The sequence below is a fragment of the Lagenorhynchus albirostris genome, chromosome 15, assembly GCF_949774975.1.
Source record: "Lagenorhynchus albirostris chromosome 15, mLagAlb1.1, whole genome shotgun sequence".
Taxonomy (NCBI): Eukaryota; Metazoa; Chordata; class Mammalia; order Artiodactyla; family Delphinidae; genus Lagenorhynchus; species Lagenorhynchus albirostris.
The window spans coordinates 1581345-1648194 of NC_083109.1; the positions used below are offsets into that span (position 1 = coordinate 1581345).

At 62.2% G+C, this 66850-nt stretch overlaps 1 protein-coding gene across 1 annotated transcript; it reads left to right on the forward strand.

Annotated features, from left to right (window-relative positions):
• Positions 1 to 44963: 44963 nt before the first annotated feature.
• GATA5 (GATA binding protein 5) lies at positions 44964 to 54957 on the forward strand. The gene is made up of 6 exons (XM_060124360.1): positions 44964 to 45519; positions 46796 to 46971; positions 53352 to 53477; positions 53940 to 54027; positions 54352 to 54479; positions 54802 to 54957. The coding sequence occupies exons 1-6, from the start codon at positions 44967 to 44969 to the stop codon at positions 54955 to 54957; spliced, it is 1227 nt and encodes a 408-aa protein (XP_059980343.1). The 5' UTR covers positions 44964 to 44966.
• Positions 54958 to 66850: the final 11893 nt, after the last annotated feature.

Sequence of the window (66850 nt, forward strand, 5' to 3'; positions counted from 1 at the left end):
CGGCACGCTGACTTCCAGTAAGAACTGAGGGCCCCCCGCAGGGCCGCCAGGGCTCGCCGACCCTGCCAACCCCCGACACCCCCGGAGCCCCCAGCTGGACCCTCCGGCTGGCTTCCTGAGCCCTAGAGAGCCTGGCATTGACCGCGCGCAGACGGGGCATTGATTGGCTGAAAGGTGAAACCTGAAATAGTCCCCGTTGCCGGTAAACGGGAGTTTTAATTGTTGAGGCAGCTAATCTCGGGTTGCCTCCCAGGAAGCTGGGGGGCACGGGGCGGGCACGGGAGCTTTGATGTCCACAACCGCAGGGCAGGCCTGGTGGGGGCCTGCACCACCCACCCTGTGCAGGGGCCAGCAGGAGGTCTGTCCTCCCGGGAGCCCAGGCCCGGGGCCCTGGTCAGGGTGGCAGGCCTGGGACACGCTGCAGGAAGTGGTACCAGCTCTGAATCCCAGGGTTGGTCCTGGCTCAGCCGTGTTCTCCGACTCCCTGGGCGAGTCACGTCGGTGCCCGCACTTCCTCATCTGTAAAATAAAATACCAGCCACGGAGGACGCTTGCCTGGCCGAGGTGACGTGTGCACCGCCTAGAGGAGCGTCTGGCCCGGGGTGTTTGTTCAGTTAAAGGCGGCCATTACTTTGAGCCTAACCCCTTAACAAAACTCATTAAAGTCATTAAGGATGTTCTTAATGTGCGGCTAGGTGTGTTGAGAGGCCTTGGCAGGTGCTGTTACAGAAACAAGTGCGCTTCAGGGGCTTCCCTGGTGGCGCAGTGGTTAAAAACCCACCTGCCAATGCAGGGGACATGGGTTCGAGCCCTGGTCCGGGAGGATCCCACGTGCCACGGAGCAACGAAGCCCGTGTGCCACAACTACTGAGCCTGTGCTCTAGAGCCCGCGAGCCACAACTACTGAGCCCGCGCGCCACAACTACTGAAGCCCGCGTGCCTAGAGCCCGTGCCCCGCAACAAGAGAAGCCACCGCAATGAGAAGCCCACGTACCGCAACGAAGAGTAGCCCCCGCTCGCCGCAACTAGAGAAAACCCACGCACAGCAACGGAAGACCCAACGCAGCCAAAAATAAATAAATAAATACATTTATTAAAAACAAAAAAAAGGAAAAAAGAAACACGTGCACTTCGGAAGCATGGGGTCATTGTGACGGTGCTCCCCGATGCTCCTAATAGGTCAGAGTGTACATCTTCTGCAATTCTACGTAATTCCAAATGTGCTGAGCGCTCCCGGGGTGAGGCGGGCTGGGCTCAGGAACAGCCCCCATCCCGGACATGCAGCCCTGGGGGCTACAAAGATGTATACGAACAACAAAACAATGCAAGGACGCCAGAGACTGAGAGAGCGAAGGTGGGAGGGGGTCACGTGGGGCTGTAGGTCAGGATGAGAACTCTGATTTTATTCTAAGGGTACAGGAAACCCCTGAGAGTACCAGGAAGGGAGAGTGATGGGTCCAGGAGGGGAGCCAATGGGAGGCCAGAGCAGGGGCCATGCTGGAGCTGGGAGGGAGGGAGGTGGGCACCGGCTAGGAAGCCTTCACAGCACCTCACTTCTGGACCTGGGGCCCTTGGCACTCTGACCCCGGAGCAGTGACCTCCTCCTCCCCTACTTGTCCCCCCTCACCAAGGCCACCAAGGCCTGGAGCAGGGGTTTCAAACCCCCACGTGCCCACATAGGTGCCAGGCCTGAACACGGGCGCCTCGCCCTGCCCTGCCCCCAGCACCCCCCGGTGCCCCCCTGGTGCCACCCCCCCCCCCGTGTGCCAGGGAGCAGCTCTGCCTGCACATCTCCAACCCATTAGGGCCCAGCTGACATTTCTCCCAGAAATAATTAACTTTGACATCACAAAGGGCATTTCCAGCAGCCAAGGTCATCCCAGGGCTGGCCACGGCCTCCCTGTCCGCGGTCCCTCCCCAGCCCACAGCTTGGATGAATGGGGTTTCAGAGACCTGGCTGCCGGCTCGAAGGAGTGAAGAGAAGCTAACGCTGCTTTTCTTGCAGGAATAACTGCTGCTGCCTCGTCAGCTGCAAACTGCCTGGCGGGGGAGGCTGGCAGAGCTGCCTCGGACTCCAAATCCCGAAGGGACCACGGGGCTGCAGGCATGGGGGCTACTCAGGGTGCCCTCGCTCACTGTCAAGGGCTAGTGTCAATCTCCTGCTCTTTGAGCACAAACTTCTCTGGCTCCCCCATAACCTGAGTGTGGGCTGCAGGAAGCCGGCTGGGAGTGGGGTGACCAGGGTCACCTACCCCCACCTGCAAACGAGTGATAGAGCCTCGCCTTCACAGGCGTCCGAGGTCAGTGAGGTAGTGTGCAGGCTGCCCGGCACACACGCGTGCTCACTGGGCGTGGAACTGTCCTGGGGCCCACACAACAAAGCCCCACAGACCAGCTCTGTTCCCGAGGCCGGTTCCTTCCAAGGGAGGATGTGCCCCAGGCCTCTCTCCAGCTCCTGCTGGCATCTTGGCGTCCCTTAGCTTGTCGAAGCATTGCCCTCACCTCTACCTTCATCTGCGCGTGGCGTCTCCCTGTGAGCGTGTCTGTCCCAGTGCGCCCTTTCTATAAGGACACCAGTCATTTGTTAGGAGCCACGCTTCCCCAGGGTGACCTCATCTTAGCTAATTACATCTGCAACAACCCTATTTCCAAATAAGGTCACGTTCTGAGGTCCTGAGGGTGAGGACTTCGACATACAGGCTTTTAGGAGACGCAATTCACCCCACAGCACTAGGCCTGCGAGGCTGCAGGGAAGGAAGATCCCCTCCTACACAAAAGCCTGCACACGGGTATTTATAGCAGCTGTATTCACAGTGGCCAAAACCTGGAAGCAACCAGGATGTCCTTCAGCAGGTGACGGATAAATAAACTGTGGTGCGTCCAGACAGCGGAACATTATTCAGCCCTGAAAAGAAGTGAGCTGTAAAGCCATGAAAAGACACGGAAGAAACTTAACTGCCTTTAACTAAGTGAAAGAAGCCAACATGGGGGCTTCCCTGGTGGCTCAGTGGTTAAGAATCCACCTGCCAATGCAGGGGACACGGTTCGAGCCCTGGTCCCAGAAGATCCCACTTGCCGCGGAGCAACTAAGCCCGTGTGCCACAACTACTGAGCCTGCATGCTACAACTACTGAAGCCCACGCACCTAGAGTTGGTGCTCCACAACAAGAGAAGCCACTGCAATGAGAAGCCCGCGCACCACAATGAAGAGTAACCCCCGCTCACCACAACTAGAGAAAAGCCCGTGAGCAACAGCGAAGACCCAACACAGCCAAAAATAAATAAATAAATTTATCTTAAAAAAAAAAAGAAGCCAATCTGAAAAAGCTACAGACTGTATGATTCCACCTGTATGACATTCTGGAAAAGACAAAACTATGGAGACAGTTAAAAAAACAAAACAAAACAAAACAAAAAAACACAACAGAGGTTGGTGTGTGCAGGGGATGAACAGGCAGAGCACGGAGGATTTTCAGGGCAGTGAAACTACTCTGTATACTGTAATCGTGGACACATGTTATACATTTGTCCAGACCCACGGAATGTACAACACAAGAGTGAGCCCTGACGTAACCTCTGGACCCTGGGTGGTGATGAGGTGTCAATGCAGGTTCATCAGTTATAACAAACGCACCATCCGGTAGGGATGTTAGTGGTGCGGGCTGTGCATGTGGGGCTGGGGATATATGGGGAATCTCCGTACTTTCTGCGTGGTTCTCCTGTAGAGCTAAAACTGCTATTTAAAAAATAACCTATTACTTTTTTTAAAAGTTCACCAGAGGGACCCTGGAAATAGGACCACATTTCCATGAGGGTCATAACTAACTGTGCCCTCCCTCCCTCTAATCTGTAACTAGGATGACGGTGTCTGTCCCCACCCCCCGGGAGCCATGCTCCTCTGACCTGGTGGGGCCGGCAGTGAACTGAGCTGGAGCTCGGAGCCACCAAGAGGCAGGATGGGACGCGGACACAGACGTGGCCAAGGGTGGCCCCAAGGAAAGGAACTCAGGCCCCCGCCACGGCTGGAAGCCTCTGGAGGGGTGGGGAGGAGGGTGAAGGCCGGCTGGGCCTCTGAGGGTGGATGTTCATGAGAATCGGGCCTGCGGCGGCTGTCCCTGCAGCCCCTTTACCTGCAACTTCTCTCCAGCCTACTGGGCAGGGGGGCTGAGGCTGCAGACTTGGCCACAGGTCCCAGGGCAGCCCAATCTCCCCGCGACCCCCGGCAGCTCCCTTCCTGTCTGGCTTCCTAATCCAGCCCAGCAGTGACCTTTGGCCCAAACAAAGTGATCTGGTTAGAAGGCATTCAGAGGGGACACAGCTGTTCCACCATCCTCTGGGAGGGTTCACACAGAGACCTGTCGAGGTTTGACAGAAGCCAGGCGGAGGCTCAGAGAATCACCTCGTGGTGTGGTGAGGGCGGCGCTCTGGCGGGGCTGGTCCACCTGCACGTCACAGGTCCCTGCGTCCCGAGTGGGGGGCAGAATCACAGCCCCCAAAGACACCCACGTCCTGACCCCCAGAACCTGTGAGCATGTCACCTCCCAGGACAGCAGGGACTCTGCAGGCGTGATGCAGTTAAGGACCGTGATGGGGAGGTTATCCTGGGTTCCCCAGGTGGTCTGAATACAGGATCACAGAGGTCTTAAACCAGCCAGAGAAGGACATGTGATGTGGAAAAGAGAGGGACTGGAAGGTGACAGCTGCTGGTTGTGCAGATGCAGGGAGGGGCCTCCAGACACGGAACTGACTCTCCCCGGAGCCTCCAGTAGGACCAGCCCCACGGACCCCTCGATTTTAGCCCAGGACCCCGTGTTGGACGTCTGACCCCGAGGACCGTGAGATGACGAATCTGTGCTGTTTTAAGCCGCTGGCTTTATGGGGATTTGCTCCAGGCAGCAACAGCACTCTGGTGCACCCTGTAAATTAACCACGGCTTCTGACGCCAGCACGTGCTGTCCTCCCTGACCCGTCGCCACAAGGACCACAGTCCACTCCCCAGGGGACGGAGGGACGCCGGGAACGCCCCAGGGGCTGCCCCACGGGAGTACTGTTTCTGCTTCCGCAGAAGCCTTCTTCCCATCACAGATCAGCGTCCGGGGAGGCGTCCCGGGCCCTCTTTCATCGCGTCAGTGGCAGCACAGGTGCTGAGATGGGGGCCCCGGCTGGGTGAGCAGCTTGTCACCCAGGTGATGGGGTGCAGGGGCCCAACTGACACACCCTGTCTCTCTCCCCCCCATTCACCTCTGCCTGAGCATGCTGGTCCTTGCTACCCCACGTGGCATCCCTGGCTCCATCCACTCAGGCTGCTGTAACAAAGACCACAGACTTGGGGGGAGCTTAATCACAGCTGATGCTTGTTTCTCACAGCCCTGGAGGCTGGAGGCCTGAGATCAGGCTGCCAGCAAGGTCGGGTCCTCGCGAGGCCTCTTCCCAGGTGTAAACGATGGTCTTCTCCCTGGGTCCTCACGTGGTGAACAGGGTGAGGGGGCTCTCTGGGGCCCCTTTTACGAGGGCACTAATCCCATTCATTGGGGCTTCACCCTCACGACCTCCTCACCTCCCAAAGGCCCCACCTCCTGACACCATCACCTTGGGGATTAGGGTTTCAACATAGGAATTCGGGGGAGACACATACCTTGAGCCCATAACAGTCCCCTTGAGCTGGGTGAGACTGGACAGGTAAGAGACCCCTCTGGCAAGCACAATGGCCCATCTGCCCATTGCTGGCAGCCCCTGAGGCTACTCCAGGCAAGCATAGCCCCGTCTGGCTGCCAGCCCCTTCCCAAGCCAGCCTGGGTTGCATTTTCTCTGCTTTCATCAGGCTGTGCCTTAATCAGCCCCCGTCTCTGAGGCCGCTTCTTTACAGGTGTGCCCACCAGCCCCAACCGCAGCAGGGCTGTGAACTCGCCACCAAGACGCAAGCAAAGAGCACCACCTTGCTGAAGGAGGCCTCCCTCTCGTGTCCCAGCACAATTTGGGTTGGAAGTTGCCAAACAGAAACTTCATTTTTACTCCACATTTCTTGCCCAGTTCAGTGTGTAACTGGCTTCCCCCTGGCGATTTAGCAGAGCACACGGCAGCTTATAAAAAAAAAATCTATATAGATCAGGAGAAAAAGGCTGCAAACCATTCAGCCCTTTTGCCTTTTAAAGGAAAACCATCTTCAACTAAGGGAACGTGGTTTTGATGATGACTCTTTAGATATGGCACCAACCAAAAGCATGGTCCATGAAAGAAAAGATTGGTGAATTGGACCTCACTGAAATTTTACATTCTGCTCTGCAAAAGACAGAGGTAAGAGAATGAAAAGGCGAGCCGCAGTCAGTAGAAAATATTTTCAAAACACACAACTGATGAAGGATAAACACATCTGTTATCTACAAAGAACTCTTTACACTCAGTAAGAAAACAAACAACAAGATTTACAAGTGGGTTGATGACCTTACGAGACCCCTTGCCCAAGAAGACACACAGGTGCAAACAAACACATGAAAAGACGCTCGCATCATATGTCCTCAGGGACATCAGAACAATGAGACGCCACTACCTGACCCTTAGGACCACCCAGATCCAGGACACACACACACCAGATGCCGGTGAGGATGCAGAACAGCAGGAACTGTCACTCACGGCTGGTGGGGACGCGAAATGCTGCAGCCACTTCGGAAGACAGTTCGATGATTTCTTACAAAACTAAACATACTCTTACCATGTGAACCAGCAATTGTGCTCCTTGATATCTACCCAAAGGAGGTGAAAACTTAGGTCTACACAAAAACCGGCACATGGATGTTTATAGCCACTCTATTCATAGTTGCCCAAACTCAGAAGAAACCAAGATGTCCTTCAGCAGGTGACGGATAAATAAACTGTGGTGCACCCGGACAGCGGAATATTATTCAGCCCTGAAAAGAAATGAGCTGTCAAGCCATGGAGAGACATGGAGAAACCCATTTGACTGTTGGTAAAAAAGTATATTTTACTCTTTTCCACAAAGTTTGGATCCTGTTTTATCTCTGATTATAATTAACACTTGTTTCTGCAAGATTAGCAAAATGATGACAATTGATGAAGTTCTGTGATGGGCACATGGATACGTATTGCATTATTCTACTTTGTGTTTGAAAATTATCATAATAAAAAGTTAAAAATTAAAAAAAAGAGGGCTTCCCTGGTGGCACAGTGGTTGAGAGTCCACCTGCCGATGCAGGGGACACGGGTTCGTGCCCTGGTCTGGGAGGATCCCACATGCCGCGGAGCGGCTGGGCCCGTGAGCCATGGCCGCTGAGCCTGCGCGTCCAGAGCCTGTTGCTCCGCAACGGGAGAGGCCGCAACGGTGAGAGGCCCACGTACCACAAAAAAAAAATTAAAAAACAGAAAAGACATGAAGGAACGTTAAATGCATTTAACTAAGTGAAAGAAGCCAATCTGAAAAGGCTACAGACTGTACGATTCCAACTCTATGACACTCTGGAAAAGACAAAACTATGGAGACAGTGAAAAGATCAGGGGTTGCCAGGGGCTGCGGGGAGGGAGGGATGAACAGGCAGAGCAGGATGTTTAGGGCAGTTAAGCTACTCTGTATGACACTATAATGGTGGGTACAGGTCATCATGCGTTTGTCCAAACCCACAGAATGTACAGCACCAGGAGTGAGCCCTGATGTAAACTGCGGACCTCAGTTAATAATAATCTATGCGTACTGGTTCGTCATTATAACAAATATATCACACCAGTGCAAGATTTTAATAATAGGGGAGGGATATATGGGATTTTCTGTACTTTGCACTCAACTTTTCGTAAACCTAAAACTGCTCCCCTAAAATTGTCTATTAATTTTATTTAAAAGTAAAAAAAAAAATTACCTACCGTAGCGATTCACGTTATCTTCTGTATTGAAAATATTGTACATATTTGAGGTCATCATGCGTACACAGTTTGGAATCCAGAAAGCCACGGTTTCAATAAAAAACTTAAATGTGATGGAGAAGAAACTAACAGCCTTGGAGCCCAGCGCTGTTCCCAATCCTCCGAGAAAGCCCTGCTTCCGGCCTCAGGCTTGGCTGGCAGCTCCCGACTCTTGCTGGGCACTTAGGTGATCTGGAAGGAGACCCACCGACAGGGCTGCTTCAGGGAGCGGGGCCACTGCGTGCTGGTCGCCGACATTCCTGTACTGGGCGCGCCTGGTCTGTGCAGGCGCCTCTAGGGGAGGGGAGCCCGGGGGGCCGGGGGAGACAGCGTAATTCCAGGGGGGCTCCAAAGAGACCCCACCCAGTGTGGGGGGCAGCGGCTCCAGAGAGGCCAGTCGTGGAGTAAATATGCCCCCCCACCCCCGCCCGGCTGCCTCCCCGCTGTGGGCCATCAGCACCCCGTCCTTCCCTTGAGAGTTCCCAGGGCCTCGTCACGCTACGTTATCCGTGTGGTCATGTGTCCTGCATGGCCTCCTTCCCGGGCCCTGTGCCCCAGGAGGACAGCAAGGGACCAGCGTTTTCCCACCGCTATGCCCCTCGCACCCGGGGGGCCGGCCTGTCGTAGGTTCCCAGCGAACAAACGGATGGAGGCCTGCGGTCGGGGAAGCCCTGAGGGCAGGGGCTGCTCTGGGCCAGAGGCCGCAAGGCCAGCTGCCCTCCTGCTGGGTGACCAGGTGATTCTCGGGTGTTGCAGGTGCAGGGAGGCCACGCCCCAGGGAAGAGGAGGGAGCCTCCCAGCGCCGCCAGGGCACCCCGCTGGGATCGGCCAGCACAGTTATCCTAGGACCCTCGATCCCCAAAGCGTTTGAGCTGCCACGACAGGTGGGCCCACTCGCGACCCCGCGCTTCCCACGCAGCCTCGGGACGTGGCCAGAGTGGCCCCCGTGTCCCACAGGGGGGCCTGTCCTGGAGCAGTCATTCGACACGCCCAGGAGGCTCTGGGCGTACCTCAGCGGCCTCACGTGGGCCCCCAGAATCTGATTCCTTGTGAGGGTGAACGTCCACTCCCGGGGTGGGGGAGACCTGGTGCACAGGGTGCCCCCTCATCCCGAGAACCCCTGGGCACAGCTCCAGCTCTAACTAGAGTCTCGGGCTCCACGGAGGGCCTCAGGGTCTTCAGACAGAACCGCGTGTCCCTGGCCGGACCTGGCGACCACGTGGCCCAGCCTGTCTCCCCAGGTCCTCTGACCACCCCCCCCCCCAGGGCCTCACTGGTGACACCTGCAGGCTTTCATTTGCTCTATGCAAGTTTGGGGATGCTTGATCTCTGCCAGGAGCACCACGTGCCCCCCTGCAACATACACACACAGGGGCCATGCTCTCCTGTGAGGAATGCTCCCATGGGCCACTGTGGGCCCAGCCCTGGGCATGGCAGCCCGTTCCTGCTCGTCTGTGCCCCAGTCTGGGGTGGGGAGGCATGCAGTTACACCCCGGGGCAGGAAAACTCTGGGGCTAAATGCAAGCAGGTATCCGAGGCCCCCTCTCCCTCCTCATCTGTGATTCTCTCAGTCACTCAACAAACGTGTTTAAGCAGCTGCTCTGCGCCCGGCCCTGTGCAGGGTGAGCCGTTCCTGTCCACGAGCAAGTGCAGTCTGACAGGTTCCCATACCAGAGGCCCGTGGCCAAAGCTGGTCTGTAGACGTGCCTGCTCTGGCCGGCACAGGCCTGAGCTCTCAGGACCCCCCAACGGGCACCACTGTGCAGGAACGAGGGGTCATGTCCCCCCAGGTGGGCAGACGCCCCCATTTCTCCACAAGCCCCACTGCTCCCTTACGCCTCACACCAGCCGGCTCACTTGTTCATGCCCCGCCAGCCTCTGTGGACTTTGGCGTCTGCAGTGTCTGCTCCAGGGCCCAGCCCAGGGCCTGGGGTGTGGTGGAGGTCAGGGGGACCTGGTTTAGGGCATGACAGGCCCCAAGGTCTGGCCTGGGAGTTGGAGCGGGCTCCCATGCGTTAGTGCTGGGGACTCAGACCTGTGAAGGACACCCCAACTCCCTGAATGGTCAGCAGCCATGCTTGACCCTGCCTGATGGGGTGTCACTTACATGGGGTTCACAGGCCCAGGCTGGGAAGGTGGCAGTGTCCCCGCCTGACAGTCTGCAGAGGGCTGACTCCAGGGTAGGGCAAATTTGGGGTTATTGGTTAAATCATGAAGTAAATATTTAGATTTACTCTTAACTTCAGGGACTGGAGGAGTTCTCAATTATATCATTGGCTCAATTAATGCCCACTAAAACTTTTATGCCACGTGTGACATTAACATAGCACCTCTGAAATAAATGACCAGGCCCGCAGCATAAGAAATTCCGGCATTTACGGGCTTCACTGTTTAATAGATCACCCTCAACTGCCTTTTATTCTCATCTGACTCTGCCTGGGGAAGCAGTACCGCAGGCTCCGAGACCCCGGGCCCTAGGACCTGAGTGGGGCCCCTCAGGGCCGCTGGGCCGGCGCAGCCCCCAGCAGCAGCCAGCGCCCACACTGCCCCAGGCCCACTCCGGGCTGCCCTTTGGGCTTGTACAAGGGGTGTGTTTTCTGAGGCCCTACAGATTTTTGCTCTTTCCCACCGACTCACACTGGTTTTGTTTCCTCCCTCTTCCTCTCTCTCCTGAACAGAGCTGAAATGAACAGTCTGACTGGGAGCAGAGGTGGCCTCGTGGACACGATGCTTCTGGAAGGCCAGGTCCCACCAGCCCACCTGGGGGATGTGGCCTTGGGGCCAGGAGGGGGTCCCCTCGGAACAAACATCTCCCTCAGGGACACAGTCCCAGGACAGTAGCTCATGGGACCGTTTGAGAATCAGCAGGTCTGGTCGAGCCCCAGCTCTGCCACCTCCGTTGGGGTGACCGTGGACACGCGGCTGACCCTTTCGGAGCCTTTAAGATTTGGGGACGGTGACACCAGGTCACGGCTGCAGCGAGGCGGCCTGCCACAGGTAAAGCCCATCACACCTGAAACATTTTATACCCACCTCCCCTCCGAGGCCTGCTGCCTGGCTCCCCAGGTAGGGGGCCAATGTCTGCAGCTCCCCCCAGCCCCAGGCAGCTGGGCTCGGGAGTCGCTGCGCACTGCTCAGGACCCCGGGTGGGGGCAGCAGAAGCGCTCCTGCCCTCCCCGCTCCCAGGGAAGCTCCCTCTGCCCTCTATGGCCTGAGGCCTCCAAGCAGAGGCCCAAGTGGGAGGGGTCATGATGCCGGGGCAGCCCAAGGCCCCCCAGTGAAGGGAGAGCTGGAGTGGCTCTGGTTGGGAGGAGCCTGGTAACGGGGGGGCACCAGGAGAGAGGCCTGGGGAGAGGCTGGCCTCCAGTAGGGACGGGCCGCGCCCCTCTGCCGGCGCCCGGAGCTGTGTCACTATTATTATTAAGGCCATCACTGCTCTTATTAGGTTTTTATTTTAATTTTCTTCAAAGACAATATATACACATGTTTTGTTTTGTTTTAAAGCTGACAGGCCAAAGGCTGCACTGCAAAAACGAGGCTCCCTTTCACCCACAGAGGCCCTCGGCCCCCACCGAGACCAGCCTCCCACAGCGCCTGTAGGTGTGCACCCACGACACACGGGTCCCTTCCTCTGTGCTTTCCGTGCCACGAGCCACACCCATTGCTGCTCAGGAAGCCTGGCCTTGGGGTGGCTTGGGGTCTGTTCAAAACGTGACGTCACAAAATGACAGGTCTTCCCGGAACCAGATCAGAACACATCTGCCTTCTCAGCAAAATTAGTTGCATCAGACCCTTTGGGGTTCTGAAGAAAGCTCTCATCCGATCCCTAAAGCCACCCGGCGGTTCAGAAGGCTGGAGGGGATCGTGGCCGCCCAAAAAGCCCAGCTCCAGCCGGCACCCCTCCCGCAGCCTCGTGGGGCCGGTGGCAGGGCGGCCCCTCGCCTGGGAGGGGCCAGTCCTGGGTTCCACGCTCCAGGAAGCAGGTCCTCTCGGCCGCCACTGCCCCGGGCTCTGGGGGACCCGGGCCCTGAGCCCTCCGCCCCAGCCGTGGCCCCGGCAGCAGGCACGATTTCAGAGTTACAGGAAGGAGCGACAGCGGCGTGGGGCGGGTGTCTGTAACCAGGTAAGACCAGCAGGACACGGTTGTCAGAGGAGCCGGATTTATCCTGCCCCGGTCAGCTGATGGGTTCCAGTTACAGCCCCGGCGGCGGGCCGGTGCGTGCGCGAGCTTGCGGTCCACGCCAGGCAGCTGCGGGATTGATCGGGGCGATTCTCCTGGAGAAAGGCACTTACCACACGCAGGTTGCAAATAGCCACGGGCAGAGCACCGAGGGGCCGGGGCGGAGAGCGGCCCGTAAGGTCCCGCCCCGGCAGGACAGGCCCTGGCCCGCCACTCCCAGGCCGGGGGTGGGAGGGACGCACGCACTCCTGCTGACCGGGGCTCTGTGGCCGCATCCCCACCGGCCGGTGCACAAAAGGGGCTCAGATGGCCGCAGCCTTTGGGAGAAGGCAGCGCCAGACGGGGGAGGGGAAGGGCTGGCCGCCCAGGGCCCCCTCCCAGCTCGCACACCGGCCACCACCCTGCTTCGGGAGCCGTCGCCCCGCACCCGCCGCTCTGCTCTCCGCCTCGAGTTCACAGCAAGCGGGAACCCAGGCATCCTGGCTCTCCAGCCGACCAGCCCCGCGTGTCCTCTGGCTACTTCCCAGCTCTGCTCCAGGGCTGGCCAGCCTGCCCATGGCAGTGGGAAGGGGCAGCTTTTTTGGGAAGTCTGTGCTGTGGGTGCTGGCCCTGGTGGGGAGGGAGGAGCATGGCGCCTGGGCACAGCTATTTAAAGGCCAGGAATGGACAGGTGCGGAGGCCGGGGCAGGAGGGGGGATGTCTGTGTCGGGTGTGAGGGAGGCGCTGGCATGCAAGGCTCCCCCCCAGGGCAGGAGGCACCCCAGGGGCTCCTGGGCACCCCCTGCACACTCCCCATTGGGACCAGGGTGGTCCCGCTGCGTGCTGTGGCAGGAAGGGAGAGACCTCAGTGCCCACCGGTGAGGAGGCCCTGGGCTGGGTTGGGACGGGGTGGGGGGCAGCAGCCAGGACGGCCTGTCCCCTCCCAGGTCAGCACCCACACAGGAAGCTGAGTCAGGCCTGCAGCGCGAGCTGGCCCAGGCTGGCCTGGAGGCCCAGAGGCAGTTTTCAGGCCCCCGAAAAGGCCATTAACACTTGCTCCCAGGGTCGGGAATGCACAGAGCAGGAAGCAAGCCTTTTGTGTCATTCCCAGTTGGGCTTCAGCCTTCCCACTAAATCATCATCGTCCTCGTGATGGTCAGAGGTCCACTCAGACCCTCCTGGGTCAGGCCACGTTCCCGCCACACTCGCTGTAAGGCCCTGGGCAATTCATTTATCTGAGCCTCAGTTTCCTCATCTTTAAAATGGGAGGAGGGTGGCACCCCTGCCCAACAGGAACACTGTAAACAGTGGCCACTGCAGAGCCCCTGGGAAGACAGAGCAGCCTGGCCTAAGTCTCACTGATATGGCAATGCCTGCCACAATCCCCGACTCTCCGGGAAGGGCCCCGGGGAGGCAGGCGAGGGAGGGAGGACAGAAAGGCTCAAGGGAGGGACTCTGCCCCGGGCACTGTGGGACTCACCCCTGCCCCACCACAACTCCATCGGGCTCCCCAGACCCACTCTCGCCTGACTTGGGCCTGGTTGGGCTGGGGCAGCGGAAGAGGCTGAGGGTCCCACCCCAGGACCCCCACCCAGGTGCTCAGAGCCTAGGCTCTGCGGTGGTGACGGAGCACAGCTGGGCCCCACCAGGGTCCGCTAATGGGGGTTTCATCCTGCAGCGGAGGGGAGGGGCTCCGAAAGCACCCTCGGCCGGTGGGGCTCCTCTGGGGGTGCGGAGCAGAGCCAGCCAGCCAGCAGGGCAGCGGCTCCACCCGGCTCCACACCGACAGCTCGGGACTCGCTTGTGTCTGCAGCTGGCTCCTTCTGCAGAGACGAAGTTGTCCTGTGCCTCTTGCCCATCGACTCCATTTCTGAGCCGATTGAATGCAGAGCCCAGGCTGGCGTCCGGAAGCCACCGGGCCATCGGGCCCCCGGGTGTGTAACGGGCAGCGGGCGGAGTTTAGCCTCCACATGGTTCATCTCACCCAAAGGCTGGCCCCACTGAGATGCGGCCCCGCCTCCCCCTCCTGCCCCCAGAAACCACAGCCACTAGGTCACATCCACACCCCTCACTAGGCAGGGCCCACCCCGGGAGCCCCCATGGCCCTGGCCGAGAGGGCAGGGCAGGGGTCCTGGCAGCACCTCCACTCTGTCCTCAGCGCCATGTTCCCAGCCGTTTGTGGGGGGGCCTGGAGAGCCCTGAAGACCTGCTGTCCCCATCGTCCCGAGGGGCCCTCCAGGAGCCCCGAGCGCTTCCGCAGCCCCTGCACCTCCCGTCCTGCTGCCATCGGTCTAAGGCTGCCCGGACAGGGATGTGCTGGGGCTGGACCTGCAGGCCAGCTGGCCAAGGAGGCCAGGATGGGGGTAGGAGCGGAGGGCCTCTGACCCTTGTGAGCCGCAGGAAACCGTCCCCAGCACCTCCGAGCTCTGAGGGGCACGGCCCAGCCGGTCCCCAAAGGAGGTGGCTGGTTCACCTGGGAGCAGGGACCCCTGACAGGCGAGGGCTCACCTGATCCATGGAGGGGGGTCAGGTCTGGGTGAAGAGAGGAGAAGGGGGGACACAGAGAGACCCAGAGAGGGGGAAGGGGGGGCACGGAAGGGGAGCTAGAGCAAGAAAGCGAGCTCAGAAAAGAAGAAAGGATGGCAGGGGACTAGAGGTCAGCACCCCAGAGGCAGGAGCGAGTGAGGAGGACGGGGTGGGGGGGACCACGAGGGACGACGGGGGCGGGCACCCCGGGGGGCGGGCGTGGCGGGGGCTTGTCTGCTCCTCCTTGGTGCAGTTAAATCGCCCAGCTCCCGGGACAGACACTCGGTTTGGCCAGCATCACCAGGCCACGTGGCCATGTGCCCACCCGCGGCCCCGGGAACAGCCCAGAGCAGCTGGGGCAGGCGGGGAAGCCCCACATTTCACAGGAGGCAGAGCCCAGCCAGGGCGGGGTGTGGAAAGTGCGCCCAAGGTCACCGGGCAGAGGGGCCCCAGATCCTGGGAGGCCACGGGCCTCATGGCTGGGGCGGTGGGGGAGAAACAGGGGAGGGGGCTGACCAGACATCAGCCAGCTCTGCCTCGTCGCACAGAGCCGCTCAGCCGGCTGCCGTGGCACACCCAGCGGCACACAGCCCCGGGGAGAGCCCAGGGCCGGGCCCTCTCCCCACCTGCTGGGGGAGGGCCCGTGGTCACTCCCTCCAGGAGAGCAGGCGAGCCTACACCTGTGCACACCTGTCCCCCAGCATCTCCTCAAAGACGGGGCACACACGCACCCGCGGGGACCTTGCAGCAGCCTGTCAGCCGTGCAAGATGCGCGCTGTTCCGTAGAGGACGGGCCAGCAGGAGTACGGGGGGAGCTCGAGCAGGAGACGGGGGCGGGCAGCCCGGAGGGGCCGAGCACCACTGGTGGACACGCGGGGGTCTGGGCTGTGGTGGAGCTCGAGATGGCCAGGGCAACCACGATGCAAAGAGGGGGCAGACACGTGTCCAGTGTCCCCGTCACCTGTCACCGCCTGGCCGGCCTGAGAAGCCATCCTCTGCCTATACCCCCAAAGCCTTGGTAGGAATGGGCTGCCACCCACGGTGCTCTGGGAAACTGAGGAAGGGTCCACGTCCACCTCTGGGGGCTTCAGTAGGGGAAGGGGAGGGGGCTCGGGCTGTGAACTAAGGTGGGAAGTCTGATCACAGAGACATGGGGCTGGCGGGCCCCCCACTGCACCTGCTCTGCCCCAGCCCGTACCACCTGCCTGAGGCCCTCAGATCAGCACACAGCCTGGCAAGTCAGAGACAAGCCCCCGGGGCCCTTCCAGAAAGAGCAGATGAAAACGGCAGCAGGAACGGAACTCCTGCTGGACACATCGTCGGAAGGAGGAAATGCGGAACCTCCCAAAAGGAGAGGCAAAGTCATGGCTGGAACTTAGGGGGGAAGGTGAGGGAGCCAGAGTCTTGACGTGGCCAGCAGGGGCGGGAGGCTGGCGGGAGGGCGGTGCCGCTTTACGGGCCGCAGGTCCCGGAGGCCACCCACTCGCCCAGCTCTGAGCGACGCACGTCCGGCCTCCGGGCCCCGCCAGGTGGGCCCCACCTCCAGCCCTACCCGACCCGAACCCGCAGGGCCAGCTCTGGTCTCGGTTCAGCCTCTCTCTTCTTACCAGGCCCCCACAAGTCCTCCCGCTAGGCCAGGAGCAGGGAGGCCCAGCGACGGGAGGCCCCAGGCCGAGGACACACCTGTGTCCCCAGACTTAGTTCAGGGGACCCATGGGTGGAGACGCAGCACTGAGGGGCCAGTGGAGGGAGTCAGGGTCCCCCCAGGAGCTTTTCGCCAATGGAGGGCTCACCTGCACGCCCGCTCTGACCTCTCCTAGTGGCTTGCTGGACGACTGTGTCCAGAACGATTCTGAGGCTGCGTCTGGGCTCAGCAGTAGAGAGAGGAGATTGATTGGTGATGTCTGACGAGGGCATAGGAAGAGCCCAGGGGCGTGAGTGCTGGCGTCCGCCATCTCCGCACTAACAGGTGTCTCATCATTCCCAAACTGAGCTGAGCAAGTGTCGGGAGGGCACGGGAGCAGAGGCCTCTTCCTCTGACAGGCAGCGTCCTCGGCCTGCAGTAGCTCTGCCTTCATTCCGTTGGGGTCACACACACCGTCTTCTTCCATTTAGATAACGGCTTCTCCATTGATTGGCTGAGAACCAGGCCATCAGCAGAATGCTTTCCCATCGAAGCTGTCCCCTCCCACCATCAGATTCCACCCAGCGCTTCTAATAGAACATCAGAATGGGCCGTCCAAGAGCACGCCCTTGACCCCCACCTTCCATGGCTCTGGAGCCTTTTTTGGGCATTTTTATAAAAATAACATGCGTGCAAATACAAATAAAATGGAGTATGGCTGTTGAAGCTGGCGTGGAAGAGGAGAGGACCAGGACCCTCACCTGCTTGGTCTAACCCCCACCTTCCCCACGGCTCAGAGCTCCCAAGTGAGGGCCATGCAGAGTGACCCGCACTTACCTCCCACTGGACAGATGGGGAAACTGAGGCCTGGACAGGGAGCAGGGATGGGGACGGGGGAGGAGAGGGGGGGATGGAGGGAGGAAGGGCAAGGACGCCCATGCCCCCTCCCGCCGCCCCTCCCCCTCACTGCCCAGTGGACCACAGAGAGTCACGGCCCTTCTTGTTCTACGAGCCCTGTTCCGCAGTCAGGATGGCTCGTCAGACGACTTTCAAAAATCACCACTCACAGGACTTCCCTGGAGGGCCAGGGGTTAAGACTCCCCGCTTGCAATGCAGGGGGCGCGGGTTTGATCCACAGAGAGTCACGGCCCTTCTTGTTCTACGAGCCCTGTTCCGCAGTCAGGATGGCTCGTCAGACGACTTTCAAAAATCACCACTCACAGGACTTCCCTGGAGGGCCAGGGGTTAAGACTCCCCGCTTGCAATGCAGGGGGCGCGGGTTTGATCCCTCGTCAGGGAATTAAGATCCCACGTGCTGCACAGTGCAGCCAGAAAAAAAAATCACCACCATAAATTTCCAGGGAAACTACATCTCTTTAAAAACTGTAGTATTAACGTAGGGGGAAAGAAAAGACATACATGTAATTTCTCCCGATTTATTCTTTCCTGTCATGCTAGCGGTACAATCTCACCTCCAAATCTAATCCCAATCCCGGCCTCTCTCAGCCATTTCTGGGACCAGAGCCTCCCAGGGCAGCACCCCTCCCAGCCGGTGGCCGCACGGGGTCCGCGCTGGGGCAGGGAGCCAGGGCCAGCAGGCCTCAAGCCACAGGAACGGACTCGAACCCGGCTCTGCTGCCCCGGGCTGAGCTCCTGTCCCGATCACAGAGGCGGCGGCAGATTCGTTCCCTGGTGGGCGGTCGGAGGATGTGGGCAGTTGGGGTTGCAGGCAGTTGTGGGATCCAGGCCGGAAGACCAGACCCTACACTGAGACCCATACATCACCAGGGGCCAAGGGAGAGGTGGTCAGTCTGCATGAGTCCAGGCGCTTCCCCGGGCCACTCTGGGACCCTGGACCCACCCCCGCAGGGTGCTATTTGGAGAAACTTTGAGACCCTTGGAATCGGCCCCTGTTGGGCAGTGTTCTCTAAAGACAGAGTGTCTCACCTGAGACCAAACCCACATGAAATGGGCAAACTGGAAGGAACTGTCAGAGCGGCTTGGGGACCAGGGGTGTCTCCCTGCCAGGTGGCTCCACGGGCCAGGCCAGCAGCTGGGCCGCTCGTCCTGTGTCTGCCCCGGGATGAGTCCAGGTCTTGTGTCCAGGCCGGTCCAGGGCACGTGAGGGCACAGAGACCCCTCTGCAACTGGTCCACATAAAGCCCATTTCCTCAGGGCCTGGGCATACAGCCCCTGCTCTCAGGCAAATCTGCTATCCAGGGATTAGAGGCAAGGACGCGCGCTGAGGAGGTGACCGTCCATGGCGGCGCCTCCGCCCTCCAGGACTTTGCTGGTGACGGGAGTTGTGGCCGGGCTGTGTGGAGCCTCGGACGCAGACGCAGGCTTGGTCCGGGAATCGTTGTGTCAAGAAGTTCTTGTCCAGCCTGGCAGGGCCGTGTCCGGAGCTGCTGCCAGTGCGCCCCGCAGCCAGGCGTCCCCTCGAGGTGCAGCGGGGACATGGGCTGGCCCAGTGCCCTGAGGGGCCTCGCCTGCTCCTTGGGGAGGTTTGGGGGCGCTCAGGCCAAGACCCTGCCTCCAAGACTCCAGGAACCCCCTGCTGAGGGCAGCCTCTGGGCCTTCGCTGGATGCCCGGGCAGGGCTCGCTGTCTCCCCTGGACTTCTCTTCCAGACCCAGCACTGCCCCGGCCCTCTGAGTAGAGGCCCTGGTGACAGCGGATGCCGTCAGCAGCCTGCAGCTCAGCGGGAGTGAGTCTGATGGGGGAGACAAGCCCCCCGCTCTGGGTTCCAGGTGCGGACTCAGGAGACATAGACTAACGGGGGGCACGTGGTCCCGACACTGGCTGTAACGCCATCCCCAGGCCTGCTCTGTCTCCGGGTGGATGGGGCTAGCAGAGGGCGTGTTCAGGGTGTGCCCAGCGCCCGTTAGAAAGGCCTGGAGGGACCAGGGCAGATCCCTTCTCTCCAGCCTGTCTGCCCTCTGTTGTATGAGCCGGACTGGACCACTCGGGAGTCCTCTGAGGACCAGTGCTCTGAGGCTGACCTGGAGGAAGAGCCCACCATCACCCCACGCCCAGTGGACACCCCAAGGCAGGTGGGTGGGCTGGTGGGCAGCTGGGCAGCTCCCGGACTTCCAAAGGTCAGGAGGAGACAGAGGCCGGTGGAGAGAAGTGCAGGCATCCTCTCTCCCTTCACATGACTTGGGCAGCAAGTCTCGCAGGGCCAGAGAAGGGCCCCTTTAGCCCACAAACCTGACTGGGGTGCCCAGGGAGCCAGTGGCTCCTACACCCATGCCCACCTTAATGCCGCCAGCCCCCGCTTGGCATCCAGGATATGCCCCAGGCCCCTGTAGGTGGGTGCATGCCCAGGCCACCCAGGACGGAGGGAGGTGACCACAGGCCCCTTTCCCACGCGGCTCCCACCTCCCCAGAGAGGACCTCGGCCCATGAAGCCGCCGGCAGCTCCTATGTCTCTGCCTCCTGTCTGACACCTTTGTTATCAGAGGAGCCAGGGACCGAGGGACCGAGGAGCCTGACGCTGCCCCGTAGCGCCCTGAGGTCACAGCCCTGTCCAGAGCTGGGGAGGCCTCTGAGGGGGTGACACCAAGGGGAGGACCGGGACACTGAGGATCAAGCCTTCCAGACGGCGGGAATTGCAGGACCGAGGCAGGAACAAGCTTGGGAGCGGTCCCATGGAGCCTGCCCCGGGGGGCCCAGGATGCGGTCCTCCCGTGTCCGGTGAGGGGTTACCCACCCAGGCTAGGTGGCCCTCGGGGTTGTCCGGAGGTGGGGGAGGTGGCCGGAGCACCACATCCTACAGGGTGGGGGCAGCACCAGGAGGTAAATGTGCACTTCACCCTCTGCAGCTTGGAGAGCCTGGCTTCAATGTTTTTAGCTTAAAAATATTCCTATCAGGGCTTCCCTAGTGGCGCAGGGGTTAAGAATCCGCCTGCCAGTGCAGGGGATATGGGTTCGAGCCCTGGTCCGGGAAGATTCCACATGCCGCGGAGCAACTAAGCCTATGCACCACAACTACTGAGCCTGCGCTCTAGAGCCCGTGAGCCACAACTACTGAGCCCATGAGCCACAACTACTGAAGCCCACATGCCACAACTACTGAGCCCGCGTGCACCAACTACTGAAGCCTGCGTGCCACAACTACTGAGTCCGCATGCCACAACTACTGAAGCCCGTGTGCCACAACTACTGAGCCCACGTGCCACAACTACTGAAGCCCGTGCACCTAGATCCCATGCTCCACAACAAGAGGAGCCACGACAATGAGAAGGCTGCACACCACAATGAAGAGTAGCCCCTGCTCACCACAACTAGAGAAAGTCCGCGTGCAGCAACGAAGACCCAAGGCAGCCAAAAATAAATAAATAAATAGATAGATAAATAAATAAATTTTTTAAAAATATTCCCATCAGAAGGTCCTTTAAGACATGCATCAGGGCTTCCCTGGTGGCACAGTGGTTGAGAGTCCGCCTGCCGATGCAGGGGACACGGGTTCGTGCCCTGGTCCGGGAGGATCCCACGTGCCGCGGAGCGGCTGGGCCCGTGAGTCATGGCTGCTGAGCCTGCGCATCCGGAGCCTGTGCTCCACAACGGGAGAGGCCACAACAGTGAGAGGCCCGCGTACCGCGAAAAAATAAATAAATAAAAGACATACATCAGTGACAGGGCCTTGTCACCTCACCCGCCCAGGGTCTGCCCTGGGATCCACCAGGGGCTCCACGACAACCAGGTTCAGCGTGCTGGGTGAGGGGCCGCCTCGGAGGTTGCGCGGGGTAAGGGAGGAGCTCTGTGGGATCAGAGGTCTCTGGGCCCCCCTAGCTGGCCTCCCGCCCTTCCCTGGAGCTATCGTTACCCCCACTGCACACACCGGGATGTGGAGGTGATGCCCAGGGCAGCCTGGCCTGATGCCCCGGCCCCTGAACGCTAGGTCACAAGGCTACAGAGCCTGGGGGGGCCCACCGGGTGACCTGGCACAAGTCACAGCCCCCCGCAGAGGGCCTCGTCCCGGTCCCGCAGCCACGCAGGAGGCATTTAAGCTCAGCTCTGAGCACACGACCTTCTTCTACACACAGCACTGAGGCTCATGGGGGCCAGGCAGGTGGCCCCTCTGTGGGCCTCCAGTGGAGCGGGGACACGTCCCCGCCGAGGGGCAGGTGCTCTCAGAGCAGCCCTTCTCTGCTGGCTGCACCACATTCAACAGTTTCCCCTCCTCCACCTGTGCTCAGACCCCAGATGTGCAGTCCCAAGCGCATTCCAGGAGGTCAAGGGGCTGTGGGCAGAGACCCTGGGGTCCTGACAACCAGTCAGGGTGGGCACGCCAGGGCAAGACCGTGAAACGGCGGTAGGAGTGGTCTCAGAGGGGACCCAGCACGTGCGGACTCACAGTCCCTTCCCATCGGCGAGGCTCTTCCAAACGGGAAGGCAGAGGGGCGCTGAGCCACGGCCTGGCTGGAGCCCCAGCTGAGCCCCATTGGCCAGGGTCCCCTCCTCCCTAGGAGGGCGGGGCGCCCACCCCGGCAGACCCTGCATTCTGCCTCACCAGCCAGCTGCTGAGGGTCCCGGCACCCCAGACCAGGAGGGCACACCGTGGGGACTCCTGGTCAGGCCACCCCACGCTCAGCAAGTACCCTGAGGCTCTGCCTCAGGGGTGCTTGGCCAGGGCTGGGGGCACTGACTGTGCCCCTCTGAGACCCCACCCAGGTGGCTACTCGCAAACCCCTAGGAAGCATCCGAAGGGTGCTGGGGTCACACAGAGTCAGAGAGAAGATTCTGGTTCTGGGCCAGCAGCCGGCAGGTGGGCAGCCACGTCCACTGCTCAAGGCTGGTTTCCACCCAGGTCAGGGGTGGGGGTCCCTGCTTTACAGCCAAGGAAACCAAGATGCCACGTGACACCCCAGCTACTCGGAGAACCGGGGCTTCTGGGTTTGCATGGGACTCGTGACTCCCATCCCACAGCCGTGCACGCGAATTTTTGCTCAAACTCACACGCACGGACACACTCCCATGCACAGATGCACGCTCGCTTCTACACTGATACTGTAGGACACACACAGAGACACACACAACTCACACCCACTTACAGGGTAAGACGTTCCTGCACATGCATGAACACAGGATCAACACTCAGACGCACGCTCACACTCACACAGACACACTCACGCTCGCACGCACTCTCGCACCCCTATCAGAAACAAGACCTCGGGGCGCCCCCTTGTGGTGACACCCGCAACACGCACCACCCCAAGGAGAAAAGTCCCACCTTCCCAGGGCGTTTTCTCAACCAGAGGGCCTGGCACAGGCCACCTCCCTGATCCAAGATCAGATGCGGGGGCACCGCTGTGACCCAACCCTGAGCTTGCCCTGCTTCCAGAGCTCCTGACACCCCCAGATGACATTTGCATGAATAAAACGATGTTTTCTCCCATAAAACATTCTTAAATCGTGTTAATATGTGAATAATGGAAGTACTTAAATTTATTTTCCCAAGAATGTCCTTGTAAGGAGGAGACACTGCCCCACCCAGCGACTCTCAACGTCTGGGCCTCGGGGGTGGGGGTCATATGTGTGGAGGCAGGACCGTCTCCATCGACTGTCAGCCAGGGCCCCCATGTCCATTCCTGCCTCCACCTCTGTGACCTGGACCCCCTCCCTTGTCTCCCCTGCCCACTCATGTCCCCTGGGCCAGCTCGAGCCAACAGTAATTGATAATTCATGACCGCAGTCTCCTTGCCTTAAACAAACATCAAGTGTATTTCAAAGTAAACTTGGGCCTCCAGACAAATGGCTGGAAGGCAAGCTGCTTCCTGGAGAACATCTCTGTCACTCCCCCCACGCCGCTGCTTCCCCCTCCCTGAGTGGGGCTTTTATTAAATGTCACAGAGATGGCATCTTCTCCAGGCTGGGGAAGGGGCACGCACCTCCCTGCCCCCCGCCCCCCCGCCCCCGTTCTCACCCCGTATCTTCCCCTGACTCTCATCATAGATAAATTTACTTATTGCATACAGATGTTTTGCTGGAAGAAATGATTCCTCCCCCAGTGTCCCCTGAGTGTGTCTTGGAAGGAAGTGCGAGAGGAACACGAGGGAAGCTCAGGCTGGGCAGGGAAGCGTTGACCCTCCTGGCGAGGAGGCCAGTGGGCGGCACTCAGGGTGGGACGGGCCCCGGGCCAGGGAGGGAAGGCCTCTGGGGTCCCTTCCCTCGCTCCTGGACCCCACCCTCCGCAGAGCCCTGTGTGGGCTGCTCTGAGCTCCCCGCACGCTGCTCCCTCCGCCCCAACGCTGCTTTTCCTCTCCCCACTCACTCCTGCTCAGCCGTCCTCCGTCCGCCCAGAGACCCGTCTCCTGCGTTCAGAGCTCATCACGGAGTGAGACGGACGGACGTGTGTGTCTCATGAATGTCGCCCTGCCCCTGGGGGGCAGCCACAGTGGCCCTGAGCCCTCACCTTTATCAGATGAAGCTGCCCCACGGCCCTGTGACCCGGCACGTCACCAGGCCCTGGAGACCTGAGCAACGCCCGGTGACTTTTCTCGACGGGTTGGGGTGCGGCTCTTGCCAGGTCCCCAGAGCCCGGCTCTCCAGCACCTGGCTCAGTCTTGGGAATCGTGCTTTGAGGCCCGGTGGGGGGTGGGGGGTGACGCCTCAGGGACTGCCTTCCCTCCCTGGTCCAGGAGGGGCTGAGCTGACAAAGCTGTGGGGAGGAGAAGGCTCGGCAGCGGCCAGACCGGATGGCGGGGAGGGAGGCGGGCGTGATGACCCCAGTGGCTCCAGGGAGACCTTTGTGGCCATGGCCAGTTCTGGATCCTGAGCCCTGAGCCTGGAGACCCTAAAGCCCTGGGGCCTTCCTGAGTCTCGACCGGCCCCTCCGCAACGCCCCTGCCCCAAGTGGCCACTAGGGGGCGCCCGCCACCCGACCGCCAGACCCTTGGCTGCAGGCAGACCCCCCCAGCCAGGACAGATCTGGGGCCATGGGAAGGGGGCCTCCCACCCAAGACCCTGCGGGGTCCCCTGCGGGGTCGGCAGGAACAAGGGTGGGGTCTCCTTGAACCTGAACCTGAGGGGTCGGCCCGCTCGGCCAGGCCCTCCCCATGGGACCTCCGTCATGGTGACCACCCAGACCGCAGGTATAGCAAGCGACTCGCCCCGTCCAGAGGAAAGCCCGCTCCCGGAGGGGGTGCCAACCTCGGGCCAAGAACCACCCTTCAGATGCTTCCGGCGCTCAGCCTCTGTGCACAGAAATCACCCCTGCCGACCTGAGTCACCCTCACTACCCCCGGGACAAGCCCATCTGCAGGGGAAAGAGGGGGAGGGGAGGCGGGGCAGGGCCAGGATCCAGGGTGACCACCTGCCCAGGATCTTGGACGGCCTGGGAGAGAGAACACCGGGCTCGACCTTCCCGGGGCCCAGGCAACAATCAGCCCCAAGGGGCCAGGTGACCCCCCAGGACAGGAAGCGTCGCTGGCCGGCTGGCCGTTGTCCCTGCTTGGGTGCCCCTCAGGCTCCCGGCTGCCTGTCATCTATCATGCTGTCAGCACACATCCTGGGCCTTTGCAGGGCAGGCAGCAGGGGAGACTGAGTGGAGCCTGCACTTGGGGCTCCACACTCTGCCCGGGAAGTGGGAAAGACCCTTCGCCAGACAGAGTAGCTGGGGCTGCGGAGGGGTCTATGGGGGCCAGCCCCAGCAAGGAGGGCTTCTCAGAGGAGGCGACACCTGCAGCTCGTCCTGCCAGCACAGGAGGCTTCCCTGGGGCCCTGACGTGCGTCCTTGCCCTCCACGCAGGGGTCACAGAAGATTCCGGAGGACGAGGGTGCCATTGTCTACCCTCAGCTTCAGCCATGGTCTGGCCACCCCAGGGGGCTGGCGTCTGTACTCCGCAGACCCCCCGGGCCTCTCCTGGGCAGGGGGTGTCACTGAGCCCTTGGAAGTGGGCAGTGACCCTCCTGCCCCTGCCCCCGTGGGACACGCAGGGTGGGCTTGGCTTTCTCGGCAGACACCGTGCGTTGTGGAGCGTTCACTGTTGGACACTTGGAATACTGTGTTCCGGGAAGTTCCACGGCTATATTTAGCCCGGTAGCTTTTATGCCCAAGGCTGCTCAAAGGAGAAGAGCCGGGCCCCACCCTGACCCCAAAGGCCCCACCCGCACCCAAAAGCCAGGGCCGGGGCCCCAGGGCAGAGCTCCCTCACTGGAGACCTGCTGTGTCCTTGATCTGTAAAGTGGACACCAACGCGCCCATCCCAACTGCAGCCCGTCCGCCCCCCAACAGGTCCTCAGTACCAGATCAAGGGGCGCCGCGTGTCTGCGGTGGCCCCAGGAGTCGTCTGGACAGCACCCTGTGGGCGAAGGCACAGGAAACCCAGGGCCGAGGGAGGCGGGAACTCAGGGGCGCGGCTGTAGGAAGTAGGCTGTGGGGTGGCAGGCTCGGGGTCGGGGTTGGGGATCTGCGGAGCCTGGCGAGGGAGCGTCCCTCTCCCCCCTCCCCAGGCCAAGGGGGCTGTGGGCTTCAGGAGTCTCTTAAGGAGCCAGACTCTCCGCTGGGCCCCTGGCCCCGGGCCAGGCGCACCACAACTGTCCTGCCGAAACGGCAGGGGCTCAGCACTGCCCCCCGCCATTGCCCCCGCGCTCCAGAGGCCTCTCTCAATGCTCTGGTCCCTCCAGCTCTCAGCCCTCCCTCAGGAAGCTGTAACGTGTGCCTGGCTGGGCCTGCTGGGGGGGGCAGAGGCACCCACACTCAGCTTGCCCGTCCCCCAGCTCCCCACACCCCCATAATCAGTGGCTCCTGGAGGACCCCCCACCTCCAGGGCCTGGGCTCCACAAGCAGATGGAGCTGGGCTGGCACTGCGGGGGCCTGGATCCACCTGGCCCAGTGCAGCTCCAGGACTGGCGGAGCTCCTAGGCTGAGCAGCCGGGGGCCCCCACCTCCTTCCTGGAGTCTGCAGGGTCATGTGGTACCCTCCAGTCTCCCTGCCCCTACTCAGTCTCTTCCTCTTCTTCAGCTCTGTCCCACCCCAGGGCCTTTGCAGTTCCCTCCGCCTGGAAGATGCCCCGGGTCTCCCCATCGCTGCCCGCCCGGTCCGGGTTCTCAGCACCGAGGTCCCCTCCTCCGGGAGGGCTCCGTGACAGCCCGTCTCACGTAACCCTGTCCTCTGGTCCATTTCCTCTGTGACCTCCTCGCCCTCTGCCACGATCGGGTTCTGTCTCTGTTTCCTTGTTACCGTTTCCCCCACCTATGAGCCCATGAAGGCAGGAGCTTGTCTGCCATCCTCTTTCTGTCCTGTCCCCACACCTGCCACAGAACAAGGCCCACACCTGCAAGGGTCTGGAGGGAAGGCGCATCCTCCCAGCCCACCCCTCCCCACCCAGGTCTGACGGAGCTCCAGGAATGGCCCGTCCCAGGGGCAGGGCTAATGCTCAGGCCCCCACCCTCAGCGAGAGGGGCCTAGGGGAGGGGTGGTCCTGTCCACCCGATAAAAGTAAACAGATTCCAGGGCTCCAGAACCCCTGGGTCCTCAGGGAAAGAAACTGAGCCCTTTGGGGAAGGACAACAGAGGTTCAAGCGATGGGTCATTAGTAGGTGGGGACCGAGGTCCTGCACGGCTGGTGGCCTCTCCACCTCCAGGCTCCTGCTGCTGCTCCGCTTTCTCCAGGAAACTCCTACTCAGCCTCCAAAGCCCAGCCCAGGAGCCCATTGCCAGGAGGAGGAAGCACCTCCAGCTGCCACACTCACTTGGGCCAAGTAAGGGAACTGGCTCAGAGTTCCAGCCTCAAGGTCAAAATCACGCTGAGAGAGAATTCCCACCCAAACCTCAGCAATACCCTTGGTAGTGGCCAGAGCAGAGGCGCCCAGCAGGGACAGAGCTCTGAGCAGTGAGAGGCATTCTGGTTGGGACCCAGGAGGGCTTCCTGGAGGAGGGGACCCCCAGAGGGCCAACAAAGAGAAAAGGGGGAGACAGGGTCTTGAGGAGACCTGGCAAAGGTTAGCGTGACACTCATGGGAGTGAGAAAACGAGGGAGAGAGGGAGTGAGGGAGCGAGGGCAGGGTGGACACACCCCAAGCTGCCCCTCACAATGATGGAGCAGAGAGTGGGGTGGGAGGCTGGAGAAGCCAGCAGGGAGCGCCGCCTGCCCGGGTGGCTGCAGGCCAGGCCGGTAGGTGGGCAGGTTGGCACATGCGTCCTGCCCCCAGGGGCCCGACCAACCCTGTGGACCGCAAGGCCCGATTCCTGGTTGGCCAGACCCCAGGGAGAGCATCAAGGGGTCCTGCAAAGGCTCCACTGGGCAGGCAGTTCACATGGCCACCGCCTGATCCAGGATACCCCACCATCCAGCCCAGGACTGAGCCCCCCAGGGTATCTCCTTCTTCAGAGGGACAGACAAGTGCCCCATAAAGAATGACCCTGTCACAGCACATCACCCACCCATCCTCCACCAGCCCGGTGAGGAAGGGGCAACCCCGAACCCCACTTTGCAGATGGCGAAACTGAGGCACTGAGCGGCTCAGGAGGTGGTCACTGCAGCTCCTGAGTCCACGTTCTTAGCTCTGTCCTCAGCCCTGCAGGAGCCTGCTCCCTCCAGAATCGCCCAGGGGGCTGCATGTCTGTCCCTGAACTCAGCACCCCACACTGGGCTCCCCCTTCCCCCTACTCTGTCACAGAGGAGTGGGGGAGATGACCAAGGAACCCTGCGCCCATGTCCACTCTCTGTGCCACAGCCCTCCCCATCCCGGGCCCGTTTCCCCAGCCGGAGCCAAGAGCAGGAACGGGTGGGTCTGTGTGTTGGAGCTGCCCTGTGAGGATGGAGCTCAGCTCAGCTCAGCTCAGCTGCCGGGAGAAGCGGGTATGGTTAGCACCAGGGCTCCAGGGAGCCCGTCACCCCGACTTTATGGCCAGGTGAGCCATGAGTCACTGCCAGTTACCGGCCATGCCATGTGCTGCCTCCCATCTGGGGCACCCCAACTGCAGCTAGCCCTCCACCCCCCAGTCTGAAGTCAGGGTGCTGCCAAAGGTCAGGACAGTCTGTGCTGGGAAACACCCTCTCCCAGGCACCACGGGCCCAGGCGCAAAGTCCAGAGCTGCCTGCTCGCTGGGCCAGGGCGTCTGTCCAAGACGTGCCCAGCAGGGCAGGAGGGGCCGGGAGCGACGCTGGGCAGAGCCCGGAGCCCGCGATCCAAAAAGGCCCAAGTGAACCCCAAATGGTCAGGCTGCTTCAGGACAGCGGAGGCTTCCAGCTCCCTCCGTCACAGTCAGGGAAGTTAAGGGTAAAACAGCCCCAAGGTGCGCGCAGGACTTCACCCACCCGAGGGACCCAAAGTTTCCACTGAAAACCTTGGGTTGGGGAGGGGAGAAAACAGGCCTCAGGAGCAAGGCGGCCGCGTCCTTCGACACTTCTGGAAAAGGAACTGGCAGCATTTACTAAAATAACACGTCCTCAGAACTGTCCCCGGCAAGCCCCCTTCTGGGAATTTCTAAAGGTTCCCAGACATGCCAGCAGGCCACTCGACACAGCAGTGTCCGTGCGCCAAGAAATCACCCTGGATGCACCAGAATGTCCGTCCCCAGGGGCTGGCCAAACACACCATCACGCGTCTCACCACGGAATTCCGCGAGGCTGCTCAAAAACATGTGCCCACGTGGAAGGACGTTCAGGAAAAAATAAAGCTAACGGCAGGAGACGCAGGTTTGTTCAAAATAAACCAAATGAGCACATTTCAGGACTTCCCTGGCAGTCCAGTGGTTAAGATTTCACCTTCCAATGCAGGGGGTTCCATCCCTGGTCCGGGAGCTAAGATCCCACATGCCTCGGGGCCAAAAAACCAAAACAGAAGAAATATTGTGACAAATTCAATAAAGACTTTAAAAATGGTCCACATCGAAAACATCTTTATAAAAAAAAAAAATGAGCACCTTTCCATAGACTGACATCTGTGTGTTTGTACAAAGGGGTGGACAAGTCAGGAGCGAGAGCAGATCCTGGGGTCTCCAGGGCAGGCGGGGCGAGAGAAGATGAAATATCATTGGTTTCCTTTCAAAAATGGTTCCTGTGGACATAAATTACTTTTGTAATGAATAAAAAAGGCCAAAAGGAAATCCTATGGAAGGCTGCACTTTGACCCAAAAAATTTTAAAAAAAAAGATTCCTCTGCCTGATACACATGGTCCCCAGGTGTCTTCCCACCATCAGCCAACCCAGTTCCAACCACTTGCTCACAGCAGTCACTCTCTGTGTGCCTCAAAACCCTCTCCCCTGAAAGCCCTTTCCTCTCATGTCATTCAGCAAACTCCTACTCGTACCTCAAAGCCCTATCCAAATGCCCTCTCCTCTGCAAGGCCAACAGACACACTTCTGTGGTGGATAAGCCGCCGGCTGGGGGTCAGACTGACCTGAGGGCCTCTCAGCCCTTCCTTGCTGAGCCCTGCATTGCCCTCCAGCTATAAAACGGGGCAGTGGGGCCTCCTGGCAGGGGTGTTTCCAGGATTGACAGAGGGAGCTGTACCCATCGGGCCCTCAACATTTGATGATACGATGATGATGACAATGATGAGTGTGAGAACCATGAGCTAGGCCAGGTTGCGCTCCCTGGGAGGTTGGGCTCATCACCCCACTTCTCAGATGAGGAGACTGAGGCTCACCGGATGCCCTGACCTGCCCTAGACAAACAAAATAAAGGATATGCTGGACCTTGCTCCAGGTGGCCTCTTTTTGAGACTGGAAACAACACACATATATTCAAAAACTGGCAGTTTGGGGTCCCAAACTCACTTCCTAATGATCCCCAGGGCCTGCTGGTTAACTGGTCAGTGGCCACAGGGCTGGGCAGCTCAGGGTCACACCTGGGAAATGGATGGTAGAAGGATGCCTTCCCTGCCCCACCCAGGACCAAGAGGAAGGCGCCTGGCGGAGAAGTGCTAACTGGCCAAAGGTTGTGTTTCGCTTTTTCCAGGGCTGTTGCCTCAGCCTACAGTGTTCAGTCCTCAGAAAGGGAGGCCAGGCCAGCGCCAACCCTGGGTTGCCCCCAGCAAGGCCTCAGTGGGACGGGGGACAGAGCACAGGCCTGGGGGTCAGGAGGCTGGGGAGGGCTGTACCTCCTTGTGCAGATTTGGGCCCGTTCACTCCTCTGGACTCAGTTTCCCTATCTGTAACACCAAGAGAGGTACCAGCTCGTCTTTCTGTGGATCCAGGCAGGCTGACCCTTCCCAGAAGCAAAATCGCTCCAGGTCCAAGTCTGGAGCTTGGCGACCACTGGAAACACCGCTCTGCAGCTACAGGGGGTCTATGCAGTGAGATTGTAGTGCGTGGAGATCTGGGAGCTGGGGCACCAATGTGAAAAAGACCCTTGCCCCCAAAGCAAGATGTCCCTCCCCAGAGAAGCCTCCTCACCCCCCTGTGGCCCCAAGTTGAGTTGAGAAAGGTGACAGGAGAGAGAGGGAAATGTATTTTCCCTCCATCTCCTCCACCTCCATCTGAAACTGCCCACAGGGGCCAGGATGGGGGCAGGGAGGGAGGTGCTGGTGTTCTCCAGCCAAGGCCAGAGGATTACTCAGCCGATAAGCCCCCAAGAAGGCTCTGGCCAGAGCGGCTCGTTTATCAGAACTGGGCAAAACCAACAGAGGAAAACGCTACAACAGGGCTGGGCAAACACCCTGCCCCCGCCCCACCCCCGCACCCCGTGCAGCCGTCTGCAGGGCCTTTGCTGCTCCTCGTCACAGCAGGGGGACTAGCCAACGGAGCAGACACCGCCAGCTGCGTGACTTATCAGCCCTGTAAGTGGGCAAAGTGTGAACAGCCTTTGAGGAGAAACCAGAAAGGAGCTCAAAGGAGGTTGCTCCGTGGACAAACTCGGGAGGCCCAGCACGTCCTTCCACCTGCACCCAGAAAAGGTACCAGTGGCGGGGGACCCCACTCCTCCCCCACTCCTGCTGAGGCCTGCCTTCCTTGGCCAGGAAAGGCCTCAGTGGGTCTGCTCCTTATTCCATAAGCTTTAAGTGAGCACTGTTTACCTGGCAGACCCACAGAGAAAACAGACAAAAGCAAGATGTGGCCCCTCCTCATAGGGGGAGCCGGGCAGAGGGTGTGACAGAAGTGCAAGTGATAAATGCATGACAGACATGTTGTGTGTGTCATATTGCTTAGTGCAGCATTGCTAAAGAGCATTTGGGGAACATCAGTCCTGTGAAATGCTCCTCAGAAGAGGGCTCGCTGGCCAGTGCCTCTGGACAATGCCGGATGCCGCTCTCCCAGCCCCAGCCCAGTGCTCATCAGCATAGGAAAGGTTAGAAAGTCCTCCCAAATATCTTTGCAAGCCGATTTCACTTTGTTTCACCCTCACTCTTTTTTTTTTTTTTTTTTTTTTTTTTTTTTACGGTGTGCGGGCCTCTCACTGTTGTGGCCTCTCCCGTTGCGGAGCACAGGCTCCGGACGCTCAGGCTCAGTGGCCATGGCGCACGGGCCAAGCCGCTCCACGGCATGTGGGATCTTCCCGGACTGGGGCACGAACCCTTGTCCCCTGCATCGGCAGGCGGACTCTCAACCGCTGCGCCACCAGGGAAGCCCTCACCCTCACTCTTAATCCCAGACAAGGACTGCCTACCAAGCCACAGGATCTTGCTTTCAGAAACCTGAAAGCTCCACATCTTCTGCTCATTCAGTTTAAGGCCCAGAGAGGGGGATCCTGGGTCTGTCCCCACGTGGAAGGAGCTACAGATAGCCCCGAGGGCTCTCCAAGTCATCCCTAAACCTTCCAACTTCGGGATTACCTCTTGGTGGCAAAGCTATAGAGACCCTTCCCCACCAAGAGAGGGTCTATGCGTTTAGCATACCCTGGTTGAGAAAATACCTAAGACCCAAAGTTACAACGAATCAAGCCTCTCTGGAAGGGGTGTGCGGCTTCAGCGGCACAGACGCGGCGGGAGTTGTGCGCACACAGGGCCTTGCGGGCGCCGGGCGCTGTCTCTAGAACCACCCCCGGGCTGTGAGCCTCTGTGACTCTGCTGTCTTCTTAGCACACAGGTATTAGCCCCTTCTTTAAAGATGCTGAGGCTCGGGGACGGACAGGGTCCTGTTCAAACGTATCAGCTAGTCAGTGACGGGTGGCCAGTCTCCCGAGACCAGGTCAAATGAGTCTCCTGAAAACCCTGTGGGAAGTCTGGTCTTTCAGTGTAATAATGTCTGAATCAGGGGTCGGCCGCAAGGAGACCATGCAAGGAACGGGTGAGACAGTAGGGAGAGGTGTGGTCTGTGGCAGCTGGGAGTGCCCCTCGCCTTTTCTAAAGGTGGAATTCTTGCCTGGAGGAAATGCTATGATTTTTTTCAAGAGAAAAGAAATCTGGACTTTTATTTAAACTTTTCCCATTTGTAAAACATGGTGGGCAGCTGTGCATGGCTGCCTGTTTGCAACCTCTGATCTCAATGTTCTCAGACAAGATGGAGTCATGGGCAGCTGGAGGTCCCAGGGACGGGGTGGCTGCTCTGCAGCCCCTGTCTGAACTCCCTGGACCCCTCCACACAGCCCCATCCTGGCGTGAGCTCCTGCATGACCCGTGTGTTTCCTGTGTCTGCCCCACACTGCAAGGCTCGCCACGGTGTCCCCAGGCCTGGCCCATCACAAACTTGACCAAGGCATCAGAACTTGTTCCTCCTTGGCCCAGCCCAGCTCCAGCAGGCTCTAACCGGGAGACAGCGGCCCCCGGAACAAGGGTTGTCCCCCAAGAATGAGTGCGGCCACGTGCCAGGCGCCCCTCCCAGCTCTTTGCCCCAGGCCGGTAGCGTGGACCACCAGGCACCCAGGCCCAGGTCATATGTGGGCCTTGGGCCCCCGGGGCTCTTTTCTGCAGACCCAGGGGAAAGAGGGGTGGGGGGGCTGCTGGGGGTCTCGGCCGCCCCGGCACATCCCCACCATCAGCAAGCTACGGGGTCTCCAGCCCACGAGATGCCAACAGCCCCTTATCTTCTCTCCAAAGGAAGCCAGACGAGGGCAGGGAGATTCTGGGACCTGGGACGCCAGCCCACATCTGCACTGGGAGAGACACGCTGGTTTCCCTCGGAACGATCCAGCTGCAGAGATGTCCCAGCTGCCGCGGCGGCTACACGGGATATCCTTTGCACGTGAGGCACGGGGCTGGCGATCTCTGGATGGGGGTTCAGAGGCAGGCGCAGCCTGGGACGGGACAGAGTCAGGCTGGAGCCAGGCAGCCGCCCTCGGGTCAGCCTGGAGGGGCGTCCACCAAACTGCCGGCCCCCCTCTCCCGACTGAGGCGCCTCGGGACTGAGCTCCGTGCCTTGTCAGGCCCAGAACTGGGTCTCCCCCAGGGGTCGATGGGGCACCTAGACCAGGGAGACCTCCCTCCGGGCTCTGCTGGCCAGGACAGAAGCAGCGACGCCTCTTCCCACCTTGCCGTCCAGGGCTGGGGACTTTCCAACAGTGGTGTCACTTCCTGGCTCCCCTCCTGCCGGCCGGGGCGCCTGGCAGCACTTTCCCTCTCCTGACGACACCCCGCCTCCGCACAGATCAGGAAAGTGGGGCTCAGAAACATGACCTGACAAGGGGTCGTGACCCCACATCCCAGGAGGGACCGGCCAGCCCCCAGTTCCCAGAGCTACCGCTGACCCAGCCCACCCACTGACCGGCATTCAGGGGAGGCAGACCCGGGACCCTCACCCTGAGACACAGCCGCCCCCCTTCCCAAGAGCAGGACCCGAGGCGGGGAGCCCAAGGGACAGGGCTGGGCCTGACCGCCTCCAAGGTGTCATCCAACTCCCAGCTCGAGACTGTGCCCAGCAGTGGCCCCCAAGTACAGCCTCACACAGGCAAGTCTCCTGGGGTGCCCACAGGCAGCAGCTCCTGGCCGGGGCCCCAGCTGCCCTCCCCAGAGGACCTGGGCCCCAGAGGGGAGGTGGCGGCTCCCTCCTGCCTGTGAAACACCCAGGGCACCTGCTTGATCCCCCTACCCCTGCCCACCAAGCCCCTGGACAAGCAGGACATGGTCGGGGGCACTGGACGAGGCCCCTCAACACTGAGGGGCCCGTGGGCTGGCCCCTGCGCCTGGCTACTGGGGAACGCAGGGCCTCCACTGCCAGGAAGGAGGTTTCTGCTGAAGCAGGGCCTGCCTACCGTACATTACGTCCTTCCTCGGCCCCGGAGCCTCCTTTCCCGCCATCGGCTCCCTTTCTGCTCAGGCAGAGCAAACGTGTCCGTCTTTCTGCAAACCCTGAGGGGTCGGCAGTATGCCTGACCCGAAAGCACCCTTGCACGCTCGCTCCCCAAGCATGTTTTCCTGCAGCCATTGGAGCTTCTTCAGCCAAACTCTATAAAATGTGATGTATCTCCCATTGCACTTCTGTTTATCTATTTGTTCACTGTGGAAAATATGGGAAATGCAAAAAACGTAGACGATGAAGATGAAAGGCGCACGTGGTCCCAGCCGGCAATCGTCCTCCGCGACCCAGACTTTTTGACGCTTTCGGAGCCCTTTTATAGGGTCCCTGGATTCTCATCGCGGTCCCCTCCCGCCAGCAGGAGTGGGGCTGACGGCTTTGACACTCCCTGAAGTCTGTACATTGAGCAGACGCGCTTGGGACGCGATAAACTTCTGCTCTTGGCTGGGAGACCCCACCGTCCTGCCAGCAGAGGCAGGCGGGAGGCTGGCTCCTGGGCCGTCCTCCCCCGCGGGCCCCGGGGGGAAGAACCAGGAGGCAGGCCTGGGGCTCCGTGCCCCTCCTCACAGCGCCTGGGGGACCCCCCAGCCCAGGACGGCCGCCTCACGGGGGATGCCCTCAGGAAGACAGTGGAGAAGGGCAGAGGGTGAGGGCCAGGGCAGGCGGCAGGGCAGGAGCAGAGAGAAGCAGTGAGGGAGAGGCTGCGAGGGAGGAGGGACAGAGAAGGAAGAAGGGAAGAAAAGAAAGGGAATTTTTTAAAGATGAGAGCAAAGAGCGCAAATTAGGGAGACAGAATGGAGAGAAGTGGGCGCCAGCACCACCCCAAGCATCACACAAGGCCCCTGCCGCCCGCCCGGGCTGCGCCCACCTATGAGCACCTCCACCTACTGGCCGCAGGTGCCTCCGAAAGCGAGCCTGCCCCCCGATCCTGAGACGGCCCACCTGCCGCAGCCAGGCTGAGTTACACAGACGGTGCCCTGGGCCGGGCCAGCCCCGCAGACCCCCTCCAGCCCCCAGCCCCTGGAGATGAAAGTGAGAAGTGAGTCCCACTCCCACAGTAAATCCCCAGCAGCTGGTCACGGGCCGGGGTCGTCACGCAGCCCCGTGTGCATCCCCAGGTGAGTGTCCCATCTGGGAAACTGGAGGGGCCGAGGCAGCTCACTGAGAGAGGCCCCGGCAGCCCCAAACCCGCGCCTATTGGGCCGAGAAGGGAGATTCTGGAAGCCGCTTTCAGAGGGACAGCTGCAAACTGCAAACTAGAAGAGTGTGCCCCACGGTGGGTTTCTCACGGATCTGTTCCCCCCACCGCCCCCCATGACCTGACTTCAGGCCTGGGCCTGGCCTCCGAGGGGTATCCGGGACTGAGAGCCCTCTCGTGGGGCACAGACCGATCGGGCGGCGCTGGTCCTTCCCTGGGAGCCTGGGCTGCTTCGGCCTCCAAAGGGAGTCACGCACGGGGGGCGCAGGCCTGACAGGCCACAGACCGCCCACTGGCCCACCTCCCGGGCCCAGTGACAGTGGATGGCAGGGCCCCTGTCAACCCCCGGCCCCGTCCCTCGCCCACCCAGACCAGCGAGGAAGGAGGTAACTTACATCCTGCAGGCCGAGGAGGAGGTGGAAGGGGGTGATATGGAGAGAGATCAGTGCCCAAGTGGCACCAGGAACGCTCGGCAGCGCAGGTGGGGAGAGCGGGGCCCCCGCCCCCTTCCCTGGGAGCTCTGGCTCAATCTGTACACCTCACCCCCAGACATGCCTTCCCCCTCAAGGCTGGCGGCAGGAGGAGGTGTCCGAGCCCTCAGTCACTGTCACTCACCAGGTTTGGTGCCCAGGTCTCCTCCACCAATGGCTAAGCAGCAGCTACGGGCTATGGGGGATGATAACTCAGTGGGAAATGAGGACGATCGGCTTTAACACCCACAAGAGCGAGTCCCAGGCTTCCCTGGTGGCGCAGCGGTTGAGAGTCCGCCTGCCGATGCAGGGGACGCGGGTTCGTGCCCCAGTCCGGGAGGATCCCACATGCCGCGGAGCAGCTGGGCCCGTGAGCCATGGCCGCTGAGCCTGCGCGTCCGGAGCCTGTGCTCCGCAGCGGGAGGGGCCACAACGGTGGGGGGCCCGCGCACCGCAAAAAAAAAAAAAAAAAGTGAGTCCCACATGTGGGTTTTTCCAGGCCCCCCCAGCTGACGTCACTTCAGAAACGTGAAGGGAGTGGGGGAGGTAAGGGGAGGACAGGCGAGGTGCTTCTGAGCCGCCCTACATCTTCTGGGTGCTTTATCTCCTGGGGTTTCCCTAAAAGGCCTTCTTCTCTCTGTGAAGATGGAAATATGCACGCATGGGGTGCTTGTGTGGGCACATGAGTGTGCCTGCGTGTGCAAGCGTCTGTGAGTGTGTGCACATGTATGGACCCACGTGTGTGACATACACGTTACTCGTGTGCACTGATGCGCACGTGTGTGTTCCGGCGGGCATGCCAGCATATTCGAGTGCGTGTGTGCCTGGGTGTGCAGGCATTGCACACGCGTTTTCTCATACGTGCCCAGAGCATCTCCAGGAAGACGTAACGGGAACAGGCCACACGGGTGTCTCTGGGGAGGGCACTGGGGACAGAGGACCCCGGAGCGACAAGGCGGGTGGCCGTGGGACCTGGGGACGTGAGGGCTGGCCCGGCTGCGTCCTGGGTCTGGGCGCCATTCACTCAGCCACTTGGCCGTCGTCAGTCGGTGTGCTCCACACCAGCAGAAGTGGCGATCAAAGGTGAAGTCAGCAAGCAACACTGGAAGGAAAGACAGGGAGCGACCAGGGGCTTCCCTGGTGGTCCAGTGGGTAAGACTCTGCGCTCCCAATGCAGGGGCCCGGGTTCGATCCCTGGCCAGGGAACTAGACACCACATGCTGCAACTAAGAGTTCGCATGTCGCAACTAAGGAGCCCACGTACCACAACTAAGGAGCCCACCTGCCGCAGCTAAGACCCAGCAAAACCAAATAACTAGATAAAAGAAAGGGAGCATAGGGCTTCCCTGGTGGCGCAGTGGCTGAGAGTCCGCCTGCCGATGCAAGGGACACGGGTTCGTGCCCCGGTCCGGGAAGATCCCACACGCCACGGAGCGGCTGGGCCCGTGAGCCATGGCTGCTGGGCCTGCGCGTCCAGAGCCTGTGCTCCGCAACGGGAGAGGCCACAGCAGTGGAAGAAAGAAAAGGAAGTGACAACCTCAAATGATCTTTGCTCCCAATCAGGTACAGCTGCAAGGAGGACCTGGAACCGCTGGGCCGGGGCAGCTGGACAAGCAGACGGAGAGTAGGTGAGCGGGTGAGGGGAAGGACATGTCCCAGGGGCCTTCTGAGGTGCTGAGTGATGCCAAGAGCACGTACCCCTCTCGCCCCACTGTCCCCACCTGCCCTGGGACCTTAGCGCCACGTCTGGCCAGCCGACCCGACCAGAGGGCACGCCCTGCAGGTTCAGAGCCTGCCCGGAGAAGGGGACAGCGGCTGGTGGGTACTGGGCACTGCTTGGCAGCCAGGCTCTTCCTCAGGGGGGCAGCAGCCCCTCCCCGGGAACACGGCCCAGATGCCCAGGCCCAGCCCTAAGAGCCCGGCCCTCCCCAGCAGTGGCCTCAGCGGGGCTCTGTACACAGGACAGACACATCACCGGAGCTGAAGGGACACCGTGAGGCCCCGACCATGCACCTCCCATCTGTGTGACCTTGGGGAGGCCAGTTAGTCCCACACTCTGAACCTCCGGGGAAGGGGATTAGAGCTGCCTTCCCCGCAGGAGGCGCAGCTGGGCTCCTGGCAGCCCGCCGAGCTCGCCAGCAAAGGCGCCGTGATTGTGGACGCGGCGCCGCGGCTCCTGTCGTCTGCCGGAACCTCGTGTGAACATGGGAACACGGGGTGCGGCGCCCTGGTACCCAGGAAAGCCCTCAACAGCCATGGGCTGCTGCATGGGGCGTTCCTCCTGGCCACCCTGACCAGCCAGGACCTCCACGTCACCAGTGTGTGTCCCACACGCCCTGCTCATCACCCCACTGTGAGCTGCGAGGGGCAGGCGCAGGGTCGGGCCTGTGCCCTCACCCAGGACGGCCGGCCCTGGGCCCCTGGGGACAGAGTCGCAGACTAATTTTCTGAAACTCCAACCACCTGGGCTACTCCTTCCTTCTACCATGTGGTTTCAGCACACCATGCATTCCCAATGCCCGTCGCGCCGTCCAGCAGGACGTGGGGCGGGGTGGGGGGGTGATAAACACCAGAGGGTATGAGCCCTATGGGGTGGGGGGAGATAAACAATGATCCTGAATCCTGAGCCGCTGGGGGCGAAACTGAGATCCCAGGAAGGACGAGTGAGAAGCCCCCTGCTGTGGGAATGTCACCGGCCAGGGAGCCACAGGGTGGGGGCCGTGGGTGGGCACCACGCGGCAGCCAAGCGCTGCAATTCCACAGCAACATCTGGTTGTCATTCTTATCTTCTCTGGCAAAGTCAGGGACCCACAGTCACGGAGGGCCCAGGACCCTCACGACCTCGTTCAAGGAGGGGCCGGCGGCGGATCTGACGGGGCAGCCGTCCCTCACCGAGGCCGGCATCGGCATCAGGCTGTTTTATTACCCCAGGCCCAGCCTGGTTACCAGGCACCCAGAGTGATGTCACTCGAGGTGAAGTAATTTACAGCTAATAGACGGGAGGGGCTGCCTCAACCAGCCGTCCGTCCATCTGTCCATCCTCACTCGAGCTCAGGCCCGGGGGGGGGGGACAAGCAGACCGAGAGTAGGTGAGGGGAAGGCATCACTCCGCCTCCCCGGTGGTCAGCCGGCCATCTCCCTGTCCCTCTGTCTGCACTGTGGCTCCACGCCCTTCCTCTGCGGGGAGCTCCTAGGCCTGTGACAGGACACTTGCCAACACTGCAGTCGCACGCACGTTCCCGCCAACCAACGGAGGGATGAACACGCTTGAGCGTGACTACGTCTCCCCGAAAACAAACTCGCCTGAGTCCCTCCCCGGAGGACCCCTGTCTACGAGGGGTGTCTGGTGACCTGCCCGCGAGTGCCTGCTGGGAGGGCCTTTGAAACCAGACTCGGTTACATAAAGGATACGGCACCCGTGAACTCTGTTTTCGTTTCCTGCTCCCCTTTCCTCGGCAGCCAGCTCAAGGCCCGGCTGGGTCATCCACAGGGCGGGCTGCTGGTAAGGTCCAGCATCTCCCTTTCACCAAGCCTGGGGGCAGGGTGGGCGATGATGTCCCACCCAATCACACAGACCCTCTAAGGGCTGCAGGACCGAGACCGGGATGTCACAGACCGCGGTGGGGGCAGCGGTCCAAGGAGCGGGCAGGCAGCAGGGCCGAGAAGAGGCCCCGGAGCACAGCAGAGCACGGCCCGAGTGCCCGGAAGTGGGGCTCCAGACTCAGCCTCTGCCAGGCCCTGGCCCCGGTTCTCGCATCTATAAAATGGGTGCGACAGCTCCCAGGAGTCGCCCCAGCTCACCAGACGGCGGTGAGCTTTAAGGAGTTAAAACAGAAGCTCCCGGGCTCAGCCAGGCATGTGAGGGACCCTCGGGAAATACCAAGGGATGATGGTGACAATGACAGTGACAAAAGCAGCCACAGCTCAGGGGCCCCTCCCCCTGGCTGTCGCTGCCGCTCGCCCCAGCTCCAGGCTGTCACCGGCGGAGGGGCAGGTGGGCCGAGGCCGGCCTTGGGCTCTGGAGCTCCGTGGTCCCGGCAGGAGAGGTACACACACCTACGTGTGCACAGTGACTCGTACACCTGCAGGGCGCCACATCCGGGCCCATCCCCCTCAGCCCCTCCCACTTGTATCCCCGGAGGGCACCTACCCCAACCTCCCCCGCCTGGCTGAGTTCTGCAGTTCCGGTTGGTATCAGAGAGGCTCTGGAACCCTCCACCTGGACCCCACCTCATTTCCCCCAGGGGCAGCAGGTCCTGAGGCCACTCCGGGTCACACAGCCCTTCGAGGGTGGAGCCTAGGGGAAGGGGGCCCCCCACCGGGGACAGCAGGCAGGGGGGTGCTTTGAACTGGCTTTTCCGGGCCCAGCACAGAGGGCACACGGGCTTACCCATACACCTGGGGAGGACGCAGACCTCCCTCTGACCTCGCAGCCTGTCCCCACCCCAGGCCTCACCCGACACAGCCAGCCAAGGCCCCTTCTCCAAGCCCCCACTACAGGAAGGGCGGGCCCCAGGGCTGCGGTGACCCAGACAGCCCTGCCCTAAGGGGTTAGTTCCCGGGCACTGCACCCCTCCCTGGGGCTGGACAGACGCTCTACCTCCCAGAGCTCACAGCCCCCAGTGGCCACAGGTCAGCATGTGCACAGCAGGGAGCCTGATGGAGCCTTTCCTGCGAGGGTGCAGTCGCCTCTGGGGCTGCCCTGAGGCATCCAAGGAGAGGGCTGGGTCCCTCTTGGGAGCTGGTCCAGAAGCCCCGACCCTTCCTTATCCCCCGGATGAGGTCTGTTTTTTTCCAGCCATACCTGCATCTGAGTTAGGGGTTCCCAAGCTCGGGGGCTGGGAGGAGGCAGCCGCTGGGTAAATGACACCCCGAGCCCAACTGTGAGAGCCTGCCCCCAGCCACCAGGGCCCTGGCCGCCACTCTCCCCAAGGCCCCCGCAGGCAGCCCCTCACAGGCCTCGAATCATGGATCTCAGCTCTGCCTGGTCACCAGGGAGTTAACAAGCCAACCCTCTTATCTCCCCGGGGCTGGGGTAGGGTCCCCACCTCACAGACACATCCCCCCGGGCAGCCCTGGCCAGGTGTCAAGAGAGGGAAGCCTGGGGGAGACGAGCGGGGGTCACCCACGGTTGACCTCTAGGGCAGAGATTCCCTCTTCCCGTGCCTCTCTCACCCATCCCAGTAGCCCTGCTCTCAGGGCCCCCACCTGGCTGCAGTTGAGCTCCTGGGGCCCCAGCCCTCTGCTCGCCTCACTTGGCCTCCCCTCAGCATCTGCCCAGTGCCCGCTGAGTGCCCATCCCACTAACTGCTCCCCAAGCCAGTGTGAGGGACAGGCACTAGTGTCACCCCCACTTTACAGATGAACGGAGATACAGAGAGAAAAGTAGCTCACCCCAGCTCACACAGCTTGAGATGGCAAAGCAGAGCCCGGAGGAGGTTGGACTGCTTCGAGTTCATGCTCTGAGCTGCTTCCCCAGAGCTTCCCACGAGGCTCAGGGTCTGGTGGGGAGACAGGGCAGGAACACACAACCACAAAACATGATGAGGTAGGAGGGAAGGGAGAGAGAGCAACTTATCAGGAAGGCCACAGACAGGAGGGGCCTTGCAAGCTGGGCATTGAGGGATGTGTAGGAGTTCAGCAAGTAGAGAAGAGGGCAAAGGAAGGGTCCTCCAAGTTGGGGAGCAGTACGGGCCAAGGCCTAGGGGAGAGGCAGCTTGCAGCTGGATGGGCTGGCAGGGACTGTGAGGTCCTGGTGGACTGGGACAGCAGGCTCCCTCCCGGGGGGCCCAGCGGGCCTGGCAGGGGCAGTTGCACAGAAGGAGAAAAACAGGTCCTTTAGCATTAGAAGGTGACTTGGGGGGTGAGGGAGGCTGGGCAAGGTGCAGGTGGGTGGGGAGGGAACTTGGCTTTGTAGTTTCAGCTCAGATGCCTCTCTTTTTGGTTCAGGTAGCAGGGATCGTGAAGGGGTCCAGATGCTGTCACAGACAACCAGTGCCCCTCCCACACTGTCACTGTACCCCAAGGCTGGCAAGCATCAGCAGGGTGTCCAGCCTGCTGGGATGGGGAAATACCACCAGCAGCCTCTGTCTTGACTGCTCCAGGGCCGTGAGCTCACATCCCACCTGGGGAGACTCACCAAGCGACAGCACAGCCCTGCACACCGAGACTCACCAAGCGACAGCACAGCCCTGCACACCCAGCAGACGGCCCTTCATCTGGTCCAGCCTGGGAGGAGCCTTCAAAGAGCAAATCTCCTTCCGGAGAGACCAGGGATTTGGGGGCAGCTTCTGCCACCCAAGCCCCACCTCAGGAAATAGTCTCAGCCTTTTAATTATTTTTAAAAAAAATACACGTCCATTTTAGCGATTTGTTAATACGGAAAAAGTGACCAGAGGTTGCCTCCTTATGTATATTTTGCATTCTTAGCTTGGTTTAATTACCTCGTTTACTAGCTGTGTGACCTTGGGCAGGTTAGCTAACTTCTCTGTGCCTTGTTTCCCCATTTGTAACAGGAATAATAACAACACCCTGTACCTCATACGACTGGTGTGAGAAGCAAACGGAAACATCACAGGGCAAGGCACAGCACCCACCTGACGCTGGGTCTCCTATTCAGGACTTTGCCGGATTAATGCCAAGCGAAAAACGCAAGTCCCTCCCCCTCCCCTCCCCCACAGCCCCAACAGGGCCCCAGGTTTGCTGTGGATCTTCCATGTTTCCTTGGATCTTTTTTTTTTTTGAGTGGAGGGGCCCCCATCGAGCTGAGACTCCCCTTTACACTTCTCCTCACCCCTGGTGCTGGCGGGGCATCTTCCGGTGTCGTTCAAACCCTCCGTACCCCGGGCTCTGAGGACCGCGGAGGCAGTGCGGGTTCTATCGACTTCGCGATGCCGCGGCCTCGGCGCCGGTTCTGCGGACGGACCTCGCTGGTGAGACCGCAGTCTTGAGCGCGCGGGAGCCCGAGGCACAGCCAGGTTCCGGGACCCTGAGCTCTCGGGGACCTCTCTCTGCTCTCCTGGGGCCCCGCCCACTACGAAAGAGAGAAAGCCGAGATCCACGGGCGGGGTCTGCAGGGGGTAGGGCGGGGAGGGGCCGCTTCGACCCCCGAGGGGAGAACATGGGGAGCAGGTAACCATGGGAGACCATCGCGGCAGCGTGGACCCGGGGCTCTGATGGCGGGGGAGGGCCTGGGAGCAGTGGGTAAAGGGGATACTTAAGACTCCTACGCCCTCTCCCAATGGCACACTGCCAAGACTTGTGAAGAGTCCAGAGCCCTCCTGGAAACTTCCGCGGGGTCCCCAGCCCAGGGTGAGAGTGGGGGCCTTGCCTGCCACACTCCAGGGGCCCTGGGTGGCCCGATGTGCACCCCGAGTTACAGTCTGGTGCCGGAGCACATGGAGAGGAGCGAGTGCCAGGCCTCCCCACCCCTCCGCAAGGCGAAAGTGCCCTGGCACTCGTGGAGTCGCCCTGGCCCCAGTCGGCGTCCCTGGACCTACGAGAAGGGACTCCAGGGACGGCCTATTTCTGCCAACGAAAAACAATCATTGCCCCAAGCACAGCAGACAAGGTTCCTCTGGTGAGCCCTGCTCCCACCCAGCCTGGGCGCCCAGCGCCTGCTCTTCTGTGGGGAGGCTTGGGTCATCAGTCAGCGAAGCTGCTCAGGTGGCCCGTCTCACCAAGGCCCGTCTCACCAGCGGGCCCACCCAGGGAGTGCCAGGAGCCACCTCCAGACCCACCCATCCCACATTTCTGGTGCCTGGAGGAGACTCTGGGAATCCCCCAAAGCGAAAGGCCCACCTAGGGGTGGAGGCGAGAAGCTGGGCCGGGACCTTGTGGAAAGGAAGTGCGTCCAGATGGAGGCTGCCCACCCAACCTGGCCCCCCCAGCTGGGAATGAGTGCGGCAGCTGCCCTGCTCGGTAAGAAACTGAGGAAACCGTGGGACTCCCCCTGGACCTCGCGGGGGCAGTGGCCATGGTACAGCGGTTTGAGTTCAGGGAAACAAGCCAAGCAGTCCCTTTGGAAGCAGGACCCCTGCTCTGGGCCCCAGACCAGGGGCGCACTGGGGGGTCTTTACCGCTGTGTCCGTGATGGCGAGGCCACGTTCACGGACTCATCCACAGACGGCACCACACACTACGCCAGCCTTAGCGGAAGCCTGGAACTGGCGGAGGGAGGGCCGTGGATTTGCGAAAACCCCAAACAAATTTAGAGAAGTCTCCGCGCTGGACTGCTCTGGGGCACCAAGCACCTGGCTGGTTCGTGCCGCCCGCGCTGGCCGGGACTCGGCGTTGGGCGCCCCGCGCCGTGCTTCCAGTCGCCTTTCCCGCAGAGCCCCGCGCGCCCAGCCGGATCCGGTCACGTGGCGACGCGGCCGCAGCCCCGGAGCTGACCCCGAGGGGAGGGCCCCGGGAGGGAAGGGGTGGTGCGGCGGGGGCGGGGCGGGGCGGGGCGGCCCGGAGGGGCGGCCGGAGCACCGGGATTCCCTGCGGAACCGCGCGGACCCCGGCTCCCAGTCTCCAGCCCGCCTGTCGCCGCCTGCCGCGCCCGCGCCCTCTGCGCCCTCCGGTCCTCACGACCAGCCAGTGAGTACCCAGCTGGGCCTGGCCGCGCGCCCCTCCCCAGCCCGGCGCCTTCTCCCAGCGCCCAGACCTTGCGTCCTGCGGACCTGCCGGGTTTCTCCTTCTCAGCGCCCACCGTGCCCACCCGGGAACCTCCGAAGCCCCGGCTGTGGAGGAGGTGAGCTCGACGTTCCCGCTGCACCCGGGATGCCCCATGAGCCGCTCCGAGCCGCCCCCGCCCCCTGCCGTCTGTCCCTGCAGGTTCCAGGACCCGCCCCAAGAACCGCCGGGCTGGGGAGCGAGGAGCGCGGCCTGAGCGACAGCACCTGCGGGGCACAGTGGCCGTGACCTCGACACCCGTCCCTCTTCCCTGCAGGTCAAGGCCGCGCCAGGGAAGATGTACCAGAGCCTGGCGCTGGCCCCGAGCCCCAGCCAAGCCGCCTACGCGGATTCGGGGGCCTTTCTGCACAGCCCGGGCGCCGGCTCCCCGGTGTTCGTGCCGCCGGCGCGCGTCCCCTCCATGCTGCCCTACCTGCCGGCGTGTGAGCCGGGCCCGCGGGCTCCCGCGATCGCCGGGCATCCCGGCTGGGCGCAGGCAGCCGCGGCGGACTCGTCGGCGTTCGGCTCCCGCAGCCCGCACCCGCCGGCCGGTCCGCCGCCCGGGGCCACCGCCTTCCCCTTTGCGCACAGCACCCCGGGACCTGGCGGCGGCGGCGGCGGCGGCGGCGCAGGGGCCCGGGACGGCGGCGCCTTTCAGGGCGCGATGCTGGCTCGCGAGCAGTACCCGGCCCCGCTCGGGCGGCCCGTGGGCTCCTCGTACCCTACCGCGTACCCGGCCTACGTGAGCACCGAGGTGGCCCCGTCTTGGACCTCTGGACCCTTGGACGGCAGCGTCCTGCACAGCCTACAGGGCCGCCCGGCTGGCCTCCCGGGCCACAGAGCCACCTTCGGTGAGTGCGGGACTGGGAGGCGGCTCCACTGACTGGGGTCCTGGGTGCTGGCCGTACTGGGGTGCAAACCCGCACCCTACGAAATGCACCCCACGAAATGCACCCCCCAGAGTCAGGGCTTTCCCAGCAGGGTCCGACACCAGCATGGGGCAGGCCCAGAACCCCCGGGACCTGTAAACCTGGACGGAACGCAGCGGCTGCCCCCCCCCCCCGAGATGAAAACCCCGTCCTGAGTTTCTTTTTACACACCTCGATATTTCTACTTTTCATCCATCCGAACCCAATATTCTGGGATCGAGCCATTTAGGGCCTACGTTAAACGTTTTTATGAAAAGTTTTGGAAATGATTATTTTTTAAAGCTCAGAATACCGGTTTATCTAAGTAAACCACCACATTCATCTCTGTTCTAGAATGTTTATGTATTCTAATTTGAGACCCAGTTGCAATCGCTCTCCAGGGTATAAATTTGAGTAATCGGACTCCAGGCCCTTAAAGCTGAGAGTTGCTCCCCTTCCCTCCCTCCCTCCTGAGTCGAGGGCGCCACCGGCTCTTTCTCACCCCACCCTCAAAACTGAGGGCCACGCCTTCTTTTGCTGCCCAGTCTTTTAGCCTACACCCCGCCCCCAGCCCCTCAGCGCAGGAAGCGGGATCCACTTGGCCCGGCCGCCAGGGCGCCCCACGCCTGGCGCCCACCCCTGGCCAGGCGATGATTGATCCCCGCCCCGCCCCCACCCGGCGCCCAAGTGTCTCCAGCGCCTGGCCAGGTCTGGAGGGGGCCAGGAGTCCTCGCCCCAGCAGCTCAAGTGGGAGGACAGTGCTGAGACCGCGCAGGCTGACAGTGAAGGCACCGCGGTCCTCGTGGGATCCCGCGATCCGATTCGGCCTCACTGCCACTGCCCGCCCTCCAGATCGACCCACTTTGCGGAGGACAAGGCCCTCGTCCTCTGCCAGTGCAGATGCTCCTGCCTCCCCAGCGAATTAAAATTTCCAATGCTGGCGCTGGATCCTGTTCAGCGTGGGGCAATTCCCTGTCACCTGCCCCGAGGTTGGATTTATTCACCCTCCCCCCACCTTTTAAAGCAGCCCTGAGGAGCGATTGAGACCTGGCACGAACGTCACAGTATGTAAACTTAAACTTAGAAAAGAAAGTTAAAGTAGATTTTGAAGCAAAATAAAATAAAGGCACAAAAAGGAAGGGAAGGAGAAGGTGCTGTGGACATGGCGGCTCCCAGGAAGGGGCAGAGCCTCACCCAGCAGCCACCCGCCTTCCCGCAGCGGCCGACCTCCTGGAGGAGTTCCCCGGCGAGGGGCGCGAGTGTGTCAACTGTGGGGCCCTGTCCACGCCGCTGTGGCGCCGGGACGGCACCGGCCACTACCTGTGCAACGCCTGCGGTCTCTACCACAAGATGAACGGCGTCAACCGGCCCCTCACGCGGCCGCAGAAGCGCCTGGTGAGTGCGGGCAGCCACGGGGCAGGAGGGGGCCGTGCTCCTGCGGCCACGGCCGGGGCGCCAGTGGGGCCCCAGGAGGCCCGGGAGGGGTGGCAGCACCCGGTCCACTGTCATGGGCCCCCTGGTCTGGGGGTCACGCGCCCACACTGTCTGCGGGGCCTCCCAGAAGAACTCGGCTGTCCCAAGCTCGGCCCTGAACCTCCTGGGCAGGGGCTCAGCCCTGCTGCTGCAAGGGGCTTTGGGCTGGCCAGGTCGGGGGGGCGCAGAGAGGCGAGGTGGCCTGACCCCAGGGAGGGGACTGGAGGGGAAGGCGGCTGCTGAATGCTGGCTTGTCGGAGGACATTGAATGTTACGGGGCAGCGAGGGACCCGGGGCCCGCTGCCTCTGACACCGCGAGGATGGGACGAGACCAGGTCTGTGGCTGTTCCCTGGGCGAAACTTGTTTTCACTTTTGGTTTCTTCTGCTGTATGGCTGGGTAGCGAGTAAGGGACTGGGAGCCCGACTTCTGCCCCCAGCAGGGCAGAGTCCCAGAAGCAGCATAAAGGTTTCAGCTTCCTTTGTTCTCTACCATTTCACAGGCAAATTTTGATGCTCAAGTAATTTTGCAGATAAGTGGCAGGGCCTGCCGATGTCGGCCAGCTGTCCGGTCAGCGAGGCCGCGGTGGCTCCCAGTTCTGGGTCCGGGCAGGGTTGTGTTTCTGGGCTGATGCTGGTGTGAGCCCTCTAGGGCCAGGCGGCTGGTTCTGGTGTGTCGGGCCCCGAGGAGTGTGGAAGGGCTTTCCGTGGCTGACGCTGTGGGATGGCCATGCCGTGGCTGCTGGCCTGGGCCGCGGGGCGGTCGGGTGCTGGCCTGGGCCACGGGGCGGTCGGGTGCTGGCCTGGGCCACGGGGCGGTCGCCTTTACTGGAAATTCGAAGGCCCAGCTTTGGCAGCGCCGGGGCCAGACGCCTTGGGGCCCCAAACTGGGCAGGAAGCAGGACTGACTCGGTCGGGCAGCTTGAGGGCAGCCGCTGTTCCTCTTCCTCTGACCTGGCCTGGCATTTGGGGCTCTGCGGCTTCCCCAGCCTCCCTCCACCCATGCTGTGCCTCTCAGAGTCCACGTCACCCCAAGTCTCGTCTCTGCCCCTGTGATCATGCCCCCAGCCCCAGGCGTGCTGCACCGGCCTGTTGTCTGGTGTGGCCTCAGGGAAGGGGAAACTGAGGCCAAGGGACAGGGTCCTGGGGGCTGCGTGCGACCCAGACCTGACCCCGAGCAGCAGGCCGGTCCCCTCCTCTGGCTCCCTGCGCTGTCCCCGGGCCAAGCCCTAAACTGGGTGCCAAGGATACACTGCTGAACGGGAGATGCAGGGCTCCCTGTCTCTACCCACACCCCTCGCGGGGCTCAACTCCCAGCAGAAAATTCCTGACCTTGGGGGTGGGCGGGCCAGGGCCACCATCTCCACCCTGAGGCGTTTACCGTCACATCAGCCGGATGACCACCCGGGGCTCCGAGACACTGAGTGACTTCCCTGGGCATGCAGCCCGCTGGCGGCCAGCCCTGGGCTCAGACCAGGACTGTGGCCTCAGGCTCCCACGAGGGCCCCACTCAGGCTGAGACCCTGCTCCTGCCCTGGGTCTTCTTGCCCAGGCCCCCGTGAGATGAATTCAGGGACTGCCCCCTTGCCTGCTGGGAAGGTCAATTAGACGGCGTGTGCAGAGCACTTGGACGGCGTGGCCGGTGTGGGAGGGCCGGGGTCGGCCACTTGGCCTGGCGAGGCCCGTTTCGTAGTCTGAGGACGTGGGGTATTTAGCTTTGGGGGGCCCCCAGGGTGAGGGATCCCTGCGCACCTGCTTGTCTCCCCGAGGCCTCAGGATCGGCCCGGTCCTGGACACCCCCGAGTCCAGGCCCACCTGGATCTGATTGTAGAACATGCCAAGGAAGCGTTTGCCTAGTGGGGCTGGGCCCGGGGGATTTCTCAGGGCCCCTCTGCTCCCTGTCTCTCCTGAGCAGCATCCTGGGGGGGTCCTCTGACTGGCTGCGGGGTGCCCACCTGTCACTCAGGGCAGGCGGCCCCGCGGCTTGCCCAGTGGCTGGTCCTGGCAGGGCCAGGCTCGCTGTGAAAACCCTGAGATTCTTGGAGTCCTGAGACCAGAGCCCGGGCCACGTGCTCCTGGCCATGGGGGCTGGGCCGGCCACCCCAGACCTGCCCCCGCTCCAGTGCCTCGCCCTCCCTCGCGTGCGGGCAGAAGTGACGCCCCAGGAGGGGCCCCTCCAGGAAGAACTGATCCTCCCCTCTTGCAAATAATTCCAAACATCCTAGAAGCGTGTCACCAAGGATACAGGAACGTGACGATAGCAAGCGTGCGCCCCCCTCCCGGTAGGAACCTGTCTTTTTTACCCTTTGCCTCCCGTGTGCGTCCTCGGTCACAGGCTGGGGGGTTACACCTTTGACCCGAGGCTTCCATCAGTGTAGACGAGCAGGGAGGGTGGTCCTGTCCCTGTGGCCAGGGACTCTACGAGTGCCCCTTGGCCCGGCCTGACCCCAAAACGTTGGAGCCCAGCAGCCAGGGTCCGCGGACGGCAGGCCTGTTAGCCCGAGGCCGGTTCTGACGCCAGCTCCGGGACGTGGCCGGTGCCACGGAGGGCCCAGCATCCTTCGAAGGCTCACCGACCCGGGTGCTCCTTCCTGCACAGCCCGCCTCACAGACTTGTGTCCTCAGCATGCTGTGCCCCGAGCAACGCCAGGCTCCCACCGTCCATCAGGTTAAGTGTCCCCACGTCTCCCCTGCCAAGAGCACCCAGAGGACCCGTTTGAAACGGGAGCATCTCTGCGGCTCCACCACCTGCAACCTTTACTTTCCCAGCTGCGTCGCCGCCCTCTGCTCTCCCATGCCCCCGCCTCTCCGCCAGCCCCCCACCCAGCTCTGCCCTGATTCCCCTGGTGTCCGGATGCTCGCGGAGCCTGGAGCTCAGGCTGGCTCTGCTGCTGGCTTTGAAGCTGCACTTCTTTTGAAAAGAACAGACCAAAAAAGAAAAACAAAACAAAACCTGGAGAGGCCTGGCAGTTAAGGGCCCTGAGAGTGGCCGGGCCTGGCGGTCTGTCCCGACCGCGAGCGAGGAAGGACAGAGGGAGGCTCCGGGCATCCAGGGGGTGCGGGCAGCCCCGGGGACGTGGCCGCTGAGTGTGTTCAGCTGAGAAGGGAGGTTCTGTCCCCTCCGGGGCCACCCCCGCACCTCCGGCCCCTCCCTGTCTGAGCCTCACTTCCCCCCGTAAAACGCAGGCAGCTGAGGGGATGGAAGAAGATACAGGAGCGAGCACTGCGAGAATTTTTTCAAGGTCATTCTTTTTTCCCATTTTCTTGATTTTAATCTAATTTCTAGTTTCTTGATTTTAATTTATGCTCGCTGGAGAGAGGTTCAAATGTGGCTTCCAGATTCCCCCACACCCCCAGGGTCTGGGTGATCGGTTCACACCACCTGGGCTTGTGTCCTGCCTACACGCGGTCCAGCTGCTGTGGCTTCTCCCCAGGACCCACAGCGGTGTATGTACCTCCACTGCTTCCGCAACGCACGGGCGACCGTGGGGGACGCTTGGGGCGCACGCGTGTCTGCGCTCGTGCCCACGTGTGTGCCGCCTTGCGGGCGTGCTGTTGGAAACAGTGCTGACGTGAAGCCTTCGCGTGGGTCTCTTTCGGTAGGAAGGATTTTAGTAGGAAGTGGCCTGACGGCCGGCCAAGGAGACAGTGATTCCTACAGGAATGCTGCTAAAATTTTGGGGGAATGTGAGATGGCAATGTGAACTCGAAGGGAGCAGCTGTTGGTAAAAGACCCTGAGGGTCCCAGCTGGGTTGGGAGGAGGGGCCTCAGGCCATGGTCCCCTCCTTGGTCTGAAGGCACAGCTGGAGTTGGGGACCGCGATGGGGCCCAAGAAGGTAGGTTAGGGTCACCAGATAAAATACAGAATGCACAGTTAGATGTGAATTTCAGATAAACAACGAATAGCGTTTTAGAATAAATATGTCCCAGATGTTGCATGGGGCGTACTTACACAAAATATTTGCGGCTCGTCTGAAATTCACATCTAGCTGGGCATCCTGTTTGTTTGTTTGTTTGCTAAATCTGGGAACCCTGGGGAGGTCCCAAGGCCTCCTCCCACCTTAGGAAGATGGATGGACTGGGGGTCAGGGGATCCTGGGCCGGGGCAGGCAGCAGGGCTGGGAGTGGGCTCCGGGAGAGCAGGGGGCCTCCATGTGGACACAGCTCCCGGCAGCCAAGAGGCAGGTGGAAAGGAGAGAAGGGAGCAGAGCGGGGGAGACTCGAACTGTGTCCAGTAAAAGCAGCTGCTTTCTAGACAAGATCAGGATGTGGCCGCCGTCTTCCCAGGGAGGCCCTCCGGCTGGGGGCCTGCTTGACCCCAGGGCCAGGGCTCCTGCCTCAGAGTGTGTCCCACCATCCGTCCCTTCCGCTTCTGCTGGGCCTGGGCCAGCCGCCAGCTCTCTCCATTCCAGCAGGTGCACAGGTCCCACCCCGAGGAGCCCTGGCTGACCACTGGAGGTGCGGGCCAGGCTGGGCAGCAGCCGGTACACAGCCGTGGCCTAGAGGCCGCCGGCCAGAGCATGGGGTCTCCCCAGCCAGGCCGGGAGCTCCTGCCCTGCCCTCCCTCTGGAGCCTCCAAGGCCTCATCCCTTCCTTGTCTTGTGGCCCTTTTGTTCCGGATCCTGGGGCAGAGTCCTGCCTGGAGACCGAAGGCCGAGGCTTAGATTAAACAGGGCGCAATTCCCTGGAGCCTCTGGCGGCAGCCTGGCCCTGGGGGAGGGGAGGGCGAGGAGGCGTTCCCAGCTCTGCGTTTTCTTGGGAACGGCTGGTGCCGGCGGTGGGGGGGTTGGGGGGGGTGTTTCCAGACGGGCCCCACCCTCCCTCCCGGGCCAGTCACAGGGAGAGCCTGTGCCCTCGAACGGCTGACAGCCTGGGGGAAGGGGGTGGGCATGAGACAGTCGGCAAGGCTGGCAGCTCCGTCAGTGCAGAAGGAAGGACCTCAGAGACGGCAGACAGACGGGGCAACTGAGGCTGCCCCGGAGAGCTCAGCCCTACCCCGGGGCAGATTCCTCTGGGGGCTTCTTTCGTCCATCTTGCTTTTGGTGGTCCTCTGGCTGGTCCTGGGCTGGAGAGTACTGAGGAGAGAACACACGTCCTTGGGACGATTTTGAGTGTGGAGTCTCACGGGCTTCTGTCCTTGTGCCCCGGGTGCCACTGAAACACCGTAGCGCATGTGACTTGGTCTGACCCCGGCTGCCCCGGCGAGGGGGCAGGGGACTGGACCAGGCAGGGGCTGTGCAAATGAAAGAAAAGGTCAGACAGATTCAGGGCATCTGAGGGCAGGGGCTGGGGAGGGGTGTGCCACCTGTGTGCTGGGGGGCGAGGGAGGGGCTTTGGGCCTGAGGTGCCTGGGGGGCCCTGGGCAGCAGAGAGCATCTGGAGCTCCCAGACTGCAGGGGACAGGACCCCTTGCACACACCGAAATGGGAGTCGGGCAGAATCCTTGCCTGGGAGCGAGGAACTGGGCTGTGGGAGCTCGAGGACCTTGAGCTGGTGGGAGGACCGGGGTCAGGCCTCCGACAGCTGCTTTCCAGCCAGCCAGCCAGCTCGGCACAGCCCCTGGACCCCCAGGCTCATTAGGCCCCGACTCCTGGGTGGGCACTGTCTGGGTCCCCACTGGGCCCCCACGTGCAGGGAGGTTTGGGGACCCTGGTTGGATACGGACCTGGAAGGTCGGCCTCTGGAAGGTTCTGGAAGGGCCGTCTTGCCCCAGTATGAAACATGTGAGCAGCAAGGCAGGGGTGGGCATCGGGGACCCGCGGCCCACAGTCCGGTGCAGGTGCCGAGCTGAGCACGGGCTCGAGCCCCAAGTCTTGGGAGGCAAGGCCCAGAGGGACCAGCAGGCCCCCTGGATGTTCAGCCCGGGACCGGACCCGAGGGCGGCCCTATGACTCCTAGGGCTGCTGCTGCACCACAGAAATACGGGGCTAAGGCCCAGCGTTGGTTAGAAAGAGGCCGCAACAGACGCCCAGCGGCCTGTCCGTGCTGGGCTCTTCACGAGGTCCTGACCCCACAAGAGGCCTGTGGCAGGTCTACTGTCACCCCCATTTGACTGATAGGGAAGCTGAGGCCCAGAAGGGTGAAGTGACCTGTCCCAGGGCTAGCAGGGCACCAGGTCGCGGCTCCGAGGAATCCCGGGCAGGCCTCAGGACCTTAGCGCCCAAAGGCCTTCTCACCCAGCCCCACACGGCCCCACGCCCCGAGCCCAGCGTCCATCCCTCCCGCCCCGGTGCACCTGCCCCGCTGAGCCGAGCGGCAGGGCCCCAGCCCCGAGCCCTGCTCACCCCAGCCTCCTGCCCACAGTCGTCCTCACGCCGGGCCGGTCTCTGCTGCACCAACTGCGGCACCACCAGCACGACGCTCTGGCGGCGCAGCGCGGACGGCGAGCCGGTGTGCAACGCCTGCGGGCTCTACGCGAAGCTGCACGGGGTGAGCGGGACCCTCCCTGGCCCGAGGCGGGGCTGAGGAGCGGGGGGGGGGGGGGGGGGGGCAGGGGGGATCGGGCGGGGCCTGGGCTGAGCGTGTACGCACCTGTGCACACGTGGCCCCACTGCCTGCACGTGCCCACGTGTTACGGTTAGGCCCGTGGTACAGATGGGCTTACAGAGGCTGTAGCATCACTGTGGCTTCCCCGCAGCCATTCAGCCGGGGGCAGAGGCTGGACACCCCCAGAGCCCTCCTGGCCCCCCGGCTCCCGGAGGCTGGGGTGGGACGGGCTTCTCCCCACCAGGCCTGGATGAAAGTGCCAAGCCCGGGGGTAGCAGCTCCCCGAACAGGGCCGCAGGAGTAACCAGCTCTGCAGGGCTGAGATCGGGGCAGGTGGCCATGCAAGAGGCCCCAGGGGTGAGCTCGGATGGGGAGCAGCCGTCCACGTCCTGCCAACCCCACCAGGTACCGCGGCCCCTGGCGATGAAGAAGGAAAGCATCCAGACCCGGAAACGGAAGCCGAAGAGCATCTCCAAGACCAAAGGCTCCTCAGGTCCACGGGCCAGGGCTGTGGGAGGCCGGGAGGAGCCCAGGCCCTCCAGTGAGACACACCTTCTCCCTGTGGAGTCACTCTGAGTATCTCACATTCCACCATTAGAGATTCACATGTTTGGAGCAAGCATCATCGTCCTGAAGTGCACATACCCCGCATTGTCCTGGGATGGTCTGGTCTGCGGAGGGGCTGGGGTGGCGGGAGTTCACCCAGCAGTGGGGCAGGAGGTCCAGTGGAGGAAGCCACACGAGCACCTCCAACCCCCTGCACGACCAAGGCAACCAGACCTGGCAGCTTCTGTAAATGCCCTGCCTTCCCTCCCAGGATCCACAGGGAGCACCACAGCCTCCCCGCCAGCCTCTGTCCCTGACCTGGAGATGTCAGCGGCCACTCTGAAACCTGAGCCCAGTCTGGCATCCCCTTCGTGCCCCGGGCCCAGCGTCACCTCCCAGGTAAGGAGGTCAGGGTGGGGTGTGGTGCCCAGAGCTGGCTCCCAGGCACCTCCTGGGGGACCCCTGGCACCCCAGCCAGGTCAGGGCCCCCACGGGCCCCTGCCAGAAGCTTGGGGCCGGACACGCAGCTGGCCGCTGGTGCCAGGAGCTGACCTGTGGCCGACGCCGGCTGAGAGCCCCTGTTGATCCTCACAAGGGGTCCCCACCCCATTCCAGGGGCTGAGGAGGCCCCTTAGGGCAAATCGCCCTGTCTCAGGGCTCCCAACCTCAAGTGAGCCGGCCACTGTTCCCGAGTCTCACGGGTGCCGTGTCCTCCCCGCAGGCCTCCACACAGGTGGACGACACCCTGGCCCCCAGCCACCTGGAGTTCAAATTCGAGCCCGAGGACTTTGCCTTGCCTTCTGCAGCCCTGGGCCCCCAGGCTGGCCTCGGAGGGACCCTGCGCCAGGAGGCCTGGTGTGCGCTGGCCTTGGCCTAGGTCCCCGGGCCCCCGCCAGGACCCACCTCGCTACTTCTTCACTCCAGCCCAGCAGAGAGACCGCCAGGCCGGACGCTGGAAGAGACTGGAGCCAGCCGGACCTGGAGGCCTTCTGTGCAGATGGCAGTCAGGCCCCAGAACAGGAGGAAGGCTGGTGGGAGAAGGGCTCGAGCCCCTCCCTGGACAGCAAGGGACCCCCAAATGTAGGGCAAGGCTCTGAACCCTACCAGCCACTCCGACCACGGCTGACTGGGGCTCCCACCCCCTCTTGACTTCTGTCCTCAAGGCTCGCCATCATCACGTTTACAGGTTGCAGCCGTTGGAAAAACCCCACCTTCCTGTTGTAAAACCAGGATCACAGGTGAAATCACTGAGGCCAGGCGGCTAACAGGGATGAGGAGGGCAGCCCGCTGGGGGGCCTCCTGGCCTCGGGCCGTCCATTTCCCACATTCGACCATAGAGCCACGGCACGGAGACCTTGCCCTCCTCGGAGCACGGGATGGCCAGGGACAGATGTGCAGGTCGCGCACTGTACCAGGACGCCACCCGGGGGGGGGGGGCGTTCACATCGTAGTCATCGTGGACTTTTATTTATTTGGACAGTTTTCCCAGACAGCAGTAAAGGGCCTTGTTCTGACTGAATCTGTGGATTGTAACCATTTCTGATGGGCAGAGTACCCGGGGCCCGGTTCTGACCCACACGGGCACTCTCGGGGCTGGTGGTTGGGTGACCACAGGTCCTGGCTCACCTGGGACTGCCCCAGCAGAATTAGCAATAACCCCCCTTTCGCGTACAAAGCCGTCCCCTCCCAGGGCTGCGTGATAAATTAGTTAGTCGGGGCACTGGCTAGGGGCAGCTCTGCCCATGGGGGCTGATGAATGGCTACTGACAGCCTGAGGGCGGGGGGGGCGGGGCATGCCCTGCAGAAGGGCCACAGCGTCCTTCCGTCCCATTGCTGCCCTTCACCGACAAGAACTTCTGATTTTTCCACGGAAGCCAGAAACCTGGCCTTTTTTTTTTTAATGTAGAGTCTTCCAAATGAAAGCTTCCCCCCACCCCCCGACTCCCAATTTGATTCAAAAATCTTTTAAATTTTGTGAGCCATCGAAGCCAGCCGCCATGGCGCCGTCCTGTTTAAAGCATCGCTTTCATATTTAAAATGCTCCTCCTTGGTGACAGCCTCCCGAATGTGTTCCTTCACCCTGAACTTGTACCTCAGAGATTCAACCAGCTCAGTTTCCACGTGTTGTCTTTTTTTTTTTTTAAGACAAATGCCGCCATAAGAAAAAAAAATGTAAAATAAAGATTTCAATCTTGCTTGCCTCTCCCCATCACCTGTGGGATTCCCGGCCTCGCCTAGAAACGCATCTCCGGGGGCCGGGCAGCTGGACCTCACTGGCCGCTCTGAGTCACGTCAGGAGCTCTCAAGGGCATCAGTAGGACTTGACGAGACCCGTAAACACTGGGTGGCTTTGAGGTCACCACCAGCATGAGGGCAGGACACTGGGTGGGGTGGGCGAGGCCCAGCCTGGGGACCACGCTGGGGGAAGTCATCACTTCGGGGTCAGGCAGACTCGGGTCAGGTCCCTGTCCTGCCCCCTACTGCCCTCCTGGCCCGGGGTAGGGGGCACAGAGCAAGCCAAGATTTGGGCAGTGGTGGCCCCAGTGGCCCCCTGTGGGTCTCGTGCCTCTGACGGGCACAGCAGGCAGCGTTGGGTGAACCCTGGGGACGCGGGGGCACGAGGCATGAATCAACCCCCTGTGTTGAGGGCACCGGCCCCTCTCACCACCTGGGTGTGCCCACGAGGTCATGAGCCTCTGTGATCGGGGACCCCTACCCTCCCAGCAGGGAGGGCCGCGGCACGGACCACCCAGATCCGGACGACCTGAGGGGCCGGGGGTCAGATCGGTGACGGGTGGGACCTGGGGACCTGCACGTTCACAAGCACTCAGGGCCCCTGGCAGCCACACTGAGAGCCACGTGGCCAGGGCCGGGCGTCAGAGGAAATGCCTCGGGGACGGGGTCTGGAGCAGAGCACAACTAGCTCTCTCCAGAGCGGGCTGGACGGGGAGATGGGAACTGAAGGGCCTGCAGGGGCTGTGCCCGTGGGCGTCCACGCTGGGTGGGCCAGAGGTGAGGCCGCTGCCATCTCGTCTCCGCGCCACAGGCCTGGGGCCGCCTTCCCGGGAGCCCACCCACAGATGAGGAAAAAAGCACAGAAAAGGTCGCCCCGCTCGGGGGGGCAGAGCCCCTTCCCAGCCCTTATCCCGCCTCCTCCCACCCCTCTCAGGGCTCGTGATGGGGCATTGGGCCCCGAGCTGAGCGGGAGACCAATTATCGAGCAAGAGGCAGTGGCCTCCGCGGGCCGCCCCGCAAGGCACCCCCAGAACATCTCAAAGGCAAGACCAGACCAGCCCTTCTGAGGCACCCAGGGGACAGGGTGGGAGGGGCCGCAGAGGGGAAGCAAAGGCCCTGGAGGAAGGAGCCACAAGGACAGGGACAGACGAGGTGGCCGGGAGCACCTGGCGAGGACCACGTGGCCACGTGACCACTACCACAGTCGCTGCGGGAGCGGCCCTCCGTCGGGCAGGTGCCGCTCCCTGTGTCGCCCGCCGCATCCTTGACTTTTCCCTCCAAGGGGGGCACCAGACTCCCTCTTCCCTGACGAGAGAAACCCAGGCACCTGAGAAGTAACACCCGGCTCAGAGAGGTGACGCCAGGCGCGGGGCCCCAGCAGCGCCCTGACCAACCCAAGGAGTCTTCCTAGAGGTGCCCACAGTGCGATGGGCAGAACAGGCAGGCTGGACAAGAGGGGCTGGATGCCCCGCCCACGAGGACAGGTCCCGAGGGAGAGTGTTTGGCAAAGAGGGAAGGAAGACGCGAACTCATCCTCCGTTTTCATCCTTTTCCAGGACGCGTCCAGGAGGGAGGCTGGGCCTCCGCCTCTGGGCCTGAGGAGCTTCAGGCAGAGCTGCTCAATTTAAGCCTTTCTCCCCAGTGCCTCTTCGGGTCCCGGAAGCTGTAGGACTGGAGCCTTAATATAGCCGCCGGCACCCCCTTCCTGCAGCTCTTCCTCCCCCCAGCCCTCCTCAAGGCTCTGCCCGGCGGCCATAAACAACCGGATGGGCTGGGGAGGCTGGTGGGAGTGGGCAGCCGCAGGCGCTTATCAGACGGCAGGACGGAGAGGAAGACCACTTCGTCCGCGCTGCCTGGCCGCCGCACCTCACTTCCCACATCTTTCAGCTAAAGCCAACGTCTGGGGCCGTGGGGGAGGGGCGCCACAGCTCCTCCAGCCTGCAAGGGTCCCCCCGTCCGCGGGAAGTGTCTACTGATCCCCCGCGGGGCTCCGTCCTGGACGACTGGAGAAGGGAGAAGACAGCCAGCGTCCCCTCGACTGGGGTTTTTTGATCCAGAACTATTTCCAAAGCATCCCTTCTCCTTCCCACGTAAAGCCCTTAACCCATGGCCTCACTCCAGAGGCGGAACAGGGAGACCCAGAGCAGCCCGGGGCAGCCCTGCAGTGCTCACGCCTGGAAGCAGAAGCAGCCGCCCCGCCCGTGCCTCCTCGCAGAGGGCGTCAGGGTGGCAGCCCCAGCGGCTCCCCATCGCCCTGGTTTTCCGAGTCCAGCTGCCGTCGGTCAGCAGGGTATCCGCTGCCCTCGGCAGGCGCACGTTCACCCCACAGACCCTTTCCGTGGAGCGTCGCCACGGCCTCCCGCGAGCCGCCTGCCCCAGCTCAGTCCCTCAGGGCAGCCGTGGCCACGCGTCCAGCTGTGCCCAGACCCACGAGCTCCCCGGCGGGGCTGCAGCTAAGGGTCGTTCCCCTTTGCTACTGAAAACGACGCTCTTTAGAAACAGGTGCCAGTCCTCCAAGGTGCTTGTCTGGAAATGTAACGTGCTCATTAAGAAGGAAAATCGTTCTTCGGGGAAAGCAGTGCAGGTTACCGACTCTTTATTTGACCAAGTAAGGACGTTTCTTAGAGAAGACCAGTTGCTGCTGTCACCAGCATGAAAGACAGGCCATTCTGCCGCCAAACACGAGGGGCCGGCAGGCTCAGGGATGGGGCAACGCATGTGCAGCCCTCCCTGCCCGTCCTCTGCCACACGTCTGTGGGCAGCTCCCGGGGCTCGGGGCGGCTGTTCTCCAGGGTGTGTGGACAGGCATTCAGCAAGATGATGACCAGGCTCCCCATTCCCAGCCCCCACGTGGACCCCCACTCCGCAGAGAAGAAAGGAGGCCAGAGAGACCTGGCACCCCCTGAGGCTGTGAGGCTGCAGGCCCTGGGGTGCCCCGTCCTCCCCTCACGCACCTCGGTAGGGGCTGAACCCACCCCAGAGAAGAGGGGGCCGGTGAGCCCCACAGTCCCGCTGGAGCCGGGGCGGGGGTGGCCGGCCCTCGATGGCTACGTGGAAGCCACAGTGGGCAGCCCCCCCTGCAGTGCCCTGCGAGGCCCGCCAAGATGTTGACACGGACGGCTCCAGCCGCCTTATTTATTATCTGATAAAGGGTTCTCGGCACCGCGGGTGGACGGCGTCTGGCCGCGCTGAGGCCTGGGGGAGGGAGGAGGCTGGGTGGGGGGACGGGAGGCCAGAGCAGGCCTCCACACTGGACTCTGGGGCCGGACACACTGAGGAATCCGGATTTTCCCTGTCCTTCTCCGGCCAACAGCCTGCCTTCTCCACTGCCAACGAGCCAGCAGGCCAAGGAGAAGCTCTGCTCTTGTGCGGAGCGGCCCGGGGGACCTCCTGTTTGGACGTCACACCCTCTGAGACCTGTGCCCCCCGTGCTGCTAGACCCTGCTCCCCCTGGTTCCAGGAAAACCCCGAGCTTCGGCCCTCCTCTCCGTCCACCCCCACCCACCCAATTACTGCTGCAGCCCATCGCGCACCCCTCTGCTTGGCCTGGAGCTCAGACTTTCCATGATGCAAATCTGGGCCTGTTTCTCCTTTGCTTCCAAACACTCGGCCCAGGTACTGCCCCAGCAACTGCACAGATGGCCCAGCTATGACAGCCTGGTGGCCCCAGGGCCCCCCTCTCCTGGCACCTGCATCCACTCTTGGGTACGGGGACCCTTGACAGCATCCAGACACATCACACCTCCGGGTCTTAGCACGTGCCGTTCCCTCTGACTGTGACGCCTTCCTCCTGTGCGCCTAACCGGAGACGTGGTGGCCGGGGGTCGAGACCCCTGATGCCCCCTCCGCCACAGAGCCTTCCTCAGGCTGTTCTAGGAGGGTCTGAATCCACAGGTATCCACCAGGCAGAGTTGTCACAGAAAGACCCAGATGACCCACAAGAGGGGGTCCGTTAAACGGCCGAGGGAACGTATGTGGTGAGCCCTTAAAGAGTGTTTGACAATTACAACTTATTCTAATATTTTTTCCCCGAACCTTCTGTGAGTCGCTTTTATAACCATGAAGAAGACAACAGAGGCGCCCTGCACGGGGTCTCCGTGGCCAGCCCTGCCCACCAGCATCACTGCCTCTTCGTGCACTGTGGGCCTTAGGGGAAACCCGCAGGAGGCTGCATGGGAGGGGGAGTTGGGGGGGCACTCCTGGACAGGTGGGGACCATCTGAGGCCCCCTGGGGGCCTGGTCATCCTGGAGCCCAGCTTAGAACCCACGTACATCTCTCCCCACGGGAACTGGGCAAGGCAGGCGGTGGCCACTGCCCCAGGCGGCCTGTGCCTCCCCCTTGGCAGTGATGCCTCTTGCCCTGGCCAGTCACTTCTTGTCTGTCCATCCTCACCTTAAAGGTCAGAGAGGCCCTGCTCGTCCACACCGCTCCAAGACGGGGCCCCGCCCCCTGGTGCTTCCCCGCTGCCCATCCTGCGACCTTCCTGGCGCTTCCCCGCTGCTCACCCTGCGGCCTTCCCCGGTGTTTCCCCATCCCCTAACCACAGATTTGAATATTCCCGTGCTCTCTTGGTCTTGCCCACTAGAAGCAGCTTCCCTGAGTGCAAGGGCCTCATCCAGCCCGTTCCCCCGTGTCCGGCGATGAGCCCAGTGCCCGGCCGACACTCAGTGATGGAGGACTGAATGCACGGGTGGACCATGTGCCTGGCCCCTGCTGACTCGTAGGGGTGGGCTGACAAGTCAGGCCCCCCACAAAGCCCAGGCATCCACCCTGTGGGTGGTGGGCTTCTGACTGTCTCTGTCACCCTTCGGGGCTCTCAGTCCCCCTGAGGATGCCAGGGACAGGGACAGAGGGGGTGAGGTGGGGTCCCCGGGGGGCCTGGGGGAGGGGGGTACCCAGAAGCACGTCCCCAGAGGAGGATTTTTTGGGGCGGATCCAGGAAGGCCGCGCTCCCAGACGCCTGCAGGGAGCGGGGAGGGGAGGAGTCAGCCAGGGCCATTCCCGGCAGCGTAGCAGCCCCTGCCCCATCCCCCAGGACCTCCAGCGCTCAGGACTCTCGGAGGCTATCCTGGCCGAGGTGTGGCGGCCGGCTTTCACCCCACACCGGTGGGGCACTGTGCACACGGGCAAGGGGCTCCAGGAAGCACAGGCCAGGGTCTGCCTGCCCTTGGTGGGGGGAGGAGGGTGTGGGGCTGCAGCCTCGCTCCTCCCGGACCACCCAGACCACCTGCCTCTGCCCTGTGGGCTGGATTCACGCCCTCCGAGGCCCCCACTGCCAGGGCCAGTTCACATGGCTGAGACACCGTGCCTGTCCTGGGTCAGGGTCTGGGCAGGCTGGAGGGGCCCTGCCGTGTCCCCTGGGTGTTCCCAGGCCCGGACAGCCGTGTGCAGGGCCCGGGAAAGGAAGGGGCCATTCAGGGTGCCACACGGCCGGCAGGCCTCACCCCAGAAGGCCTGTGGACACTGGCCAGGCTGCATCAGGCTGGATTCTGGTTCCCAGAAACTTGGAATTGACTCCAGGCGGGGGAGGTGCAGGAGGCCCCAACGTGCTCCAAGCGCTTCACGTCTGACCTCTGAACTAATTACCTCTGAGTTGTGTCTCCTGTGTGTAAAATGGGCCAAGCGGCTCAAGGTTACACAATTTTCAAGTTCAGTTCTGGCATTTCTTTGCTGTTTAATACGCAGAGGATCTCAGAACACGGCCGTGGGCAGGGACCCTTGATCTTGACCTCTGGGAGACCCTGGTGGCAGGAACACCCGCCGCAGGCCGCGTGCACAGAGGGGGGCGAGGCTGCCCACCTTTCCGGGGAGAGAGGAATGAGGCCGTGAGGGGCAGAATGGAGACAGACACAGAGAGACAGAGGACAAAGCGCGACGTTGACCCCTGACCCCAAGCGCCCTTGGGTCCGGCAGCCACAGCCCCCCTCTCCTGGTGGCCTGTCCTGGGGCACGTGTCCCTGGGGCGACACTGGGGGCAGGGAGGCCCAAGGAACACCTGGGTCCTTTTGGCCTGCGGAGGGAGTGGCGGGGAGTGACAGAGCCCCTGCTGCAGGGAAAGAAGGTGAGTTTCCCCAAAGCTTTTGAAGGAGGTACCCCAAAACCCTTCCTGCGGGTCAGCCAGGACCCAGCTGTGTCCCTCGCACAGGAGTCCTTCCAGCAAGTCCAAAATGGGCCGGAGGTGGGGGGCTGGTAGCCAAAAGAGTGCGGGAGGGGCCCACAGTGCTGGGCCCGCCAGCCAGGAACCCTCCCACCTCCCCCCTGGGGAGCTTCTCTGATGGGGCACCACCTGACCGCCCCCCACCCCAGGCAGAACTTGAGGCCAGCAAAGCGTGTCCTACGGGCCGCTGGGGCTGAGCAGTGGGCTGGCGTCCCTGTGGAGGGCGGGCAACGGCCCTCAGCTTGATCGTGGCCCCACTGGCCCATCTCTCACCCTTGGGGGCAAGGGCTCGGGCAAAAGGGACAGAAGACAGCCTGGGGGTTGGGCGGGCAGGCTGACCCTTGGCTCTGGTCACCGTGGGTGGCATGATTTCCTGAGCCAAGTCCAGACGTCCGTCCCTGACACGTGGGAACAAGCTTAGCTGAGATGAATGGCTTTGGGGGCCTCCCCTCAGTGACCCCCTGCCGGGCCCCAGAGGATGGGGGGGACAGTCGCCCCCCGAGAGCCCCTCTGAGTCCCTCAGGACAGAGTCCAGAGCCCTGAAGTCACGGCCCGGTGGTTAGGGAGAGGGTAACGTGTCTCTCTGAAGCTTTAAACTAAGCAGAAAACCCGTAATGCGGCAGCCCCCTTAAATCAACAGCTCTGAGCCAGCGCGTGCCGCCTGCTGACGGCCGGGAGGCTCTCCTCGAAGCCGTGCCAGGATTCTCTGGAGAGAGATTTAAGGCCGCCAGCCCAGCTCCGTGAACCTTCCTCACTAAAATGCTGGCCCATCCGCTTCCGGCCTGCAGCCACTCCCCAGGTCACGTTCCGAGCGCTTTCCTGCGCTGTGGCCCCGGCACCCTGCAGAGAGCCTGCGAGAGTCCCAGCCACGTGACATAAATCTCCCTTGTTTACCTATTAACGAGAGGGGCCATTAACTACTCAAACGAAGTAGAAGTACGTCTCCGCACTCCAAGGCCAAGAGACACTTAGAGCGCCAGCCCTTCGCCCGGGCCCTTAGCGCAGTCAGAGCCGGGTCCGCAGGGCTGGGGCGGACCCACGGGGTCTCCGGGCGGCAACAGACCCACCCCTCAGGGCCACAGGGTGGTCTGCAGCTCCCAGGACTGGACAGGCAACCAGACCAGCGCTAACCAGGCTGGCGGAGGGCAGGCCCTGGCTAGGGCATCAGTGGCTGACAAGGGCCCCAGCTGTCTGTGAGCAGGGGTGGCGCCGGGCTACGGGGCGGGTGGGATAAAAGCACTGCTCGGGGCCCAGCTCCCACCCCTGACCCCCACCCCTGTCTACAGGGCGACAGCGCGGGGGCCATCCTCCCCTTTCCACATCGTCCAGGGGGTTACAAGGACCGTGCAGCGTTTCTGCCACCAGACAAAACACAGGCCAAGCCCCACAGCCTTCTCTCCATCTCCCTCACCCACCGCAGGGCTGTGGGTGGCCGGGCTCTGGGGCGGAGAAGGAGCCCCTTCCTGGGTCCTCCCTGTGGACCCCCAAAGGGAGATGCAGCCCCTGGGGACCCAGAAAGAGAGGAAGCTGTTCTCAGACCCTTGGGACACACCTGGCCTGCTCCATCACCCCCTCGCATCCCTCTACACCACTCCCAGCCCCTCCCTGACTGTGGGACCCCCCTGCACACCAGCCTCAGTCCTGCTCAGCCCCTCCCTGAGACTCAGTTACCCCACCAGCCCGCCTTCCCCAGGGGACAGCAAGAGGTGTGCCCCAGAGCCCTCACACAAGTGGTTGCTCCCCTGACAATGTGGTGGGCTCCCAGCCTCTGGCCCCCCACCCCGCCTCCCCCAGATCCCAGCTCTGGGCTGGGCATGCAACAAGTATTCCATAAAGACCAGTCCTGGGGGCTTCCCTGGGGGCTCAGTGGTTAAGAATCCACCTGCCAATGCAGGGGACTCGGGTTCGAGCCCTTGTCCGGGAAGATCCCACATGCCGCGGAGCAACTAAGCCCGTGTGCCACAGCTACTGAGCCCGCGCGCCTAGAGACCCTGCTCCGCAACAAGAGAAACCACCGCAGTGAGAAGCCCACACACCGCGACGAAGAGTAGCCCCCGCTCGCCGCAACTAGAGAAAGCCCGCGCTCAGCAACGAAGACCCAACGCAGCCTAAAAAAGACCAGTCCTGGGCAGTGGGCAGGCTAGGGATCGAAGGGGCCCAGGCCCACGCCAGTGCTGTGGAGAGGGGGCTGGGCACCCCTGCCTCTCTCGAGACCCTGACGAATCTCACGCTCCCCCCTCAACCAACACACATCTAGAAGAACCCTGTCAGGCTGACAATAGGCTCTAAAAATACCCCAATGGCAGACAGGATTTCCCAGGAACATCGTAGGTTCTGTCCAGCGGAAGTTATAAATACTAAATAACGTTAATGCGGAGTCGTTAGTCATCCAGGGACAGCCTTGTCCTTTGTGGCGACAAGGGATGTTTTTCCAGATTCGTAATTTATTGCTCTTTACAGTTAAATCCAGCTACAGGCAAAAAAAGGAAAAAGGAAAACAGCAGGGTCCCCTGGAGCCCCTGAGAGCCGGGGCCAGGCGGTGCCTGGACCACCTCTGTCCAGGCCCCCAGCCTGTGGGCAGCCACTGCCTTTGCCCTCACCTGCCCCAACCCATCAGCAGCCCTGACTCGGGCTCCCCCAGGTCTCAGAGTTGTGCTTGACCTCCCCAAAAGGCCAGTCCTGGTCCGCCTCCTAAGTGAGGCTCTACTTCCTGCACGTGGTTCTGCCCCCCTGGCCGCAGACCTGAAGCCTCCCCCTGCCTTCCTGCCCCCCTGACGTCTGCCACCCCCCACTCAGTCCTCCACGTAAAAGCCCTACGGCTACCCAGGGCCCAGCAGGATTCACAGCCTCCCGCCCTCTAGCCTCTGCCCGCCTGCTCCTTGCAGATCTCTGCCCGGCACCCTGTCCCCCTTCTCCCCACCCTTACGCTCCCGGCCGGGGCTCTGGGCTGTCCCCTCCTCAGACCGTCGCCACTGGGGTCCTATAGCCTCCTGGTGTGGCCACCCCTACACCCGGAGCGCAGCACAAAATTGGACACCCTCGGTCCCCCAGGGACACAACGGCTAGTGCAGCAGCTTCTCCAGGGGAATTCAGAGGCTGCCTGCCACCACCTGGGGAGACATGGGGGCTGCAGGATCCAGCCCACACAGGCCCAGCCCCCTCCAACACTGGGACAGGCATGGGTCAGCTAAGAGCAGCCAGGTGGTCAAGAAAGTGTGGCCCTCGTCCCAGCGCCCTGGGCGGGGCAGTGGGGGCTAATGGCCCTGGGGACGTGTGCCACATGAGGGGTACATGGGGATACCAGCGCAAAGGTCCCAGAAAGAGAAGAACCATAAAGCAAAAGGGCAGTGGAGGGTTCAGGAGGCAGCTGGTGCCCAGTGTGGCAGGAGACTGTAGGCGCTGGGACCTCCCAAGGCCACTGGGCTCGGGCAGGCGAGCGCCAGGTGGGGACGCTGGGCCAGAGGAGGCAGCAATAAAAGCAAGGGGGTAACCCAGCCTCTGCGGGGATGCTCACCCCTGTGGTGGCCAGGCAGGACTTCGGGTCAGGGTGATGGCCGTGTGGGGACAAGCCCGGGGGCAGGCAGGGCTGCACATGCATCACTCATGCCAGGGGCGCCCAGGAGAAGCCCACTCAGGGTCAAGGGGAGCAGCAGAGAACCCCTCCTCACGGGAGGAGGACCCCTGCCCCTGGGCCCAGGGAACGAATTCTGAGTCTCTGCTTCCTCTCTGGGCCCCTTCACAGGGTAGCCCAGGCAAACAAGCGATGGGCGTGGGATAAAGGGATGACCCTCCATTTCCCACGAGGGGCCAGAGCCTGTGTGGCGGGCGCAGGTGCAAAAGGTGGACGGGCAGGCACGGCAGGGGGCCGCCCATCTCCCCACCCCTCGGAGCGGTGGCCCCGTCAGCTCACAGCCGCCCCTCCTCCAGAAAACGGCCCTGGGCAGGGGGAGCCAGGACCTGCCTCACAACGTGTGCCTGGAGACAGACGGTGCCCACCACGCAGGGGCAGCCACGGCCGGGAACAGATGGACGGGGGCAGGGGGACCACCCCTTATCGGTGGTGGGGCTGCTCTGGGCTTTTCCTGCTCCGGAGGGCCCCCGACCCCCATGGGATCAGGCTGAGGCTGGTCTCTGAGACCGGCCGAGACCACCTCCTTGCTTGGCGTCCCCTGCCCCATCCTGCGTCCCGCTGGCCCTTCTCCTGAGAGCCCTCCCGGGGGATCACCACACAGGGGTCTCATCTCAGGCTCTGCTTCCAGGAAACCCGACCTAACGGGTCCCAGGAGTTGGAATAAAGCCTGTGGGAACCAGGGCTGCATTCAGGACCAGGTGTCCCAGCACAGACTCCTCCTGACCTTGGGGCTCCAGCCCCCCCGT

Excerpts from the sequence above, each read along its gene's own strand:
- GATA5 (XM_060124360.1), top strand. The coding sequence starts at position 44,967 with ATGTACCAGAGCCTGGCGCTGGCCCCGAGCCCCAGCCAAGCCGCCTAC. Across the intron at positions 46,972-53,351 it reads CGCGGCCGCAGAAGCGCCTG|TCGTCCTCACGCCGGGCCGG; the intron begins GTGAGTGCGGGC and ends TCCTGCCCACAG. Across the intron at positions 54,028-54,351 it reads CAAGACCAAAGGCTCCTCAG|GATCCACAGGGAGCACCACA; the intron begins GTCCACGGGCCA and ends CTTCCCTCCCAG.